The following is a 54,680-nucleotide window of genomic DNA, read 5'->3' as shown; positions in this document are numbered from 1 at the left end:
ACCCGGAAGAAAAAGGCAGTCTGGCCACGCGAGAATAGATGGCCAATGCTTAGCTACCCTAAAAGCCCGCGAATCATACCACGTCAACTACCGTGCGCGTATTAGTATGGCCGTAGTGCGAAGGCCATACAGACTACCTAATTCCATGGGCATGGCTATGATTCAAACATAGATAGTAGAGCCCCTCTACTATCTATGATTCAAAGTACAAAAATAAGCACAAGGCAGTTCAATTTTAAGCACAGGGCTAATTATGAAGCAGATCAGGCGTGAGAACTAAGCTGAAAGAGTGAGAAACAGAGGGTTAGGCGTGAGAGCGTGAGGTTACTAGTCAACTTAGAATGAGACTCACGCCTAATGCGTGAGAGTTGGCATGTCTGCACTCGTGTTCAATTCAACTTTGTGGGAGTAATGAGTTTGCGGTAAATTGTTTACATGCTTGAGGTGTACATGATATGTTTTGTCAAGTATATAGTCTGCTTTTTCGACGGAAAACGCGCGCCGGGGGAATTGGCCAAAGCAAGTGAGAGGCGTGCTATGTAAGGAAAGCGATATATTGTTGTTAGCATTTCGTTTGGATCATACTTCAATCCTTCAGTTGTCTTATCCCGGAGGGAAAGTGGTATACTAAGGGTCGTGACTTCTGTGGCTCGAGAGCCGAGTCAACTGCTTCGTTCGACTAATTACTACGATGTCGGCAGGTGAGCTTGTTTGTCATAGTATAAGTACATGTTTGAATACGTAGCTATGTAGCTATCGCGATACGTAAACTTTAATTGTTTGCCGTGATCGAAGGGTGTGACTGTCTATTTTGACGCGCATAGCCGAGGGGTGGCGAAGGCAGTGGCAAAGAAAACTTCAAGCTTTCCATTTTTTTTCATATTAGGCAGGAATGTTACATTACCACATATAAACATTACACCGACTCCTCGTTCTTCTTACCCGGTTAATGATTTGTAGTGATACGCGCTTGCACTTTCCCATTGCGTTTCCAAGATTTTATAACAATTTCTTGATGCGTGACATATGTCAAGAAAGTATTTAACCAACACCCCATCGAAATGAAACTGATAAGTACCACCTGTACTAAGTTAGTTTTGCACCGCAGCCCCTGCAAGGGGGTGACACAAGGTAGATCTGCGACCGCGGTCTAAGTCAAAGGTCAAGGCCACCAAAATTGTGCCAATTCAATGGTCAAGGGTAAAAGCTTCCAACCCACAATCGAAAAGTGCTGAAATATCGTCGCTAAGTCACCGGTCAAAGGCGAAAAAGGCTCTTAGTCACAGGTCAAGTGAAATTTCGGCCGGTCAGGACTTTGACCGTGGTAACAGATCTACCTACAGCGCGTACCTACGTGACACCCCCTTGCCCTGCAATGGCTGTTAAATTTGTCTACACATTCTCTCGGTGGTTGAAGTTTTTAAAAGCCTTGATATCTTTGCGAGGGACTTGTCAATGGATGTAAATTGGAAGAAATTTAAATGGCAAGTTATAGTGCTGGTATTCACGTGCATTAAAATAAAAAAAACTTAGACAAAAAACCTAAGAAAGCAAAAACAAAAAGTGTCCTCAGCAGAGGCTTGAACCCAGGCATCCGTACTCATAATCAATGCTCATAACCACTGTACCACCGGTGCTGCAGCTACTCACCTACCTTAGTTTCTACCTTATAAACATCCGAATGAAGTGACTTCTATATATATCAAGAGTGAAGAAGAAACCAAAGCTGAATCCTACCCTACCCTACCCCTAATGTTAAGGAACTACTTTTTGCGTCCCCTAAAGTTGAATTCTCCGGGAAATCTACTAGATGCATCCCCTAAAGTTGAATGCTCGGGGAAACCTACTAGATGTGTACCCTAGAGTAGAATGCTCAGGGCATATTGGACACGTACCAACCCTAGCTCTCCTAGATACAACTGGTATGTTTGATAGTCCAATAAATGATGGACTTGTGCCGGTAAAATAGCCATTCACGTTCGTAACCGGTGCCAGTACTATATCCACTTTGAATTTAAATACTTATCTGATAGTGAGTTATTATGGGAGGTGGAAACTGGTGTTGCATGAAATTCACATTATCACAAAACGACCAGACAAAAATAACTCACCAGAATAATAAATGTGAAAACCAGCCTGTCTCTGCAACTCTCTTACCAGCAAACATGTTTACAAAACTACCACCAGAAGCGATGTAAAGACCTATAGTGAAGTTTTTTCCCTCACACAACAACAAACAAAAGACAGATTTTTCAGGCGCATGTATTTGATACATGTTCTTAACTCTGGACACTTGTTGTAATAGAGGGGTCTGTAAACATGCTGTACAAGATTTACGATATTCAAGATTTTTGGCAAGACTTCATGGTTTCATTGTATATGATTTTAAGATTTCATGTAGTATAGCTATCCAGTAGAATACTTGAATCAAGTGATGTGTTAGTATCTATGGAAATTCTGTTGCAAAGTAAAATTTCAAAAATCTCTACAAGCTATAAAAAAATTTCAGGAGTTTTGGTTGTAAATTCAAATGGGTACAAATGACCCAAATTTTTGGGTTGTTTTACCTGCAATTCAAATGACTGATTTTTTGGTAGCAATGATCCAAGGATGTTCCTAGTAAGTATGCAGGTGGAAGCACAAGTGGTGCTGCATGTACAAAAGTATACAGGAAATAATTATATAGAACTTTGTAACAATTTTAAAACAATTTGGATTGAAGCTGTCCAAGTAGTATAGCGGACACACCCATTTGCAATCAATCAATCAATCGCATCATTCAGTATTGCTGCTATATGCACTTTCCTAATGTTTGCAAGTTTACTAAATAGGATTGGATAGATAAAACTTAAAAAGAATATGCATAAATACAAGAAAACCTGTAACTCATATAGCTAACACTGAGCTTCGAATGTTTGAACATTTATTGGTAAATGTTCTTCAATATTCATCCCAGCCCTAACTTCAATATTCATCCCAGCCCTAACTTTGATTGTTACTGGTACACGTGGGTAAGTCACATGTGCATGGATTATCTTCAGATCAATGTCAACACTAACATTACTGATCTTCATGATTACCTAAATCATCTTCCTGCCAGCATGTTATTGGCCTGAAATTTTCACAGAATGCTTTCATAGCATTGCAACATAATAGGTCAATTTGAAGCTGATCACATATTCCTACAATGAGTTATGATCACTCAAAGTCATAAATCTGGATGTATATGGAAGCCTGGTTTTGTCAAATTTGGTCACATATGCATGGGCATTTTATAGTGTCACAGTAAGTTACATCTTTTGTCTACTTTATACTCGATTTTAAGATCCAGAATGCATTTGTTATCTTGCAGCAGAGTTATAACTATTTCAAATCTAAATGTATTTCTCATGCAGTTTTGATTCAATGAAATGACTCTTGCATAATTTTACTCGGCATGGGTTTTCTATTAGCAATTCTAGGTGTGGTGTTTAGCCATAGTTTTCTTCTACGCCATATGCAATCAGCTAGACAGTGCTTTTAAGTTTTAGAAATAACTCATTTGGCAAATCATACTGTAGTATTAGAATTTACCAAATTAATCACCTAAATTTTGAATGTGGATTCTCCAGTATAGCATTCCAAAACCAATATTAACAAATGTCTAGAAGTCTTTGAATACAATTACATGTATGAAGCATGCTTGAGCTTACTGTATCAAGCCTACGCTTAAAACTAGTCTTTAATTAGCCAATATATAGTAGACAGCCTTTTCCAGACAATGAACTACAACGTGGCATGACCTCCAAGAAAGGGATATATAGTCACTACCAATAATCCTGTAGAACCATCTGCAATCAGGATCAAAATCAAATCAAGTAATCAAGGGATAAATATGTACTGAGTCAAACAGTCAAAACATGTGTAGCTTCTCCGTGACAGCACAGACTGAGATGTGTGATGTATTAGCTGAGCGTTTTCCTTTACTTGTCCAGCAATGGTGAGTGGTACCATGTTTACAATATAATTTGTGAAGCATGCGTTGGGAAGAGTTGTGATGATTAAGCACAACAGATAGTGCACATGACCACTACTCAGTAGCCATTGTTAAGTCTACTACTGTAGTACTGTATGATATATTGCTGTTACCGTGTGTATAATTAGTTTGCTTAAATAAGTGTCAAATCAAAGAAACTGGACTAATCACCTTTTGCACTTTATTTTATTTACCTTAGAGAGTGATGATAATGTTCCACTGGCTCAAATTGTTGTTGGAGTTGTTTGTGGCTTGGTAGGGGTGGTTATAGTTTCAATTTGCTATTGTAGGAAAAAAGGTAAGGATATATTCATATTGTATTGCACAAAATTTAGATGTAGGAAAATTTGACAAGTTGGATGACAAGATAAGTACTTTGATTTCCAAAAAATGTCAATACTTATATTGTAATCTAATTTTTAGCTAATCTATTGCACTATACAGAACATTTATTGAAAGTGGGTATGTGTGTAATGCAGTATAGACGTATAAGTTATAGTTATATCCCGGTACGAGTGTAATAACAATGATATCATCCGAGTATACGGGATATAACTGTTTTATATCCCAGTGCGTGGGAGTGCGCAGAAGTTTACGGATAGTAAATTAAGTTCCGGTTTGAGTTCCGGTCACTGTGCTCAAGATTTCATCCGAATTGTGTGGAGATTCTACTTCGTAGCCACAAGAGAGACCTTACATACTGCCTACAAAACTGTAGCGAAGGGCGGTGTTATGAAGCAGCGGTTCCAGGTACGATTCGCCTTCGTCAGAAATTGGTGTAGTGGTGTCGCATGGTGTGCAAGAGAAAAATAAAGACCAACAAGTGGCTACCATAGTCCAAGATAGAACGATGAAGCTAGAGGAAATTAGTTCTTCACCATAGTGACCGTTGGGAGTGATTGCTGGAGCGAAAATCGTCATGTACTATTCTTGACATCTGTTAAACTATCGTATTGGTAACTTGTAGTGTTATTGTGTAAAGGATTAACAGTTTTCTTGTAAGATTTAGGTAGTTTTAAGTGCTGTATTGGTGTGTTTTGTATCAATATTTCCTTATTTGGCTCTTTGTTCCATCGGTAAACAATGCCATTCGCGGTTATTATGATGTCATGAAAGAGACCATATCAAAACTTGTGTAAGATATTCCGGATTTCCGAATGGGTTACGCCCGTTTCGTATAAAATAACACCGTCCTCTAAACAAGGCGCCATAACTTCTGCGTATTTTGGTTGACAGACACGAAGTTTGGTTTATCAGATTCCTTGATGAAAGGCGATTTGATTCATGTGTAAGGTCTTTGTGTAGTAACGAAGGGGAAGCTAGAAAGGAGCCTTGTACCGCAAAATTTACGTGTTCAGAATGCCCGTAAAAACACGTGTTTTTAAACATATTTCTATAAACTAACCTGTTTAACAATTTGTATGGTCGGAGTCTTATTAAGCATCCTTCGCTGCATAGAATGATACCAAATTTAGCGAATTTGGTTGAGGATAACAACTTGTAAATTGGGATTTTCCCAGCAAGATAATTGAATTTTCCAATAGGTTAATGTATGGAGCGCGTATTATGTCATCATCAGCAGTAAATAACTGTCGCTATGGCGACATTTTCCCATTTGTACGGTCGGAATTGGATAGAGAAATTGAAGGGCTTTCTTTTATTGTATGGTGTGCTGTAGAAATTTTGTGAGTTAAAAGTTGTAAATTAGTGTTTTAGCGTGTAGTGTAAAATACATGTATTTTGTATTGGACAAAAAATGACATGGAATGATGAGATTTTATTATCAGCATGTTTTACCAAGTTGAGGTTTCAAAAAGGATATTAAACAGATATTAGATTTATTTAATGCATAATTCTTAATTTTTAAAGGTTTAACCCAGTGTTTGAAAACTTTTAATGTTGACCACCTGAAAATGCTTGATTTGACAAATCCCATACATATGTTTTGATATGCTGAGTGGCTCCGCAACAGGGTGATAAGTTAGTTATCACTGGGTGATAACTAATATATCATACAGTAGCAGCGCCACTCTGTCTAGCTGTATGGTAGTTATAACCCAGCGCGGCGCTTTGATACTCCCACGCACTGGGGTTTAAGGCAAGTTATAACACACATGTATCATAACACACAATTGTGCGTCGTGCATTGTGGGTACACAACAGACAAGTATGTATTTTACCGGAGCCAAGAAAATACCATTTTCACACATCCGTAGCTCTATAGTGCCTGACCAGAAATGAACCATTTTACTGTGGAAACTTTCTTGGGATGGGGCACCTCCCATATCAAATTTGAGTCTACTTAGCCATCACTGAGGTATGTGCCTTCAAAGTTTCTTCGTATTTTTCTTCATCTCCTTTTCAATCCACTTAGAAAAAGACGCTATAACTTGTGCATGCTTTAGTCAATTTTCTGGGCTATAGGAATGTAATATAGCATGTTTATAGTCCAAAGTTCATGTACATTGGATAGAGAGCAAGGGAGGTATACGCAATTTTCAAAAATGCAATAGCAATTTTCAAAAATGCAATAGCAACTTTTTGTCACGGCCACAGGGTAAACCACTTGAAGGAATAACTTGAATATTGGTCTGTACATGGAGTAACCATTGTAGTGCAAAAGAAATCATATTATAAATCATGGAGCTATCACAACCATGTATAAAAGCATACAATTACAATTTGTTAATAAAATTGCCAAAAATGAAAGTGGATATTTAGCCGGTCAGTACAAATATTTATTTAACTGGTCATTTGTTGTATAAACATTAAGAATTTTCCCCTATAGTTAAGAAATACCGTTGTAGGGTTAGGAACACCCATAAGATTAGGAAAAGTGCTCCTAGGATTAGAAAAGTGCTCCCAGGACTAGGAACAGTACTACTAGGATTAGGAACAGCGTCCTTAGGATTAGGAAGACACGCAACTAGAATAAGGCATGATTTTAGGCTTTAGGTTAGGGTATGGGTTAGACTGTGTAACATTTATGAAGGCACACAGTAGTGTGTCGAGTGGCCAAGAAAGCCGACGCACCACACTTTGAGTATATTTACAGGAAAAAACTAAATGCGATTTTCACGCATATTTAACTCCATGCTCCCTTCTCAAATTGGAATAATTTTTATACTGCAAATACCCTCCACCTTCAGCACCCCACATACCAAGTTTGAGCAAGAATGTCTAATGCAATCATGAAATTTAAGCCTCAAAATTTTGCTTAATTTCTTCATTTCTTCTTAATTTATAATTAGGGGGCTCGGGTGGCTTAGATTTATTTTCGCACACTGTACTAAAGCCATTGTAAAATACAAATACGTAGCTCAAATTTCTTGAGTTTTGGCTCACTTTAAGAATATATGGAGGTACAATGATGTACCAAGTTTAGTGCCAATCTGATTAATAGTCATAGAGCTATGGATGATTATTTGTGTTAAAGGGGCGACTTGTTGTCATGCCTACAGGGTAAACTGCTTATGGGAATAACTTTTAAAATGGTATGCATATACATTAACTATCATAGTCAAACCTTTTGTGGTTTAAAGAAATTGCATTGACAGCTATAGTTACAAGTCAAAAACCAAACAACTGTAAATTACGGGTAGAAATACTCTAATAGAACATTCACTGCGTGATAAAAAAGATGCATGAAAATGTGAAGAAAAAACTTTGAACCAGGGACCTCCATGCTGAACATCCAAATCCTTAACCACTGCGCTGCTGCTATCATGGCTGATCACCTCACCTAATTTCTACTTTATAAATGAAAATTCTAGCTAAAATCTACAGTACTCAATAGTAAAGTCCATACCTTTGCAGATCTACCAATGGAAAATCTAAATTGTTCTAGAACATTCTACATGTGTTCTATTTATTTATTTATTTGTTTTACTGTGCAGAAATCACACAAGATTATAATGCACAGATATAATTACTTAAGTTATTACAAAACTGATCTAAGTAGGGAGAATTAACTACAGTATGTAGGGGGAGTGGGTTCCAAAGCTTAATTACAGAGGGGGAAAGGAAAATTTTAACGCATCAATGTTCATCATTAGTTGCTGAAAATATCCATTCCTTAATCGAGGGTCACGAAGGATAAAGAAATCTTTAGGGATATCAATGTGGTCATTAATAATCTTGTGAGTTTAGCTCTGACTCTTCTTTGTTGTAGTGTAAATAGATTGAGTATAGTCAGCACTGGAGTATCTAGAAAAAAACATTTAGACAGAATCTGGCAGCTCTGCTCTGGATGGCTTCAAATTTGTTAATATTAATTGTTGTGTGGGGATCCCAAACAGATGATGCATACTCCGTAATAGATACTTTTGTAACGATTGCACTTACCACGACTTGTAGGGGCAGTGACGTAGATTTCTGTATAGAAAGGCATTGATTTGGTTAGTTTTATTGACAATTCTTTAGGTATGGATTAGAAATCCTAAAAAAAAAGTGCGCTCTATTAGAACATTACAAAAGTAATCAAATAAACTCTGTAATACAATACTATTACAACTTCTCTAGTATTCCATCAAATCAATTATAGCCATTTTGGTACAGATTGGTGGGGTAGTACACTACTATTAAGCCCTACTCACGCCAATCGTCATCATCAAAATCATTATAATAAGTGCTTTGCTAATAAAACTTGTGACAACAGGCTGTAAATTGTATTCTAGCATAAAAGGTGCATGGTTTGCTGTGTAAAAATTGAGCAACTGCAACTTATCATGTATTGCATGAAAAATCAAAATACTCTAATAGAACAGTCACTAGACAAATAGTATACCTAACTTGGAAGGAATTTACTTTGTTATACAACACTACTGAACACACACAAACCAGTTTAACAAAGTAACTCACGCGTAGTTCACCATAGTTTGGCATGGTAGACATTCATTGCGTCTTTTGGCAGGTTTTGCTCGCAACCCAAAATCGATTCTATTGTGAGTCACATGGTGACGTATTTCCGTGATATCTCCAGGACTTGTCCGTTTACATTAACAAACATAACAGCAACGTTACCTTCTCCCACCCACCATCGAAGCATTTAGGTATGGCTATAAAAGCAATCCAGTGGTAGAAGTCGTATTGGCTGGGGTGATTGATCACTCAGCACGGCGAGGCTATCAGCCTTCACCGGCTTGAGTGATTAGTCGTACTGGCGCGAGTCCTGTAGGCTATTAGCCTACACTAAGGCACATGGGCAACTGTGCTTTATTGCCCACAAAGAGTGCTTTATTGCACCACAAAGAGTGCTTTATTGAACGAATAAAGCACTCTTTGCGGTGCAATAAAGCACTCGTTGTGGTCGATAAAGCAGTTGGCTGGCTGAGAGTGTACTTTATGAAATTTAAAGTACACCTTTTCCTTTGATCTCGCCCACATAAAGTTCTATAATTTGTCTTATATCATCTTCATTGCATCTGTAGATTAGAAGAACAATGATTTGTGGAAAAACAAACCTCAAAGCCAGTTTATGGTTGGTTGGCTTTGGGTATTTATTTAAAATACAAAAAGACGTGAAATCCATGCAAAAACAGCCAAGCTGTGTAAAAGGGTGCGGCCTCAAAAAGCCTGGGTGAAAAAGTTGTGAAATCAAAGGCCATCACTAGAGCTCTCACGAATAATTGATAATGTTGATTATTCGATGAAAAATATAATCGATTTTTTAAAATTTTGTAATAGATTGATCACGTAGTATACACGTCATCAGTAAAAATTCTAAGTGAAAAGCCTCTTTGCTCACTACAACAAATAGAAAGCCTCTTTTTTTACTATTATGAGAAGCCATACAACAGCGCATGTAAATACTTTATACTACTAGTGTTAAAATATATTCTTACCCAGATATTCTAGCTGTTATACTTAAAGAAAAAAAGAAATGCATTACAGGAAAAATAAACTGATATTCTCTGTATAGCAGCCATCTTGATAACAAATCAAAACACTGAGTAATCCAGACAAGGGAGAAGGTATTATATATTTGTGGTGCCTAACTATCTGGGTTGTGTAATAGAGGCCACACCACCATAGGTAACCAGGCATTGTTGTACTTTATAGCAAAAGTTACATCACTTCTCTTTTCTCAATTGTAGAGCATACCTCTAGTTGGTTCACCACATCCATGACAGATTCTGAGCTCATAAACATGTCATAATGTAGCCTCTGATTTTAACTGCTTCCATTCCTTCAATTCTCCTTTTACCACTATATAGGTTATTCTGGATGGTGATTAAGTGTGTATGGTGTTCACTACATAATAGATTAATCAATTTAGTAATCGATAATTAAAAACTGAGAGCCCTATCCATCACTTTTGATTTCACAACTTTTCACCCAAGGTTTTCTAATTTTTTTTTTGATTGCAATGACTGGTTAGCTCAACCTAATAAAAACTATTACTTGCCACGCCTACCAGGCAGACTAGTTAATGGAATCAGCTGAAAATAGGTAGAGAGATAGTTTTAAAATCACCTTTCAGTGGTTTACAAGGAATCAGATTAAAAACCACTGATTTACAGAACTAGGTGTAACAAGTTCACGATCAAGATACTTTAACAGTGCAGTCACCCTAATAGAACATTCATCTGTTTAATAAGGCACTCTATTAAAATGTTCACACAAGTCACCATGTAGAGAGTTCAGTTAACAACAAGTAACCCAATAGAGAGATCAACTATCACCTTGTAGAGAGCTCAGCTACAAACTAATCACCCTGTAGAGAGTTCACATGCAAACAAATCACCCTCAAGAGAGTTCATCTGCAAACAAATTACCCCTTGGAAAGTTCAGCTACAAACAAGTAACGTAGAGAGTTCAGCCACAAATAAGCCCTCAACTAAAAAAAAAGTCACCCAGTAGAGTGTTCAGCTACAAACAAATCACCCTGTGGAGAGTTCAGTAGTAAATAAGTCACACTGTGCTACAAACAAATCACCCTGTGGAACGTTCAGCCACAAGTAAATCACCCTGTAGAGAGTTCAGCTACAAACAAGTCAACAAGTAGAGTATTCAGGTCACCGGGTATATAGTTCAGCTACAAACAAACCACCCTGTAGAGAGCAAACATGTTCGCACTTGGAAGGTTCAACCACAAAAAGTCACCCCTACAACCTGTGGAGAGATCGGTGCAAAAAACCACTCAGTAGAGTGTTCAGCTACCAACAAGTAATCATGTATATAGTTCAGCTACAAACTAATTACCAATTCAGTATTAAACAAATCATCCTGTAGAGAATTCAGCTTACAAACAAATCACCCAGTAGAATGCTCTGCTACAAACAAACACTCTAACTTGTGAAGAGCTCAGTGCTTTTAGATAAGACACCCTGTATAATATAGGCAGTTCAGTTACCAACATATCACCCTGTAGAAGTTCAGTTACAAAGCTGTGGAGAATTCACTATTAAACGAGTCATCCTGAAGAGATTTCAGCTACAAAAAGTCACCCTTTAGAGAGTTCAGCTACAAACAAATTACCTGGTAGAGAGTTCAGTCACCTGGTAGAGAGTTTAGCTGCAAATAAATCACCCTGTGGAGAGTTTAGCTACAAACAAGTCACTCTGTAGAGAGTTCAGTCACCTGGTAGAGAGTTTAGCTGCAAATAAATCACCCTGTGGAGAGTTCAGTTATAAACAACCACCTTGTAGATAGTTCAGCTCATTCTGAAGAGAGTCCAGCTAAATTGGAAGTCACCCTGTAGAGAGTCTAGCTACAAACAGGTTACTTTGTACAGATTTCTGCTACAAGCTAGTCTACCAGTAGGAGAGAGGATATGTAATAATTTTCTTACAGTATTAATTTTTGTAAAAAAGGTTGCATCCTTATAAAAATATCCACAGAATTCAGCTCTTGATGTCTTCCTCTTTTCTGCAGTAAAGAAAAGGACAAGTAAAAGAAACTCCAAAGCTAGCCACAATCTTGCTTTGGAGTATACAAATACATAAAGAAGTGATATCTATACAAAAACAGTGAAGCTGTGAAAAAAGGATGTGGTCCCCTATAAGCCAGGATGAAAAAAGATGTGAAATCAAAGGTGGTGGCCAAGGAATGACTGTGATGGTAGGTTAATGGCAAATTTTTTACAATGGCTAAATCTTTAATAACGACAATTTAGGTGAATTTGGTGCTGAATTCTAGTGATACTTGGAGAAGTGCAACAACAATTCTCCTGGATTGGTGTTATTAAATTTTTGCCATTAACCTACATTAACCTATCATCACAGTCATTTCTTGGCTGCCACCTTTGATTTCACATCTTTTTCACTCTGGTTTTTTGGAGGCTGCACCTTTTTTCACAGCTTGGCTGTTTTAGTAAAGTTATACAAGTACACAATTACACATTCAGTGCAGGACATTGTAACTTCCACATTTACAATATTTTTTATTGAACATAATACACAAACCAGGTATGTAATATTTGTTACACAGACAATAGTATTATTTACCACAATGGTGGGCTCAAAAGGATTTCCCATGTTTTTCTTGCGAAAATCCTAATTCTCACCTAAAACCACCTTGAAAACATCCTTCAGCTTATTAAAATGACCCTCCGGTGGCTCTTGCCATTAGTATAACTATATTGTATGTCTACTAGTGAGTAAAAGCAGAACGGTAAGCATGTTATAGACAAAACTGAAATTCGCCATCTTGTTCATCTTCACTTTAATTTTACTATCATAGGCATAACTAATTTTAACAGAATCTTGGAATGAGAAGTAGCAAGAGTTGTCAAAAAAATTACTGTGCATGTTTATTATTTTCCACTTTGTGGTTGAATGGGAACAGCCAAGACTAGGTAATTTTGTCTTGCACAAATACCATGTCTTTGTAAGAAGCCATAAAAGTCCATGCTTTTCTTGCATATACCCTTTGTTGGTAATTGAATCTGTTATATTCAGCTTAAAATAAGCCATTGAGTATTAAAATGTAATACAACACAACAATTTAGGGTAACAAAAACTTGCAGGAAGGATTTACAGAGAGACATGAGCTTTTGAACTAGATACTCTAAATAGAGTACTCAGGTATATACTATTTATCTAATAGAGCGTTCCTATAAATGCTTACGTATTTACAAACGCATTGGTATGAGAAGGAATTTCAGGGTTATTGGAATCAGACACCACAACATTAAAAATGTACAGTAGGTGATGCAAACCTGAGTGTATGCTTACAGTATACTACAGTATTTGTCTGTTGTGTCTTAGTCAGATAGATGCATCCTTGATACATACACTTGATTCTGAAATTTGATTTTGTTATTCATAGCTAAGTTATTTTTTGTCAGCGGATTCATTTCTGTATGCATAGCCCCACTAGTTAGCTGTTTCCCTAATGGTTGTCAGGGTATGCAGTAGTAAGGAATTCTCAAGGGGTGCTACTGAGAGATGTTGAATATTTTAATGGTTCAAAACTCAACAGATTACTTTATGGATGAATTACAAATCGCATTATTTGAAAGGCCCACTGTAGCTAGTGGGCCTGCACATACAGACATGATTCACAGATGATTTGTAAGCTGGTTTCTAAATATGCTAACAGTGAAGTGCATTGTTAGTTGTGTCAAGTGCATGATACAGGTCTATCTTTTTCCATGCATAAACAATAACGTTTTCTTCTAACATTAAAAGGAAATTTACCTATTACAGTATCCATGACTACTCTATTATAGTATCACTATCTTTTTAAAAATTCAGGATGACTTGAGTCCCATCTGTGGATCCTTTCATGAGGGATGATTGAAGTTTTATGTTTCTATAAATTGCTGTGCTGTACTGCATGCTGTTTTTTGTGCTGCCAAACTTAGTGTGTTAGGCTCCTGATATACCCTTGGAAGCCCTTGGATATCACTCAATATCTATGCTGCTAGGTCTGGGGGCTGCCCCTAGCTGCTGAGAGACCTTGAATATTTTAATTGCTCTAAGCTTATAGTGCATTGTATTGCACTTCATCATTCTGTATTTGTAACCATGACTACTACATACGTACATATATGTAAATGCTGAAACAGTCTTATAAGCAATTTGTATTTTAGAATTAGGAAACATATATGTACATACTACATTAAATTTGTATTCATTTATAGCTGACAAAGGAAATCCTGATGATGATGATGATTTTGTTATTGAGGATTTAGAAATTTATGGAATGCCGGTGCCTGTAGCAATAATTTTCGGTATAATGAACTTGCTTGGATATCTTAAAATAAAGAGTATGTCACAATGCATGTATAATTTTCTTCATAGGTAGATCTGAGGAGGTCCAAGGGGACTTTTCCCCCTGGCCCCTTCTCTTGCCCCTCTTGGACTTACAGGACTATATTGACACCAAAAACAAGCTGGGAATCATCCACACTGTATTGAAGTACAAAAAGCCAATGGGCAAATAGGAGACAACAGTTAATGCAGTTTATAATTATATAAACTGTAATACTGTGAAGAAATTGAGGCAAATTTTTTTTCAAAGATCGAGATACTCTAATAGAGCAGTCACTACTTTAATAGAACAGTCACAATTCTAATATCATCAATTGATAATTGTGACCCAGTCTGGGAAACCAGTTTTATCGCCTATTTTATTTAAAGTATCAAGAAATGTCAGTATTAGTGTGATGTAGCTCACCAATGTTTGAAGCTATGTGTACCAAATTTCATACGTTTTACACCAATTCCTTACCTTCCAGAGCATCCACTGTGCAAGTAGCCAACAGCTAAGTTTCCCACCATTTTAGATAATTTTTAAATGATGGTTGACTGTAGCAGGTGAGCTCCAAAAGGGGAGGGAGGCAGGGGCCCTAAAAGAGGGCAAGAGGCTGTTTAAAAAATTGAAAAGTAAGGCGTAGAAATGAATTAGGCCAAGTTATGGGCCATTCACATCTGAAAACTGGCTAAAATTCACAGCAGAGGTCTTTATTCAACACCACGGAGCTGTACAGCCACATACAGCCATCCCCAGGCTCATCAGAGCTCCATTAAGGCCCCACACTGCATGTACGGATTGCCACTGAGATTGGGAAAAGCAACCAGCAAAAGCAGACCACTCAAATCTAGCTGATTTTGATTGTAAATTAGATAGTTTATTCATGTAGCTTTGTGTTATTGGTAAAAAATCTAATCTACTGACATTGGTGATAGAGGTGTACTGATATATCACAGGAAAAAAATTTACGTTTCCTGTCATGGGAATTACAATTTCAGTATGGGAAAGTGAAACAATTTCCATTTTGGGAAAGCCATAAATTCCCATTGTTTATGTGTGATTCCCATGATGGGATCCCAGCTTTGAGACTTGTATTTAAGTTTTTCTTCAGGCATAATTTTTTATATAAATAAATACAAATAAATAAAGGTACTGTAAATGCAAGTAAATACAGACCTAAAAGCTGGAATCCCATGATGGGAATCACACATACACAATGGAAATTCATGATGATGTTCCCACAATGGAAAATACTTTACTTTCCCATATTGAAATTGTAATTCCCATGATGGAATTACAGGGTAGTAAATTTTTTCCTGTGCTTATCAGATCGGCTAAAGTATCGGCCACCAATATGGTAATTTTTACCAATATTGGTATCAGTAAAGAACAGTAAGAGGACCAATATTGCTACCGATATTAAACCATTATGATAGCAATAGTTTGTACATAAACAGATTATGTATTGGTTTTCTACATTATCCATGTGGCTGTTTAGTGCCAGTGGCTTATTGTTCACTCTAAAACAAGTGCTACACTATGAGAATCCATATAAATACATGCAATTCTAGTGTTTGTTGCTAAAAAGCTTATTGCAGTCTTTACAAAAGAAACAGTTATATAGTACCTTTACAATAAAAAGAAGGATCACAGGATAACCAATTCAAGGAAGCTTCCTGTACCAGGCCATTAAAATGCAGAGTAATGCAGAAATATCCATTTAAGGCTTCATGAGAGTATACATAAAAATTTTTGTGGGTAGGCTTGCGTCAAATATATGCCAGCATAATAAAAGGCATAATAGGCTGGAGTGCTATGCCAGCGTAATGCTAGCATATTGGGTGGATATTTCAAGCTATGGAGCTTAACTCTATAAAATCGATTGATACTCCCTAATAGAGCAGTCAGTAGAAACTGAAAACTGCAATAGAGCACTCAAATGCATTGTACATAGCTCCTTAGATAGATACTCTCTAATAGAACAGTCACTTTGTAGTGAAATACACTAATAGAGCATTGACTGATTAAAATGTTCCAAGATAATTGTAAGAAATGTTACTATCCTAATAGCATAATGTACGTACAGTGGGAACACCTGAAGGGCATGATAGGTGAAAATTTTGGGAAATTTTTGAAAGCATTTTTTGACAAAATTTTTAACCATATTTGAGCTTTTCAACTATCAACTATTGGTTATCATCGGCTTCTTCTGGTGGCATCAATATTGGATATCAGTACAAGCCACAAACCCATATCGGTACAGCGATAAGACAGGTTTTCCCAGATCCAGTCACAATTTTACAGCAATATTGTTACCTTTAAGCAAGTTTTATCTTATAGGCTAAGTAGTTAATACATGTTTTGCAAAGCATACACTTTGTTAAACAAGGCTTTGAAATTATTCAGAACTAGCATAGGAGGTCTAATTTAAAAAAAAAAAATTGAAAGATGCTGTAGACTCATAGCATGTATGTATAATGTCCTTTATTCATTCAGCTACTAACTTGTGTACTAGGAATAAACAGCCTTATCCTAAAATCCTCCCCCCTCCTCCTCCCCCAACAGTGCCCCCTAGATCCACCTACTGTACGATTTCCTTCATTTTTGCATACCATTTATGTATGTAAAGATATGCAGATACAGTATACTCTAAAGGCCATGAATAGTGCCACAGTATGTACAGAGTAATATTGTTTTACGAATAAATTCAGGAAATTGGTAAATTTCTGCCATATTCGACTCCTATGCTATGTGACTAATGCCAGTAATGATCAGCAAATATCTTGTAGAGCACAAAACTTCAAACATAATTTAAATTACTACACCCCCCTTTTCAGCCTCTTAACAAGACAATTCATCATTATGGTCAGACTACTACCTGTACTTTACCTTTGCACACACAAATTTTCAAATTATTCCCATAGGTAGTTTTATCTTGTTCCATGGCAGAAAATAAGTATTTTATGTAAATAATCATCCATAATTCTACTAATGTTTATTGGATTCATGTCACTCTGTACGTCATTCACCTTTTTACACTGCCTGTGTGTGCCAAATTGAATGCAATTGAATGAAGGGTTTTACATTTTATAGTGAGTTTTTTGCAAGGTGTGTGAAAAGAAGAACTGAATGCTAAGCTCATGTGAACTTAACAAGTTAGAAACTTTAGTTACACAAAGGCTTTAGTATCGGTATCATGGATACCAAAAAGCCTCCAAAACCTCATGGATACCAAAGACTCCAAAGCCATAGTTGCCCTTTGCAATATGTAACCTAGCCATATAGATACAAGGAAAACTGCCTTTCATCATACAAATTTTTCTTAGTATTTCCTCTCAATGTTAGCCTGTGTAGTCCAGTGGTAACTAGTTGAAGATTATAATTTAATTATTGTATGGGGCAGCGAGGTCAGCTGAAAGGTCCCAGGTGGCACATAGACACAAACACAGATTCATGCATTATACACAGCTAAATCAAATGGTAAAAAGAGCCTATCACTAACAGTTTCCACTGACTGTCCATTTATTATTAAATAAACACTTCAAGAATACTTAACACACAGTGTGGTGTGCTGGATTTTTCTTGATAACATAACACTATCATGATATATTATCTTGATAGATAATGAAATAGGAAACCATTCCACATCCAGGGCTGCCAATGGGTAACTGGGGCATTTTGCCCTGGGCCCCACTTTGCAAGGGGCTCCAAGAGGGTGCCCTGTAGCTACATTATCTCCACATACATACAAACAACGAATGTATAACAGTATAAATATTTCCTGTAGACTCAGAAGACACTGGAAGCCTCAGTAATAAGAGATCCCATATATTACCCAGCAAGATCAATTTGTAATTTCCAGGTGCAGCAAACCATCACAACATATTATACCGTATAAGGCGCTCGTATAGGGTGTGACTTTTACATCAACGTTGAAATACTCTAATAAAACAGTCACCCTATTATAGTGGTCAGGAAAATAGTAGCTACCTTAATGACCTGTTCACTCTAACAAACTATCAAAAGGAATCAAGCATATGGTATGGTGTTCAAATTTCCTAAGTGATATGCATTTGACAGAAAGCTTACAATAACACATGCAAGCTGGAGATACCCTAATAGAGCAGTCACCTTAATAGAACAATCATTAACATTATACTACACTGTGATAAACTATTGAAATCACTCTCATGCAATTTTGGAGGGTCTGATTGTCAAGGGGGGCATGGCCCCAGACCCTCTAGATACAAATTAGCTACCCCCTAGATTGGGTATAAGTCAGTTATAGGCCCCAAAATGTGCCCTGCAGTATGTGATTAGTAGACAATCGCACACATTTGAGTGCAATTATGGAGTAATTGTACTCATAACAGCCAAAATTGCACTCAGCTTTGCCTTGTGCAATTTTGACTTACTCGTACAATTATTTCCTAATTGCACTCAAATGTGTGTGATTACCTATACAAATCACAAGGAATTTCTTACCAGCACTAGTAATGGTATACAAACATTAAAAATTGCTGTTACTGCTTTCAGATGAGAGACGATATGTTGTATTAGTATATTATACTACAGCTATAAATGTGTGGGTGGTACAAGTAAAATCCAAATAATTATTATTTCCTTTAAACAAATTAATTTTGAAAAAATTGCAACTTAACTATGACATCATATCATTATGACTTCACAATGTACAAAATTTATCAAAATAATTGATTTTGTTGATAGTACATCCATCATGGACTTAACTGCATTTTAAAAAGATTTAAAATACAGCAATGATACTTGAATTTTACTTGAACCACTCATGCATGTACATATATGTGACCCAGTCTGGGAAAACCGGTCTTATCGTCCATCTGAAAGTATCAAGAAATGCCGTTTTAAATATTCAGAGTGTTGTAGCTTGCCAATGGTGGTAGCTACGCGTACCAAATTTCACACGTTTTACAACAATTTATTACCGTCCAAATCATCCACTGAAAAAGTAGTCAACAGCTAAGTTTCCCACCAGTTTAGATAGTTTTTTAAACCCAGGTTGGCTGTATCAAGCAAGCTCCAAAAGAGGTGGGAAGGGGGGCCTGGAAGGCAGGAAAGATGCTGTTTAAAAATTGAAGAGGAATGTTTTGGGATGATCATGAATTAAGCCAAGTTATGGGCCATTCAGGTATCAAAACTGGCTAAAATAATAGGAAATTTACAGCAGATGTATTTATTCAACACCACAGAGCTGTACAGCCACATACAGTCATCCCCAGGCTGATCAGAGCTCCATTAATGCCCCACACTGTACGTACGGATTGCCACTGGGCTTGGGAAAAGCAGCCAGCTAAACCAGACCACTCAAGTCCAGCTGATTTTGAGTGTGAAATTGAATAGTTTATTCATGTAGCTTTGTGTTCTGGGTGAAAAATCAAATCTGCTAACATGGGTGATGACCAGTTTTCCCAGACTGGGTCACATATACATACATGTATATAATCTATCTTTAATAAAGGTCGTGATGACCCTTGATATTGATCGTCTTTCAAAAGACAGATCTACATCAACAATATCATCAACTTGATGAAAATATTACTGATTAACATCATAAAAGTTGCCATACATGTAGCTATTATAATATATTGAATTACAGTATTTTGGATATGTATATACTCAGTTTAATTATTGTAAACTGTTTCTATGTAATCAATATATCGTTATGGCCATGAGGGATTTGCCTTGCCTGATACATATATATATATATGTGCCCAAGCAAGCCTAAGGGTGTGGGAATATAATACATAAGGCAAGTACCAAGTAGCCATTTTATTAGTACATGTAATGTACAGTATATATACCACTTGGGTGTGCTAGATGAAAAGACAAATACTACATATATGCTATCACCCCATTAATTTTATATGAAGGTATCTAAAGACTCATTCTGAGTTAAAGCATGTGTATAAAGTTATTAATTGTGCTATATAGTCCATCATACCCAAAACTTCCCTACAGAAGTGATTGTGGGTTTCACCGCTTTCAGTGGTACTACTTCTTTAAGCTATTATAACTAACATAAGCTAGGTAAGTACTTAAGAGACCTTGAGCCATCTTGTCACATAGTTGAAATGAGCTGTATCGAAAAATAAGCTCTATATAAGGAAAACTAAACCAATTCGCTTTATTTTTGTGCAAAAAAAATTTGTGTAAAAATACTTTTGTATGATTTATGACAAAATTACATTCTATTAGTGTAGTTTGATCTTATTTAAAAATTTTCGTGTAAGAAGTTTTTGTGCAAGCTTCGCATAAAAAAATTATTTTACAACAAAAAAGCAAATTATACGGTATATTGTTTAGTGATGTCAAGTTGTGCAATTGCTGAACACACAATACTGAGTCATACTGCACTTTTTTTCCTTCTACCATCACAGCCATTTCTTGGTCGCCACCTTTGATTTCACATATTTTTCCACTTTGGAAGCTGCACCCTTTTTTACAGCTTAGCTAATTAGATATTGTACCTAAAGCCAGCCTATGGCCAGCTTTGGGTGTTTCTTTTAACTTGTCTTTTTCTTTACTCCAGGAATAAGGTTTATGAGGGATATTTAACTACAGTACAAGTACATTTAAAATTAGTTACGATCATGTTGATTAATCAAAATATCACCATAGCTTTACAGGCTGAATTTAAAATACAGTAAAACATAAACATGCTACATACAGCTTATATTGCATTTCATATCAAGAAAGTATGTAATGTTACTATTTTCATTGTTTCTTGGCTGATGATTTACACTTCACAGAAATCACAAGATTGAGATACTCTAATAGAGCGACCACTTACTCTAATACAACATTCAGGAAAGACTGATATACTACTCCAATAAAACAGCCAACTCTAAAGTATAATCAATGATATTGAAAGCATAATTTTGAGCATAATAGGCTGGATTTTTGAGTACTGCTCAGAAGCATAATAGACTATTTTCAAAGCATATTTGGCTCAAGTCTAAATATGTGCCATGTGGGTTAATTAACTAACTACCTACACATGTAGGGAATTGCTGGCATGCTTCACAAATGTATTTATATTAATTTTGGTCATGTAAATTTCAACACTAGATACTGGAAACAAAATAAGAATAATAACAAGATGTTGCTGTGCTAAGAGTACAAAATGACATGAGCATACAAAAATGCTCAACTGTGTAATGACCAAAAAGACACAAGACAGCGAAACACAACTTGATAATGATGGTTTAATGCTGTTACAAGTACTGCCAGGTATTCACCATAAATAAAGCATAGCCATGAATAAAATTACAGTTGTGCATGAATACTGCTAATGGTTCAATCTATTTATTGCGCATTTTGTAACATCGAGATAAGGTGTCTAGAACTATAACTCTATCCCACAATCGAGAAACTTAATCTCATAATTGATCTCAAGATGTGTGACTATATTTTGCATAAAAAGATGGCAAATGACATCAAAGAAATCTGAGGAATGAGTTAATGTGACAAACGGACACCTAACTGTTCAATAACGTGAATTAACAAGATTATATTTACTGCCTTGATGAGATATGTGTTTACACTGTTTACAGTGCATAAATCTTGTATAACATTCGTGAACCAGTGCAATATGTGATATAACGTAACATGCACTGGCTTTCCTTTGATCTGAAGTATGAAAGTGGTACATAATACATACAGTATAATGGTACTGTATTTTATGGATCACCAAAAGTATCACCCTAAAACCAGCTTCACGATACTTTCATGGTATTGGTTAGGTATAAAAAAATACCTTCACTACTACCCAAAATGCTTCCAATAGGTTGAAACAAAATTTTGAAATTTTCTACTGACTGACTCACTGATGTCTTCAGACAAGCATAACTCAATAATGGCTAAGGCTACAGGCTTTATTTTTCACTGTTCGACATTGCTTCAACCAGCACCTCCTCTGTAGCTATAATTTTGTAAGTATGTTTAGTTTTTAGTTTTGTAAGTAGTTAGCTATGTTAGTTTTTTGTGCATTAAAAATATTTTTGTTTTTTGTAGCTGCATATTTATCTTTTGTTTTGTAATGTTTGCTCAGTTATGGAACAGATTTTGCTGAATATATAGCTTAAGGAAATCAAATACACATAAACAATGCCAAACTGAAATGCAACTGTGGTTTATTTTGTACTACATGCAGTAAGCCTACTAATAGGCCTGCATCAAATATGCCAGCACAATAAAAAGCATAATAGGCTGGAGTGCTATGCCAACGTAATGCTAGCATGATATTTCAAACTATGGAGCTTAATTCCATGAAAACAGATTGATACTCTCTAACAGAGCAGTTAGTGGAAACTGCTAACTACAAGAGACCACTCAAATGCACTGTACATGACTCCTAGATCGATACTCTCTAATAGAACAGTCACTTTTACTGAAAAACTCTAATAGAGATTCACTGATTAAAATGTTCCAAGATAATTGCAAGAAATGTTGTTAACCAAGTAGCATAATGCAAAGCATAATGGAAACACTGAATGAGCATAATATGTAGGTAAAAATTTTGGGAGTTTCCTGAAAGCATTTTGGGTAAAATTTTGAGTATATTTGACTCAGGCCTACCTACTAAAACTTTGCTCTATTGGACAGTAAGTAAGTCAAGTGTTTAGAACTAGTTACAAGTTACTCAGTCACAAAGATGGGTTTTAAATGACTTTAGTAGTAGATACAGTTCAGTCACAAATATGTTACAACAGCTTTCTTGGCCAAGTCTCTAAGTATGTCGTAAGATATGTAGGTTACAAACACTATTTAAAATCATCCAAAATGAGTACCCTCTATCTATCCCATCCTACTATCTAGAAATGAAAAGAGCCACTAGACAATATCATCCTATAGATGTTACATTCTTCCTACGTCATCCACCATTGCATAGGCATTTCAGCCCGGTTTTTAAATTTGGAAAATAGACTTTTTAAATGCTCAATAGATAGAGTATTGATTGCCAATCTCAGAAATAAATAGTTTGTTGGATTGGAATTAGCTACTTTGGCATGCACAGTGCTTAAAAACTGAAAAGGTACATTTTTTTCTCCAGGGCTCTCCATACATTTTACAGGAAAAAATGGTGCAATTGAATTAGGAAGCCATCTAGCAACCTGGACTGTCTTGAAACTGCAGTTGCAAGTTTGTAGATGTAATAAGAGTAACTTCAGGTCTTATCAGATCTCAGTGATCTTTGTATACTTTGTGGTGAGCAAATATGTTTCACCTATTGCACATTTCTCAATTCAATGGTGTATACCCATAGGCATGAGGCTATGTCAAGTAAAAACATCAAGTTAACAACTTATAAAAGGTAAACACTAAAGTGGAGGTGTCACAATGATGTAAGGTGGAGTTGTGGTTTCAATTATGGCATTGTTATGCCGACTTTGAAGTGGTTTATACTTTAGGCTGATGACACAGCCATTGGGAAATTGCTGTAGAGCTGAAATTGTTAACCTGAGTGAAGTAACTATGCCCTTTACTCTTTAAAGTAAGCACCAGTGACTACCTTCCACCCGACAGTATGTTTTAAAAGTTTTAAAGTATTCTTCATGCATTACAAGGCTTGAAAAGATTACAAATCAACTCTAAATGTAATAATAATTAAGCAAGATATAGTGCCGGCAGTCACGTGCATTAAAATAATACTTAGACAAAAAAACCTAAGAAAGCGAAAAAAAGTTGCCTCAGCAGGTGCTCGAACTCGAGCATCCGTACTCATGATCAGTGCTCGTAACCACTGTACCACCGGTGCCACAGCTACGCACCTTCCTTAGTTTGTACCTTATAAGCATCTGACTGAAGTGATTTCTATATAATTATAACAATAGTGAAGAAGAAACCAAAGCTGAACCCTACCCTATCCCCAGTGTTGGGAAAGTTACTTTTTAAAAGTAACTAGTTACATATTACATATTACTTGCAACTGAACTACTAAGTTACAGTTACATATTACCCATAAAATAAAGTAACTATAATAATATTACATTACTTTGTGTCCACAGCCTTAAGCTGTCACGTGTAAAACTACCACCTTATCACGTGACATGATTGCGTTGTTGGACAATGTGCAAATCTTGGTTATAAGTAAGAAGCTGCATGGTGAATAAACTTCATTCAGTAGGCTTCGTTACTTTGTTGTGGCTAGGCATTACACAGAGGATAACTAACGAGATTAGTAACTTCGTTACTTTTAGTGTTCTGCGATACAGTGAATTTTGTGTATCGCGTATCACCATCAATAAACTTTTCGATACGATACTGTATCACGATACTATAATGAAGTGGTCATAGCTAGTTATGACTGGCGTATTAGCTAATAATTGTAATAATATCCTGTACCTTAAAGAGCCGACACTGATTTTACATTCACTGTGTATACAAATTTCTTTATTCAGTGAAACTACAGTATTATGCCACTCCAAATAAATTCTCTGTTTCTCGTCCACCGCCCTCATCTAGTTACTGTCAGCTCTAAATATTCCATTATTCCGTATTCTTCCATTATTTTCCGGTTATTGTTGCATACTGACAGGCTCACTTGAACCATGTCAGCTCACGTGTCAGCAGTGCTATCACGTCGGCACAAACTTCACGTTTGTGTTATTTTTGCAACTTAAAAAGGAAGGAACAGGCTTAAGGTGAAGTTATAAGCATGCAGTTATGCAGCTTTTTATGGTTGTGCCAGGTAAATAATGGTTTGAAAAGCCGCCAATCTTATATAGGGTTTCCAACTCAAACTGAGAAGGTGCTTTCTTTTGTTGTTTCTGGAGATTTTTACACAGACTGACCTTTAAGATAAAGCAAACAAGTGCTAGTTTATTATTGGATTGCTTGCAGCATTTGGTATCAGCACATTTTTAATGCACAAAATATCCTAAAAGTGGCCACGTGACCAAAATACCGTATTAATAGCTACATTGGACAGCTTATTTGAAAACTCTTTGTATTTTAAGGTGATCTAGGTTACAATTAGCACATTTTGTACCTCAACGAAAACTTCTACATTTTTTAGTGCTATAGCACATCCTGTATAGCTGTGTAATTGGATTGTTTGCCACGTGACCAGTTTTTGGATATTTACAGTTAAAACTGCATTGATATTGAAAGCAACAGACAGTTTAACAATAAACTGGTGATTGTTTGTTATCTTAAAGGTCAGTCTGTGTGAAACAAACTAGAAACAATGAAAAGAGCTAATGAATCATGCCATTTTGCAGTGGAAATCCTACATCATAAGATTTTTGGTCACGTGACCACTTTTTGGATATTTGCATGTGGTAAAATTATGTTGATATTGAATGCTACAAACTATTCAATAACAAATTAGCACTTTGTTTCATTTATCTTAAAGGTCAGTCTGTGTGAAAATATCCAGAAACAACAAAAAGAAGCACCTTCTTATCTTGAGTGGAAACCCTATCTTATAATGAATAATGGAATTGAACCGCCTGCCCGCATGCAAATATGCTTGAGCCCAGGACGGGAAACAGAGAATTTATTTGGAGTGGCCTTATACTGAATTACTGATGTGACATATAGCTACTGTGTTTTGATATTTGAAAAACAGAGTTGCTGTTAAAAAGTACATCTCTACCTAGATATCTGCCTCTACCAGACAATTAGCTACCACAAACATTTTAATACATGCTCCCACAAAGGTTTGTCCGGATTACTCCGCATTTTGATGAGTTGTCAAGATGGCTACAGCAGGTTGTTTACTGCTTGGTGGTTCAGTTCTTTATACTTATACTTAAGGCCAATGAAACTTGATTGCCAGTTTCTCGCTTAGAATTTTGAAAATTTGATGCGGGCGGGCGGTTATTAATCATTATTCATTATTTTCCAAAAGCACAACACACATCCCAAACATGAAGATTTCTGCAAAAAACAGTGAGATCTACATTGATTATTCTTGCATAAATAGCTAAAGTACGTTACTAATCCATATAACAAGTGATTTTTCCATTAGAGTATAGCTGATTGCTCTATTAGAGTAAAAGTGACTGCTTTATTAGAGTATTTCGATCTGAAATACCAATAATGAAATTCCATGCGGGTGTATCAAAAGCATGTGGGCGATGACGCGAAACTGCTAATCAAGTTTCATTGGCCTAAAACTGTTTTTAGAAGACCTGGGTAAGAATATTTTAGCCATAACAGCAGCACTTACACACACGTATTTGTATGGCTTCTCGTAGCGTTACATTTATAGCACAGGTAAATAGAGAGGCTTTTTATTTGAGTATCTTACAGTAATAGAGCACACTGACTTTTCTACTAGAAAACTCCGATATATAGATATTTTCTAAGTACAGTATCGTATCGTGATACTTATTTGCAGTATCGATATATTTCCGTATCGATATGTGCTGCAAATCCCTAGTTACTTGTAGTAATAATATCTAATCAAAAACCGCCAAGCTGTAAAAAAAGGTGCGGCCCCCAAAAAGGCCATGGAGAAAAAAGATGTGAAATCCAAGGTGGCGGCCAAGAAATGGCTGTGATGGTAGGTTAATGGTTACATTTTAATAACAACAATTCAGGTGAATTTGGTGCCAAGACCAAGCGGCACAAAATTCACCTGAAATGTCGTTATTAAAATGTAACCATTAACCTACCATCACAGCCATTTCTTGGCCGCCACCTTGGATTTCACATCTTTTATCACCATGGCCTTTTTGGGGGCAACACCTTTTTTTACAGCTTGGCTGTTTTTGATTAGATATCACTTCTTTTTGTATTTGTATACTGCAAAGCCGGCCTATGGCTGGCTTTGGGGCTTTTTTAACCCATGTGTTTTTTTTTCTTTACTACAGGAAGAAGAAAAGAACTTAAAGAAGTACTTCAATTATTTTTGATTTTATTAGTAATTATACAAATTATATACATATCAAGACTAGGGTTCCACCGATACAGAAAAATAACTACCGATCCGATACCGATACCTAGAAGCAAATTTTCACCGATACAGATACCGATACCGATAATTGCTATACAATTTACAATCATCTCAAGCTGGCTATGTGTGACTGTTCTAGTAGAATATATTATTGTGCGGTGACTGTTCTATTAGAGTATTTCGATCTTTTTCATGCAAACATAGTAAGTAGCAGTTGCTTGATGTTTAGCAAAGCAATTCCTGCACTTTTTATGCTAGAATAATACTCAACACTATTTCCAACTTGTTATACCTCACGTTTTGCTAGCATAGGATTTATGATGATAGTTATGGTTATGACGATTGGCGCGAGTGGCTATTAATCGGTATCGGAATACCTGAATAACCGATACCGATCGATACGAAAAGCCCAATATCGGCTCCGATACGATACCGATCCGATTATCGGTGGAACACTAATCAAGACACACGGTAGTGTGTCGTGCGGCCCAAGAAGCCGGCGCGCCACACCGTGAGTATATTGACAGGAAGAACAAAAACGTCATTTTCACACCTTTGTATCTCGGTGATCGCTTATCTGATTGAAACCAAATTTGCTACACAGTTGTCCGCCAGCCAAAGGAGTCTACATTCCAAATTTGAAGGAAATCGCTCCAGCCATTTCCGAGATACGAGCTGCCAAAGTTTCGTTTTTTTTTCTTCGTTTTTTTTCTTCTTCGTCTTTTCACACACTTGCAAAAATTGCTGTAACACGCAAACGCGTACTCCGATCGCCTTGAAATTTGGCGCACAGAAAGGGAGTCCAAAGGCGAATCCTAGCATCAAATTTGGTACAAATCCGATGAATGGTTCAGGAGTTATGACCGATTATTCGCGTAAAACAAGATCGATTTGTTGTCACGCCTACAGGGTAAACCGCTTCATGGAATGAGTTGAAAATTGCTATGTAGATGGAGTAACCATCGTAGGAGTGCCTTTTGGTGGTTTGAAAGGAATCGAGATAAAGACCACGGAGATATGACACAAAACCCAACCTGTGTCACAATTACGCGATCGATTTTTTATAAATATAAAAGTATTAGTTTTCACGCCTACTAGGCAAACCGCTTAAAGCAATGAGCTGAAAATCGGTGTATAGCTGGAATAATCTTCATAGAAAGTCCTAGCAGTAGTACAGAAGAATCGGATTACAAACCACTGAGTTATGATTCGAAAGCCAACTCCGTGTAGCAAATGCGAGATCGAGATACTCTAATAGAACAGTCACCCTAATAGAGCATTCGGCTAATTTATTTACTCCATTATAGAATTTTATTACATCACAAGTTATTCTGTAGGGAGTTCAGCTGCAAACAGTTAATCTTATAGACAGTTCAGCAAGAAGACAGTCACCATGTGGAGAGTTAAGCAAATATATCACTATAGAGATTCAGAACATTACAAGTCACACTGAAGAAAGTTCAGCTATAAACAAGTCATGCACTGTGTAGAGAATTCAGCTACAATTAAGTCACTCTCTAGAGAATTCAGTTACACAGAATTCAGCTACACACAAGTCACTGTGGAGAGAGTTCAGCTACAAACAAATTACCCTTTAGAGTGATCAGCTACAAACAAAACACTTTGCAGGGTGTTCAGCTGCAACAAATCAACCTTTAGAGCGATCAGCAATGAACAAATCAACACAAATCTACCTGTAGAGAGATAAGCTAGAAACAAATCACCCTGTAGAGAGTTCAGCTACAAAAAATCACCCTGTAGAGACATCAGCTAGAAACTAGACACAATGTAAGGAGTTCAGCTACAAGCAATCACCCTGTAGAGAGTTCAGCTAAAACAAATCAACCTGCAGAGAGATCAGCTACAGACAAATCACCTTATAGAGAGTTCAGCTACAAACAGATTACATGTAGAGAGATCGGCTACAAACAAATCAACCTGCAGAGAGATCAGCTACAGACAAATCACCTTATAGAGAGTTTAGCTACAAACAGATTACATGTAGAGAGATCAGCTACAAACAAATCAACCTGCAGAGAGATCAGCTACACACAAATCAACTTGTAGAGAGATCAGCTAAAACAAATCAACCTGCAGAGAGATCAGCTACAAACAAATCACCTTATAGATAGTTCAGCTACAAACAAATTACCTTGTAGAGAGATCGGCTACAAACAAATCAACCTGCAGAGTGATCAGCTACACAGAATTCAACTTGTAGAGAGATCAGCTACAAACAAATCACCCTGTAGAGAGATCAGCTAGAAACTACACACAATGTAAGGAGTTCAGCTACAAGCAAATCACCCTGTAGAGAGTTCAGCTACAAACAAACACCCTTTAGTGAGTTCAGCTACAAACAAATCAACCTGCAGTGAGATCACCTACAAAAAAGGAGTTCAGCTACAAGCAAAACAGACACAATGTACAGTTCAGACACAATGGAGTTCAGCTACAAGCAAAACAGACACAATGTACAGTTCAGACACAATGTAAGGAGTTCAGCTACAAGCAAAACACCCTTTAGTGAGTTCAGCTACAAACAAATCAACCTGCAGTGAGATCACCTACAAAAAAGCACCTTGTACAGAGTTCAGCTACAAACAAATTACCCTGTAGAGAGATCGGCTACAAACAAATCAACCTGTAGAAAGATGAGCTACACACAAATCAACTTGTAGAGAGATCAGCTACAAACAAATCACCGTGTAGAGAGATCAGCTAGAAACTAGACACAATGTAAGGAGTTCAGCTACAAGCAAATCACCGTGTAGAGAGTTCAGCTACAAACAAACCAACCTGTAGAGCGATCAGCTAGAAACAAATCACCCTGAAGAGAGGTCAGCTACAAAAAATCACCTTGTAGAGAGATCAACTACAAACAAAACATTTTGCAGAGAGTTCAGCTACAAACAAATCAACTTTTAGAGCGATCAGCAACAAACAAATCAACCTGTAGAGAGATCATCTAGAAACAAATCAACCTGCAGAGTTATCAGCTACAAACAAATCAGCTTGTAGAGAGATCAGTTACACACAAATCAACCTGTACAGTGATAAGCTAAAAAACAAATCAGAGTTCAGCTAAAACAAATCAATCTGCAGAGAGATTAGCTACATACAAATCACCTTATAGATAGTTCAGCTACAAACAAATTACCTTGTAGAGAGATCGGCTACAAACAAATCACCCTGCAGAGAGATCAGCTACACACAAATCAACTTGTATAGAGATTAGCTACAAACAAATCACCTTGTAGAGAGATCAGCTAGAAACTACACACAATGTAAGGAGTTCAGCTACAAACAAATCACCCTGTAGAGAGATCAGCTACAAACTAGACACAAAGTAAGGAGTTCAGCTACAAGCAAGTTACCCTGTAGAGAGTTCATCTACAAGCAAATCAACCTACAGAGCAATCAGCTAGAAACAAATCACCCTGAAGAGAGGTCAGCTACAAAAAATCACCTTGTAGAGAGATCAACTACAAACAAAACATTTTGCAGAGAGTTCAGCTACAAACAAATCAACTTTTAGAGCGATCAGCAACAAACAAATCAACCTGTAGAGAGATCATCTAGAAACAAATCAACCTGCAGAGTTATCAGCTACAAACAAATCAGCTTGTAGAGAGATCAGTTACACACAAATCAACCTGTACAGTGATAAGCTAAAAAACAAATCAGAGTTCAGCTAAAACAAATCAATCTGCAGAGAGATTAGCTACATACAAATCACCTTATAGATAGTTCAGCTACAAACAAATTACCTTGTAGAGAGATCGGCTACAAACAAATCACCCTGCAGAGAGATCAGCTACACACAAATCAACTTGTATAGAGATTAGCTACAAACAAATCACCTTGTAGAGAAATCAGCTAGAAACTACACACAATGTAAGGAGTTCAGCTACAAACAAATCACCCTGTAGAGAGATCAGCTACAAACTAGACACAAAGTAAGGAGTTCAGCTACAAGCAAGTTACCCTGTAGAGAGTTCATCTACAAGCAAATCAACCTACAGAGCAATCAGCTAGAAACAAATCACCCTGAAGAGAGGTCAGCTACAAAAAATCACCCTGTAGAGAGATCAGCTAGAAACAAATCACCCTGAAGAGAGGTCAGCTACAAAAAAATCACCCTGTAGAGAGATCAGCTAGAAACAAATCACCCTGAAGAGAGGTCAGCTACAAACAAAACACTTTGCAGAGAATTCAGCTACATACAAATCAGCTTGTAGAGAGATCAGTTACACACAAATCAACCTGTCGAGAGATAAGCTAGAAACAAATCACCCTGTGGAGAGTTCAGCTACAAGCAAAACACCCTGTAGAGAGTTCAGCAACAAAGAAACCACCATGTAGAGAGTTCAACTGCAAACAAATCACCTTATAGAGAATTCAGCTACAAACAAAATCACCCTGTAGAGAGATCAGCTAGAAACTAGACACAATGTAAGGAGTTCAGCTACAAGCAAAACACCCTTTAGTGAGTTCAGCTACAAACAAATCAACCTGCAGTGAGATCACCTACAAAAAAGCACCTTGTACAGAGTTCAGCTACAAACAAATTACCCTGTAGAGAGATCGGCTACAAACAAATCAACCTGTAGAAAGATGAGCTACACACAAATCAACTTGTAGAGAGATCAGCTACAAACAAATCACCGTGTAGAGAGATCAGCTAGAAACTAGACACAATGTAAGGAGTTCAGCTACAAGCAAATCACCGTGTAGAGAGTTCAGCTACAAACAAACCAACCTGTAGAGCGATCAGCTAGAAACAAATCACCCTGAAGAGAGGTCAGCTACAAAAAATCACCTTGTAGAGAGATCAACTACAAACAAAACATTTTGCAGAGAGTTCAGCTACAAACAAATCAACTTTTAGAGCGATCAGCAACAAACAAATCAACCTGTAGAGAGATCATCTAGAAACAAATCAACCTGCAGAGTTATCAGCTACAAACAAATCAGCTTGTAGAGAGATCAGTTACACACAAATCAACCTGTACAGTGATAAGCTAAAAACAAATCAGAGTTCAGCTAAAACAAATCAATCTGCAGAGAGATTAGCTACATACAAATCACCTTATAGATAGTTCAGCTACAAACAAATTACCTTGTAGAGAGATCGGCTACAAACAAATCACCCTGCAGAGAGATCAGCTACACACAAATCAACTTGTATAGAGATTAGCTACAAACAAATCACCTTGTAGAGAGATCAGCTAGAAACTACACACAATGTAAGGAGTTCAGCTACAAACAAATCACCCTGTAGAGAGATCAGCTACAAACTAGACACAAAGTAAGGAGTTCAGCTACAAGCAAGTTACCCTGTAGAGAGTTCATCTACAAGCAAATCAACCTACAGAGCAATCAGCTAGAAACAAATCACCCTGAAGAGAGGTCAGCTACAAAAAATCACCCTGTAGAGAGATCAGCTAGAAACAAATCACCCTGAAGAGAGGTCAGCTACAAAAAAATCACCCTGTAGAGAGATCAGCTAGAAACAAATCACCCTGAAGAGAGGTCAGCTACAAACAAAACACTTTGCAGAGAATTCAGCTACATACAAATCAGCTTGTAGAGAGATCAGTTACACACAAATCAACCTGTCGAGAGATAAGCTAGAAACAAATCACCCTGTGGAGAGTTCAGCTACAAGCAAAACACCCTGTAGAGAGTTCAGCAACAAAGAAACCACCATGTAGAGAGTTCAACTGCAAACAAATCACCTTATAGAGAATTCAGCTACAAACAAAATCACCCTGTAGAGAGATCAGCTAGAAACTAGACACAATGTAAGGAGTTCAGCTACAAGCAAAACACCCTTTAGTGAGTTCAGCTACAAACAAATCAACCTGCAGTGAGATCACCTACAAAAAAGCACCTTGTACAGAGTTCAGCTACAAACAAATTACCCTGTAGAGAGATCGGCTACAAACAAATCAACCTGTAGAAAGATGAGCTACACACAAATCAACTTGTAGAGAGATCAGCTACAAACAAATCACCGTGTAGAGAGATCAGCTAGAAACTAGACACAATGTAAGGAGTTCAGCTACAAGTAAATCACCCTGTAGAGAGTTCAGCTAAAACAAATCAACCTGCAGAGAGATCAGCTACAAATAAATCACTTTATAGACAGTTCAGCTACAAACAAATCACCTTGTAGAGAGATCGGCTGCAAATTAATCAACCTGCAAAGAGATCAGCTACACACAAATCAACTTGTAGAGAGATCAGCTACAAACAAATCACCCTGTAGAGAGATCAGCTAGAAACTAGATACAATGCAAGGAGTTCAGCTACAAGCAAAATCACCCTTTAGTGAGTTCAGCTACAAACAAATCAACCTGCAGTGAGATCACCCACAAAAACGCACTTGTACAGAGTTCGGTTACAAACAAATTACCCTGTAGAGAGATCAGGTAGAAGAATTCACCTTGTAGAGAGTTCAGCAACTAGGGACCCGCCGATTATGCTCATAATTTTACCTATTATGCTATGCTGCACTGCTCAAAAATTTACCTATTATGCTTAAATTATGCCCAATTATTTATGCCTCAGTTCTCATGCTCTGCTAATAATCTCCAATCTATGGATAAATAATAAGTGGCTGAAGCACAAACTTACTTGTCAAAATTCATATCACAGAAAAGATCGATATACTCTAATAGAACAGTCAGCTATGTGATTGTTCTATTAGAGTTACTGACTGTTCTATTAGAGTATATCGATCTTTCTGTGATAGCTATTTTGATAAGCAAGAATTCATACTATTACACAAATATTCTACCTATTATGCTCAATGCTTTCAGACACCTATTATGCTCATAATTATGCCAGCATAATCGGCGGGTCCCTATCAGCAACAAAGAAACCACCATGTAGAGAGTTCAGCTGCAAACAAATCACCCAGTAGAAAGATCAGCTAGAAGAAGTTACCTTGTAGAGAGATCAGTTACAAAGAAACCATCATATAGAGAGTTCAACTACAAAGAAATTACCCCGTAGAGAGTTCAGCTAGAAGAAGTCACCTTGTAAAGAGTTCAGCTACAAAGAAACCATCATGTACAGAGTTCAGCTACAAAGAAACCACCTGTACAGAATTCAACTACAAACAAATCACCCTGTATAGAGATCAGCTAGAAGAAGTTACCTTGTAGATAGTTCAGCTACAACAATTCACCCTGTAGAAAGATCAGCTAGAAGAAGTCACCTTGTAGAGTGTTCAGTTACAAAGAAACCATCATGTAGAGAGTTCAGCTGCAAACAAATCACTCTGTAGAGAATTCAGCTACAATGAAACCGCCATGTAGAGAGTTCAGCCTCATACAAACCACCTTGTAGAGAATTCAACTACAACAAATCACCCTGTAGAGAAGAAGTTACCTTGTAGAGAGTTCAGCTACAAAGAAACCATCATGTAGGGAGTTCAACTACAAAGAAACCACCATGTAGAGAGTTTAGCTGCAAACAAATCACCTGTAGAGAGTTGGACGAAGTCACCTTGTAGAGAGTTCAGCTACAAAGAACCATCATGTAGACAGTTCAGCTGCAAACAAATCACCCTGCAGAGAGTTCAGCTACAAAAAAATCACCCTGTAGAGAGTTCAGCTAGACGAAGTCACCTTATAGAGAGTTCAGCTACAAAGAAACCATCATGTAGAGAGTTCAGCTACAAAGACACCACCATGTAGAGAGTTTAGCTGCAAACAAATCACCTGTAGAGAGTTCAGCTAGAAACAAAATACCCTGTAGAGAGACCAGCTAGAAGAGGTTACCTTGTAGAGAGTTCAGCTACAAAGAAACCATCCTGTATATAGTTCAGCTACATTTCAAGTCACCCAGTAGAGAGATCAGCTGCAAAAAAATATCCTGTGGGGCATAATGGGCATGTAATAAATATATGTATATAATTTGTATAATTACTAATAAAATCAAAATAATTGAAGTACTTCTTTAAGTTCTTTTCTTCTTCCTGTAGTAAAGAAAAAAACACATGGGTTAAAAAAGCCCCAAAGCCAGCCATAGGCCGGCTTTGCAGTATACAAATACAAAAAGAAGTGATATCTAATCAAAAAACAGCCAAGCTGTAAAAAAAGGTGCGGCCCCCCAAAAGGCCATGGTGAAAAAAGATGTGAAATCCAAGGTGGCGGCCAAGAAATGGCTGTGATGTAGGTTAATGGTTACATTTTAATAACGACAATTCAGGTGAGTTTTGTGCCGCTTGGTCTTGGCACCAAATTCACCTGAATTGTTGTTATTAAAATGTAACCATTAACCTACCATCACAGCCATTTCTTGGCCGCCACCTTGGATTTCACATCTTTTTTCACCATGGCCTTTTGGGGGGTCGCACCTTTTTTTACAGCTTGGCTGTTTTTTGATTAGATATTTATTACATGCCCATTATGCCCCACAGGATATTTTTTTGCAGCTGATCTCTCTACTGGGTGACTTGAAATGTAGCTGAACTATATACAGGATGGTTTCTTTGTAGCTGAACTCTCTACAAGGTAACCTCTTCTAGCTGGTCTCTCTACAGGGTATTTTGTTTCTAGCTGAACTCTCTACAGGTGATTTGTTTGCAGCTAAACTCTCTACATGGTGGTGTCATTGTAGCCGAACTCTCTACATGATGGTTGCTTTGTAGCTGAACTCTCTATAAGGTGACTTCGTCTAGCTGAACTCTCTACAGGGTGATTTTTTTGTAGCTGAACTCTCTGTAGGGTGATTTGTTTGCAGCTGAACTCTCTACATGATGGTTTCTTTGTAGCTGAACTCTCTACAAGGTGACTTCGTCCAGCTGATCTCTCTACGGGGTGATTTGTTTCTAGCTGAACTCTCTACAGGTGATTTGTTTGCAGCTAAACTCTCTACATGGTGGTTTCTTTGTAGCTGAACTCCCGACATGATGGTTTCTTTGTAGCTGAACTCTCTACAAGGTAACTTCTTCTCTACAGGGTGATTTGTTGTAGTTGAATTCTCTACAAGGTGGTTTGTATGAGGCTGAACTCTCTACATGGCGGTTTCTTTGTAGCTGAACTCTCTACAAAGTGATTTGTTTGCAGCTGAACTCTCTACATGATGGTTTCTTTGTAACTGAACACTATACAAGGTGACTTCTTCTAGCTGATCTTTCTACAGGGTGAATTGTTGTAGCTGAACTATCTACAAGGTAACTTCTTCTAGCTGATCTCTATACAGGGTGATTTGTTTGTAGTTGAATTCTGTACAGGTGGTTTCTTTGTAGCTGAACTCTGTACATGATGGTTTCTTTGTAGCTGAACTCTTTACAAGGTGACTTCTTCTAGCTGAACTCTCTACGGGGTAATTACTTTGTAGCTGAACTCTCTATATGATGGTTTCTTTGTAACTGAACTCTCTACAAGGTAACTTCTTCTAGCTGATCTTTCTACTGGGTGATTTGTTTGCAGCTGAACTCTCTACATGGTGGTTTCTTTGTTGCTGAACTCTCTACAAGGTGAATTCTTCTACCTGATCTCTCTACAGGGTGATTTGTTTGTAACTGAACTCTGTACAAGTGCGTTTTTGTGGGTGATCTCACTGCAGGTTGATTTGTTTGTAGCTGAACTCACTAAAGGGTGATTTTGCTTGTAGCTGAACTCCTTGCATTGTATCTAGTTTCTAGCTGATCTCTCTACAGGGTGATTTGTTTGTAGCTAATCTCTCTACAAGTTGATTTGTATGTAGCTGATCTCTCTGCAGGTTGATTAATTTGCAGCCGATCTCTCTACAAGGTAATTTGTTTGTAGCTGAACTGTCTGTAAAGTGATTTATTTGTAGCTGATCTCTCTGCAGGTTGATTTGTTTTAGCTGAACTCTCTACAGGGTGATTTACTTGTAGCTGAACTCCTTACATTGTGTCTAGTTTCTAGCTGATCTTTCTACAGGGTGATTTGTTTGTAGCTGATCTCTCTACAAGTTGATTTGTTTGTAGCTGATCTCTCTACAAGTTGATTTGTGTGTAGCTGATCTTTCTACTGGTTGATTTGTTTGTAGCCGATCTCTCTACAGGGTAATTTGTTTGTAGCTCAACTCCTTACATTGTGTCTAGTTTCTAGTTGATGTCTCTACAGGGTGATTTGTTTGTAGCTGAACTCTCTATAAGGTGATTTCTTTGCAGCTGAACTCTCTACATGGTGGTTTCTTTGTTGCGGAACTCTCTACAGGGTGTTTTGCTTGTAGCTACTCTCTACAGGGTGACTTGTTTCTAGCTTATCTCTCTACAGGTTGATTTGTGTGTAACTGATCTCTCTACAAGCTGATTTGTTTGTAGCTGAATTCTCTGCAAAGTGTTTTGTTTGTAGCTGACCTCTCTTCAGGGTGATTTGTTTCTAGCTGATCTCTCTACAGGGTGATTTTTTTGTAGCTGACCTCTCTTCAAGGTGATTTGTTTCTAGCTGATATCTCTACAGGGTGATTTTTTTGTAGCCGACCTCTCTTCAGGGTGATTTGTTTCTAGCTGATCGCTCTACAGGTTGGTTTGTTTGTAGCTGAGCTCTCTACACGGTGATTTGCTTGTAGCTGAACTCCTTACTTTGTGTCTAGTTTCTAGCTGATCTCTCTACAGGGTGATTTGTTTGTAGCTGATCTCTCTACAAGTTGAATTGTGTGTAGCTGATCTCTCTGCAGGTTAATTTGTTTGTAGCCGATCTCTCTACAAGGTAATTTATTTGTAGCTGAACTGTCTAAAAGGTGATTTGTTTGTAGCTGATCTCTCTGCAGGTTGATTTGTTTTAGCTGAACTCTCTACAGGGTGATTTATTTGTGGCTGAACTCCTTACATTGTGTGTAGTTTCTAGCTGATCTCTCTACAGGGTGATTTGTTTGTAGTTGATCTCTTTACAAGTTGATTTGTGTGTAGCTGATCTCTCTGCAGGTTGACTTGTTTGTAGCTGAACTCTCTATAAGGTGATTTGTTAGTAGTTGATCTCTCTGCAGGTTGATTTGTTTTAGCTGAACTCTCTACAGGCTGATTTGTTTGTAGCCGATCTCTCTACAGGGTAATTTGTTTGTAGCTGAACTCTCTACATGGTGGTTTCTTTGTTGCTGAATTCTCTACAGGGTGTTTTGCTTGTAGCTGATCTCTCTACAGGGCAATTTGTTTGTAGCTGATCTCTCTACATGGTGATTTTTTTGTAGCTGACCTCTCTTCAGGGTGATTTGTTTCTAGCTGATTGCTCTACAGGTTGATTTGTTTGTAGATGAACTCTCTACAGGGTAATTTACTTGTAGCTGAACTCCTTACTTTGTGTCTAGTTTGTAGCTGATCTCTCTACAGGGTGATTTGTTTGTAGCTGAACTCCTTACATTGTGTGTAGTTTCTAGCTGATGTCTCTACAGGGTGATTTGTTTGTAGCTGATCTCTCTACAAGTTGATTTGTGTGTAGCTGATCTCTCTGCAGGTTGATTTGTTTGTAGCCGATCTCTCTACAGGTAATCTGTTTGTAGCTGAACTCTCTATAAGGTGATCTGATTGTAGCTGATCTCTCTGCAGGTTGATTTGTTTTAGCTGAACTCTCTACAGGGTGATTGCTTGTAGCTGAACTCCCTACATTGTGTCTAGTTTCTAGCTGATGTCTCTACAGGGTGATTTTTTGTAGCTGAACTCTCTTCAGGGTGATTTGTTTCTAGCTGATCTCTCTACAGGTAGATTTGTGTTCATTGCTGATCGCTCTAAAGGTTGATTTGCTGCAGCTGAACACCCTGCAAAGTGTTTTGTTTGTAGCTGATCACTCTAAAGGGTAATTTGTTTGTAGCTGAACTCTTTCCACAGTGACTTATGTGTAGCTGAATGTTGTGTAACTGAATTCTCTAGAGAGTGACTTAATTGTAGCTGAATTCTCTACACAGTGCATGACTTGTTTATAGCTGAACTTTCTTCAGTGTGACTTGTAATGTTCTGAATCTCTATAGTGATATATTTGCTTAACTCTCCACATGGTGACTGTATTCTTGCTGAACTGTCTATAAGATTAACTGTTTGCAGCTGAACTCCCTACAGAATAACTTGTGATGTAATAAAATTCTATAATGGAGTAAATAAATTAGCCGAATGTTCTATTAGGGTGACTGTTCTATTAGAGTATCTCGATCTCGCATTTGCTACACGGAGTTGGCTTTCGAATCATAACTCAGTGGTTTGTAATCCGATTCTTCTGTACTACTGCAAGGACTTTCTATGAAGATTATTCCAGCTATACACCGATTTTCAGCTCATTGCTCTAAGCGGTTTGCCTAGTAGGCGTGAAAACTAATACTTTTTTATTCATAAAAATCGATCGCGTAATTGTGACACAGGTTGGGTTTTGTGTCATATCTCCGTGGTCTTTATCTCGATTGCTTTCAAACAACCAAAAGGCACTCCTACGATGGTTACTCCATCTACATAGCAATTTTCAACTCATTCCATGAAGCGGTTTACCCTGTAGGCGTGACAACAAATCGATCTTGTTTTACGCGAATAATCGGTCATAACTCCTGAACCATTCATCGGATTTGTACCAAATTTGATGCTAGGATTCGCCTTTGGACTCCCTTTCTGTGTGCCAAATTTCAAGGCGATCGGAGTACGCGTTTGCTTGTTATAGCAATTTTTGCAAGTGTGCGAAAAGACGAAGAAGAAGAAGAAAAAAAAAACGAAGAAAAAAAACGAAACTTTGGCAGCTCGTATCTCGGAAATGGCTGGAGCAATTTCCTTCAAATTTGGAATGTAGACTCCCTTGGCTGGCGGGCAACTGTGTAGCAAATTTGGTTCCAATCAGATAAGTGATCACCAAGATACAAAGGTGTGAAAATGACGTTTTCGTTCTTCCTGTCAATATACTCACGGTGTGGCGCGCCGGCTTCTTGGGCCGCACGACACACTATCGTGTGTCTTGATTACGTAATATTGACCCATTCAGTGGCGTAGCTACCATTGAGGCAACCGAGGCAGCTGCCTCCGTAAAAAAGCTAAACAATTCAGGCTGAGCACTGAGCAGGCCTGAGTTTTGGAACCTTGAATATTCTACTCAAATGTTACTATACAGCATTACTGTACCACACACAATAGAATCTATGGCTGTAGTACTAAGTAGGCCGGAGCCCATGGTGACATATTCCTGGACCACTTTTCAGCTACTTCAATTTGTATGCGGAAAAAGATCGAGATACTCTAATAGAGCAGTCATCGTAATATACTCTAATAGAGCATTCAGTGTAAATTATAGCAAGTGCTCTTACACTGCTTGGTCTAAATGATTTACATTGTTAATTGTCTTTTCAAAAGTGTTCCAGCGAATCAACTGCATGGCATTGCATTGAGCCCATTGATCATGTGTATTATGAAAATAGCCTCCACATGCCATTTCAAAGCATATATTTTCAAAAGTTTCCTTGAGGGAGCATGCCCTCAGACTCCCTAGCTTGACATACTTAGCACATGTAGTTGATTATTTCATGAAAGAGATATCTCTGACTTAAATATCATATCGGATCAATAAAAAGTATAGTGTGCATGACTGTTGCAGTCCATGGATGGCCTGACCACTCAAAACATCTCCAGAGTAAGTCAGTTTTTTTTGTGTTGAGTACAATTGAAGCATGGTATACTTTTGCATTAACTAAGCTGGAGCATAACATTTAGAAAAATACTCAGAGTCTTCTGAAACAGTTTCTTCCATCCAACCAGAGAATCAACCTGCAAATGCTGTACCACCCATGCTTGAAACTGTTTGTGAATCAGTTGAGTCACAAGCACACCCTCTCAATTACGTCAATGTATAACTTACTTTGCCTCGGTAATTTTTTTTTCTGGCTACGCCACTGCCATTACAGTAACTACATTACTTAGGTAACGCGTTACATTTATATGTAAAGTAACTTGAGTTATATTAACTGTTTTTATAGCGTATTTCAATGTTACTTGGTTACCACAAAAGTAATAGTATTACGCAACGCGGTACTCCCAATTAGTCTCGCGTGGCCAGACCGCTTTTTTCCGTGTATTGGGTGGGGAAAAAAGGGTCTGGTGCAACTCCACTAGCTGTTTACTTCTGAGCCGTCCCCAGACACTGGGGACGCTAATTGAATAACTTTGACCGCAAAAGGAGGTGTCAATGACGTTAGTGTAAACTCGAGATGGCTTCGATCTGTTTATCCTTTAAATGAATCTTCATTTGGTCCGATGTCTCTTTAAAAAAAAAAGTCTCTTTTAAAGCATCTTGAAAGTTCATCCTCATCGTGTAACAAGACTCACAACCGGAGCAGGAGTGTTACGAATATTTCATTGTTTTACTGACGTCATGGCGCCTCCTTTGTGGCCAATGTTATTTAATTAGCGTCCCCAGTGTCTGCATGGGGACGGCTTAGAAGTAAACAGCTATTGGAGTTGTACCAGACCCTTTCCCCCCCACCCAATACACGGGAAAAAAGCGGTCTGGCCACGCGAGACTAACTCCCAACCCCTAACGCTAAGGAACTACCTTTCGCTTGCCCTAAAGTTGAATTCTCTGGAAACCTACTAAACGCATCCCCTAAAGTTGAATGCTCGGGGAAACCTACTAGACGCGTGCCCTAAAGTCGAATACTCGGTAGGGGCGTACCGAGGGGGTTTCCTGAAACCCCTTTGGATTTTACACACTACTTCAACATTAAGAAATTGAAACTTCAGGTTTCCAGAATCTGGAATCTATCATGGAACAGGACACATTGCAAACTTTCTTAGTTAAATAATAGTTTCTCACACGATAGCAACACTTATAGCTTATGATTTTGGTGTAAAGATCGAGATACTCTAATTAAAGCTGTCAGGCAACATAAACTACTCTAATATAACAGTCACTTGGCTGTAGTGGAAACCCCAATGGCGGATCCAGGATGGGGAATTTGGGGCAAATGCTCCCCCCCCCCTTCCAAGAAATTGCATACAAGATCGAGATACTCTAATAGAGCAGTCAATTACTCTAATAAAGCAGTCACAATGTTCATGAGGCAGTGCAGCTTACTTATGAAGCTATAAATAGGATTTTATTTTACATAACATACGTGATATCAAGACACACGATAGTGTGTCGTGCGGCCCAAGAAGCCGGCGCGCCACACCGTGAGTATATTAACAGGAAGAAAGAAAACGCAATTTTCACACCTATGTAGCTCTGTGATTCCTTATCCGATTGGAACCAAATTTGCTAGAGACGTGCCGCCCAGTTAGGGGAATCTACATACCAAATTTGAAGAAAATCGCTCCGGCCATTTCCGAGATACGAGCGAACAAAATTTCGTTTTAATTTCTTCGTTTTTTTCTTCATCTTCTTCATTTCGCACACTTCGCAAAATTCGCCATAAAACACGAATGCGTGCTCGGATTGGGCTGAAATTTGGTACACTTAAAGGGCTCATTAAGGCGGATCTCCGTACCAACTTTGGTAGGAATCCGATGAACATTCACGGAGTTATTACCGATTATTTGCGTAATATAAGGTCGAAGGTCTGTCACGCCTACAGGGTAAACCCCTAGGAGGAATCAGTTGAAAATTGATATGTAGATGGAGCAACCATCGTAGGAGTGCCTTTTTGTGGTTTGAAAGAAATCGGGATAAAGACCATGGAGATATGACACAAAACCCAACCTGTGTCAAAATTACGCGATCGATTTTTATGAATAAAAAACTATTAGTTTTCGTATCTACCAGGCAAACCGCTTAGAGCAACGAGCTGAAAATCAGTATGTAGCTGGAATAATCATCATAGAAAGTTCTTGCAGTAGTACAGAAGAATCGCATTACAAATCACTGAGTTATGATTCGAAAGGCAACTAGGTGCAGCAAATGCGAGATCGAGATACTCTAATAGAACAGTCACCCTAATAAAGCATTCAGCTGCATGTATAATTTACTCAGTTATATTACATTGCAAGTTATTCTGTAGGGAATTCAGCTACAAACAAGTCACCCTGTAGTCAGATCAGCTAGAAGAAGGTACCTAATAGAGAGTTCAGCTACAAAGAAGCCATCATGTAGAGAGTTCAGCTCAAATAAATCACCCTGTAGAGAATTCAGCTACAAACAAATTGCCCTGTAAAGAGATCAGCTACAAGAAGTTACCTTGTAGAGAGTTCAATTACAAAGAAACAATCATGCAAAGAGTTTATTAGCTGCAAACAAATCACCCAGTAGAAAGTTCCGCTATGAACAGATCACACTGTAGAGAGTTCAGTTAGAAACAAGTCATCCTGTAGATAGATCAGCTAGAAGAAGTCACTTTGTAGAGAGTTCAGCTACAAAGAAACCACCATGTAAGAGAGTTCAGCTGCAAACAAATCACCTGTAGAGAGTTCAGCTAGGAACAAGTCACCCTGTACAGAGATCAGCTAGAAACAAGTCATCCTGTAGAGAGTTCAGCTAGAAGAAGTTACATTGTAGAGAGTTCAGTTACAAAGAAACTACCATGTAGAGAATTCAGCTGCAAACAAATCGCCCTGTAGAGAATTCAGCTACAAACAAATCACCCTGTAGAAAGATCAGCTAGAAACAAGTCACCCTGTAGAGAGATCAGCTAGAAACAAGTCACCCGTAGAGAGTTCAGCTAGAAGAAGTTACATTGTAGAGAGTTCAGCTACAAAGAAATTACCATGTACAGAGTTCAACTGCAAACAAATTGCCCTGTAGAGAATTCAGCTACAGACAAATTACCTTGTAGAAAGATCAGCTAGAAGAAGTTACCTTGTAGAGAGTGCAGCTACAAACAAATCACCCTGTAGAGGGTTCAGCTACAAACAAGTCACCCTGCAGAGAGTTCAGCTAGAAGAAGTTACATTGTAGAGAGATCAGCTAGAAGAAGTTACATTGTAGAGAGTTCAGCTACAAAGAAACTACCATGTAGAGAGTTCAGCAGCAAACAAATTGCCCTGTAGAGAATTCAGCTACAGACAAATTACCTTGTAGAAAGATCAGCTAGAAGAAGTTACCTTGTAGAGAGTGCAGCTACAAACAAATCACCCTGTAGAGGGTTCAGCTACAAACAAGTCACCCTGCAGAGAGTTCAGCTAGAAGAAGTTACATTGTAGAGAGATCAGCTAGAAGAAGTTACATTGTAGAGAGTTCAGCTACAAAGAAACTACCATGTAGAGAGTTCAGCAGCAAACAAATTGCCCTGTAGAGAATTCAGCTACAGACAAATTACCTTGTAGAAAGATCAGCTAGAAGAAGTTACCTTGTAGAGAGTGCAGCTACAAACAAATCACCCTGTAGAGGGTTCAGCTACAAACAAGTCACCCTGTAGAGAGTTCAGCTAGAAGAAGTTACATTGTAGAGAGATCAGCTAGAAACAAGTCACCCTGTAGAGAGTTCAGCTAGAAGAAGTTACATTGTAGAGAGTTCAGCTACAAACAAATCACCCTGTAGAGAGTTCAGCTAGAAGAAGTTACCTTGTAGAGAGTTCAGCTACAAACAAATTACCCTGTAGAGAGTTCAGCTAGCAACAAGTCACCCTGTAGAGAGTTCAGCTAGAAACAGGTCACCCTGTAGAGAGATCAGCTAGAAACAAGTCACCCGTAGAGAGTTCAGCTAGAAGAAGTTACATTGTAGAGAGATCAGCTAGAAACAAGTCACCCTGTAGAGAGTTCAGCTAGAAGAAGTTACATTGTAGAGAGTTCAGCTACAAAGAAATACCATGTACAGAGTTCAACTGCAAACAAATTTCCCTGTAGAGAATTCAGCTACAAACAAATCACCCTGTAGAAAGATCAGATAGAAGAAGTTACCTTGTAGAGAGTTCAGCTACAAACAAATCACCCTGTAGAGAGTTCAGCTAGAAACAAGTCACCCTGTAGAGAGTTCAGCTAGAAGAAGTTACATTGTAGAGAGTTCAGCTACAAAGAAACTACCATGTAGAGAGTTCAGCTGCAAACAAACAAATTGCCCTGTAGAGGCAAACAAATCACCCTGTAGAGGGTTCAACTACAAACAAGTCACCCTGTAGAGAGTTCAGCTAGAAACAAGTTACACTGTAGAGAGATCAGCTAGAAACAAGTCACCCTGTAGAGAGTTCAGCTAGAAGAAGTTACATTGTAGAGAGTTCAGCTACAAAGAAATACCATGTACAGAGTTCAACTGCAAACAAATTGCCCTGTAGAGAATTCAGCTACAAACAAATCACCCTGTAGAAAGATCAGATAGAAGAAGTTACCTTGTAGAGAGTTCAGCTACAAACAAATCACCCTGTAGAGAGTTCAGCTAGAAACAAGTCACCCTGTAGAGAGTTCAGCTAGAAGAAGTTACATTGTAGAGAGTTCAGCTACAAAGAAACTACCATGTAGAGAGTTCAGCTGCAAACAAACAAATTGCCCTGTAGAGGCAAACAAATCACCCTGTAGAGGGTTCAACTACAAACAAGTCACCCTGTAGAGAGTTCAGCTAGAAACAAGTTACACTGTAGAGAGATCAGCTAGAAACAAGTCACCCTGTAGAGAGTTCAGCTAGAAGAAGTCACATTGTAGAGAGTTCAGCTACAAAGAAACTACCATGTAGAGAGTTCAGCTGCAAACAAATTTCCCTGTAGAAAATTCAGCTACAAACAAATCACCCTGTAGAAAGATCAGCTAGAAGAAGCACCTTGTAGAGAGTTCAGCTACAAACAAATCACCCTGTAGAGAGTTCAGCTACAAACAAGTCATCCGGTAGAGAGATCAGCCAGAAGGACCATTTTGCAGAGAGGTTAGCTACAAAGAAATCACCCTGCTTCATATTTTCTTCTTCCTGTAGTAAAGAAAAAATGACAGGTTAAAAAGCCCTAAAGCCGGCCATAGGCCGGCTTTGGGGTATACAAATACAAAAAGAAGTGAAATCTAATCCAAAACAGCCAAGCTGTAAAAAAAGAGTGCGGCCCTGAGAAAGGCTATGGTGAAAAAAGATGTGAAATCCAAGGTGGCGGCCAAGAAATGGCTGTGATGGTAGGTTAATGGTAAAAATTTTAATAACAACAATTCAGGTGAATTTGGTGCCGCTCGGTCTTGGCACAAAATTCACCTGACTTGTCGTTATTAAAATTTTTACCATTAACCTACTATCACAGCCATTTCTTGGCCGCCACCTTGGATTTCACATCTTTTTTCACCATAGCCTTTCTCAGGGCCGCACTCTTTTTTTACAGCTTGGCTGTTTTGGATTAGATAATATATTTGGTAAAGGATAACTAGCTATTATTGTTGTGACCTTTTTTTTTTTTTTGGTCTTCAATTTTTTTCAGCAAGGTGCCCCACCTCTTTCCAGACTCTGGATCCGCCCCTGAACCCCTTTTCAAAATTCCTGCGTGCGCCCCTGCTCGGGCGGCATGTTGGACGCGTACCAACCCTAGCTCACCTAGATACAACTGGTGTGCTTGATAGTACAGTAAATGATGGACTTGTGCCAGTAAAATGGCCGTTCATACTCACGTTCACGTTCATAACCGGTTCCGGTGTCACAGTGATATATGTTTCCCCGGGTAACGTGTTTCCCGCACATACATCCCTAGGGATCCGTGTTTCCCCGCACACATATCACTAGGGATCCGTGTTTCCCACCAAAAGCTGTCAGTGATATGTGTTTCCCGTAGCGATTTTTTAAATATTTCACCGCACACACATATCCCTAGGGATTCGTGTTTTCCCGCACATATATCACCAGGGATCCGTGTTTCCCACTAAGATATAGCCATCGTGCAGTAACTCCAAGGTCCTATGGCTAGTTGAAAACAATACACTATCCAACCATTCAGTAGATATATTGCTATCTAGCTAATAGACACCCATGCATATTGCATGTATATAGCTATAGTTAGCTAACTAGCTATATAGCTACTATATAAGCTAATACAATAATTATACTAGCTAGCTATACTAATAATCAGAACTATAGTCATTTAAAATAAACTTTGTTGCTCTTCTCTGGACCTGCTCAATATTTGTGATGTCCTTGATATGGTTAGGTTTCCAAATCACTGAACAGTATACAACTTGCGATCTCACTAAGGAAATATACAAAGTTCTCTTGGCTGTCACTGTTTGATACTTGCTAAAGCTGCTAGGTCTGATGATATTATAATACCGAGATTTTTATGTGAATTATTTTGTTAAAACCTGTGTGTCAGCTATTTGGTAATTAGTGATGATTTTTGCATTAATATAGGTGGACACCCTTTTTGGATTAAAGAACATAGTATATCTCGTACTCCACAAAGTTGCTGAGTCTAAATCATTTTGAAACAGTTAAATATCTCCAGGACTACAAACAGCATTATAAATCTTGGTGTCGTCAATGAATAGTTAAGTTTTACTGATGGTAACACAAGATGGTAAATCATTCATGTAAATAATGAAGAGTAGGGGTCCCAAAATACTCCCTAGGGGAACCCCAGATAGAACCGGCAAGGAGGTAGATAATGACTGACTGCATGTCAAAGCTGTAGCTACATTGATTAGTTATACATAGCTGCAATCACATGATTTAATCTATATAGCTAGAGATAGTATTTTATTGTATACAAGTACTTGTAGCTACTGTTTTATTAAACTGATGCTATAGCTACATAGCCAAATCACAGCACAGTTTAGCAGTCATAGTTGAATGCCAGTGAATGGCTTGATTTCCTCCATCAACATGTATAATTATAGTACTACTTGTATAGGTATGGCTAGCTATGATTATTAAAAGTGCATGCGCGCCTATATGCTAACACTACGTACGTTGCACATGACTTTATAAAGGGGAAACATCACTGTGACTTGTAGGTCGCTAGCGAGTTAGTGATATGTGTGCGGGGAAACACGGATCCCTAGGGATATGTGTGCGGGAAACACGTTACCCGGGGAAACATTATATCACTGTGACACTCCTCTTCGAATTTCTCGTTCCTGACCGTCACATATCTACAAGCTGTGGTACCGTGGTGATTCTCGTAACGGTACCCGAGAAGGTTTGACTGACTGTTTAGTTGTTGTCCCGTTCTTGTGTGTTTCGTTTATGACAGCCCGGATAGTACGCGTCAATTGGAGCTAACATCTTTAAACGGTGGCTGATGGTGGAAAAAGAAAACTTGTATCACGTGATCGTAGCGGCGCTACTTTTCTCCTCTTCGAATTTCTCGTTCCTGACCGTCACAAATCTACAAGCTGTGGTACCGTGGTGATTCTCGTAACGGTACCCGAGAACGTTTGACTGTTTAGTTGTTGTCCCGTTCTTGTGTGTTTCGTTTATTATTATTTTTTATTATTTAAAACTTTACAGTGTAAACAACAATGATGTACAGGGGAATTGACATGTTGACATAGATAACTTAAGAGTTGCTACACTGATGGAATACTGGCATCCTGTGCCAGTACCCAAACTACATTACTTATAATTACACTTTAAATAAACTTATAATTATTTAACTTACAAATTACACCTAACATAAATTACATAATTTGCAGTTACAGGTTGAAAATTACTTGACTGTATAGGACTAGAGATGTTCAAAGTTCATGAAGGAGTTGTTTATACAGGAGCCACAGGGGCATAGATAATGCAGTTTGTGAGAATCAGTGGGTTTGAAGTTGTCAATGAAATGTTTCCAAAGGAACGATTTTATTTGATTTTTGATGGTAAAAGTTGATAAATTCATGTTAATGATTGGTAAAGAGTTCATGACAGCCCGGATAGTACGCGTCAATTGGAGCTAACATCTTTAAACAATGGCTGATGGTGAAAAAAGAAAACTAAGCTCAGAGTCAATGTCTCCTGAGACTAATCAGGCAAAGAAGTACCTATGAGATTCGTCCCTAGTCAGTAGAAATGATGCTTTGGCATCCCTTCCTGGAGCGCGATGTCCACACTGTAGTGAAGCTTGTCTCTCAGAAAGTAATGCTGTCCACTGTGACCTGTGCAGAATATGGGCTCACGCAGAATGTGAGGGTATTTCTAATGAATTATATGGTAAGTTCAGTGATGTGTGTGCAAATATCAATAATCTGTTGTATTTCTGTGAGGCTAACCATTGTAATAGTCGCATGAAGCAACTTGTATATGCCCACTATGCCAACCTTGAGCAGCAGGTCGACATTCCTTCTTTGAGAACGCTACAAGCTGAACAAACAAACCTACACCGGTTGATTTCTGAGGTGTCCATGAAAGTTGATGATTTAAAGTCTCGAAACAATGTTCTACGTAGTGAAGTTGAGACGACCTCAGAATTAATCAGTGTGGAGAACCAACCTATTGTACGACCTGAGTCACCAGCATCTACATTTCTTACTGTTGCTGAAGAGTTGGATGACAGAGAACGTAGAAAAAACAATTTGATAATTTACAATTTACTTGAAACAAGCCCATTACAAGATGAGAAATGGTTTACAGACCTCTGTAAAACTGTCTTTGACACTGGCGTAAAAGTCACCAAAATCCTACGACTGGGCAAACCTACTGAAGACAAAACTAGGCCATTACTTATTGTATTAGATGATTTGTCTCATAAAGAATTCATAGTTTCTCATTCTTATTATCTGACGTCATTCACAGTATAAGAATATCTATGTTTCTAATGACATGACCAAATTTCAGCGTGACAAGCACAGGAAATTAGTACAAGAACTAAAGCAAAGGAGAGAAAGGGGTGAGAAGAATTTAATAATACTCAACGGTGAAATTGTACTTAGAAGATATCGTAACTTAACTAGTGCAAGTAATGCTCCCCCTGTTGGAGAAGTGAATAGTTCCTGATACTAATTATCTTAATGTTAATCATTTGAGTGATAATTCTGACGTTTTATCCATTAATAATATCCAATTAACTACTCATCAACTAAAAATTTTAAATCTGAATTGCTGCAGCTTGCGAAGTGATGCAAAAAGGCCAGTTTCTTAGCTCTTGTGAACGAACACAATCCTGATATAAGATGTGGTAGCGAATCTCATCTCGACCAATCGTTTTACACATCTGAGATATTCCCTGATACATACAATGCGTTTAGGAAAGACTGAACATTGGGTGGTGGAGGAGTTTTTTTTGTGCATAAAGAAGCAGCTGCAAGTTCTAGAAGAACCATCATTAGACACAGAAGCCGAACTGATCTGGATTAAACTAACACCTCCCAACCAATGTCCTATCCACATTATGTGCTTTCTATCGCCCTCCAACATCTGACTTGTATCCAATAGAGCAACTCCATCTATTATTATCTAACCTGTTGAACTAATCTAAGACTGTACCTAATGGGAGATTTCAATTTTCCAGGCATTACCTGGAATAGTGGTTATGGCCAAATTAGTACACCAACTTATGGCAGTAGGCTGAATAGCTTATTTTTAGAAATAATCAATGATGTTGGTCTTGAGCAGTTTGTACATCAAGCAACACGCCAGAATAATATATTGGATTTAGTACTTTCTACACATCCAAATATTTCTAATCTTAATACTGTACCTGGCATCTCTGATCATGATGCAATCATATTTGACCTTAAAGCCAACAACAGGTAAAAATCAACATAGTGTTGCACTATATCATAAAGGAGACCTCCAGTCAATAAAAAATGATCTTGTAACCTTTAGTAATAATTTTCTGAACAGTGATCCTCAATCTAGAACTGTCAATCAACTATGGCAGGAATTCAAGGAGGCAGTTGACAAAGCAGTTATTGATCATGTTCCACACAAAGTGAACAACTCGCGTAATAGACTACCATGGATAAATAGGCAAATTAAAGCAGACATGAAAGTATGAAGACGATTATACGACAAAGCTAAAAGAAGTAAGTTGCAACATGATTGGGATGCTTACTGTAAAATGAAGAACTCCATAAACACTAAATTGAAAGAAGCACATAACAACTACTATAAACGACTGTTTGATAACTCCTTTAGTGGCAACCGACGACAATTTTGGAAATACATCAGAGCTAAGTGTCAAGACAAACCCAATATACCTGCACTATTTGTAGACGATCAACCAATTCATAGTGCAAAGGATAAAGCTAATGCTTTGAATAGTCACTTTAAATCAGTTTTTACAGAAGAAAACTTGTCAACAATACCAACTATGGATAATCATACTGATGTTCCCAACATGCCTGATATATCTATTTCTCAAGCTGGAATATACCAATTACTTGCATCACTTGATGAACACAAGGCCAGTGGACCAGACCATATATCATCTTACATCTTAAAGCACTGTGCAGATGAATAACACCGATACTACATATAATTTTTACTCAATCTCTATCTACAAGTCTTTTACCAAATGACTGGCTAAAAGCTAATATATGTCCTGTACATAAAAAGGGTAGTCGTAGTAATGTTGCTAATTATCGTCCTATTTCATTAACCTCCATTTGTGCTAAAGTCATGGAGCATATCATATATCACTCTATCATGAGCCACCTAAATCAGAACAACATATTAATTGAATATCAGCATGGATTCAGAGCAAACCATTCATGTGTAACTCAACTCATCACACTAACTGAAGATATATCCTTTGCTTTAGATCACCAAAAACAAATAGACATCATCCTATTAGACTTTTCCAAAGCATTTGACACAGTGCCACACCAGCGACTACTGACTAAATTAAGATTCTATGGAATTAATGGCAATAGTTATAATTGCATCCAAACTTGGTTTACTCACCGCTCCCAGTGTGTTGTGTTAGATAGTGAATCCTCGAGTCCAGTACCAGTGCTTTCTGGAGTACCACAAGGCACAGTGCTCGGACCATTAATGTTTCTGTTGTACATTAATGACATTACTAAAGATATCAACTCACCACTCCGCTTGTTTGCTGATGATTGTCTACTTTACAGAGTTATTAACAGTGCAGAAGGCGCCAACATGCTTCAAGAAGACCTGAATAGGTTATCAGAATGGGCAAACACCTGGCAACTTAGATTCAATGTTAGTAAATGTACTGTCATACGTTGTACAAGATCTTTGACACCATTCAATCACGTCTAAACCCTCAATAATCACATCTTAAATCTATCTGATCAACATACTTACTTGGGAGTAATCCTTAATACATCACTATCTTTCTTTATTCTTTATTCTTTATTATTAATTACTAGGCAGGCAGCACAGCTGGTTTGCCTAGGATGTAAATCACAGAACACGTTACAATCAATAAGTTATTGCGATCCTATTGTAATATTTATTAAGATCCTGGTAAAGATAAGTTGTATTAGGGCTTTTTTTGGAAATGCTTTAACACCACCAGCCGCTCCATAGGCCTTTCGCTGGAATCATCCTTGGCTCAGTTACCGTAGCACAAATTTGGGGGGGGGGGGGGTTGGAAAGCTCTGGGCATAGTGGTCCTTTCATCAAAGTGTGGATTGGTTGCTATGAAACCTTTTGTGCCCCATGTAAGTATTTTAGCTTGTGTTCATTGTTAACATTTCTCTGATGTGAACGCCATTGAATTATGTTCCAATGGAGTTCCATTGGTCATCATATTTCCAAGTATTTGAGGATATGTCCCAAATTATTTTGGACATATACCGGTGTTTAGAAGTTCACTATTAGTTATGAATTTAGCAAATAATTTTGCGGACATTTGGTATTACATTACAGTGAAACTTAATTGTGCAAATACATTATAATAGTGCAAAATGTTGATGGCCTTCCTCAACCGGCCTGTGCTTTTTGGGGGGTGGGGTGCCACCTGTTGTTCTTTTCGACTGTAGATTCCTCTTTTTTATGTCTCTGTTTTACTTTAGTCTTTCCTCATTGGCCATAGTCAGTGTCTCCCTGAAGTGGGTGATTGCATTGGCTGGATCAAGTCTCTTCATTGTGGCCAGGGATTCACTGGTGAGCTTCCTGATGTGACTATCACATTTTTTTGATTAGTTTGGTTAGATGCTCCACGATAGTTGCAGCTAGTTCTTGTTCAGCCGCAGTCAGTTTTTGTATCCACTTGGGGGTGAATTCCCTGTCGTCTTTGTACATGATATTTGGCTCAATTTTTCCAGGTGGTACACTGCCACGGGCCAGTGCCATCCTGATTGTCTCACTACTGTATGTCTCTTTGCCTTGTTGACCTGGCTAGTTGAAATCTAATTTTCACTAGTTCTTTCTCCAGCTGGAGCTGGTTCACCTGTTCAATAGATGTTGAGTTGGTTGTTGGCTGCTCATCAGCGATGAGTTGTGTTAATAATAGATCATGATCATTATCATTATCTTTGCCATTCCCACTTTTCATCTGGCTACTGCTGCCATTTGAGTAGGAGTGGCTGTATCCAATGTGGGGCTGGTGACAGCAGTAGCAATGGCTGCTGGTGATGAAGAGGCTCAACCATTATGTATCAGTGACCTTCTCCCTTCAAGGAATGATGACATCAGATCGTTAGTGGCAGCTGGCGTGCCAGTTGTAACAGGCTGGACCTCTATGTCGTTGTCAGAGACATCCTCATCCTGGCTGTTGGTCTTGATCTGACTCCGTCCATTACACTCAGTTAAAACAAGTTCATTTTTTTGTACATACACATTAGTGAATTCGTAAGTTTTCTATTAATTTTTCTTATGCATTATTTCAATTGTGGCTTAAAAAAAATTATGTTCTGAACCTATGGTGTCTATACACTGTAGCTACTTGAATGGAATGTACGTACATGTGTGTGTGTGTGTGTCAGTGTCACATGTTGTAATTTGTATGCCTCCAATGGTTGTTATTCTTGTGCTTAAGGTTGAATGGTTCGCTAGTTGGTTGGATAACTAGCTCAATGTTATTGTTCCTCTTTTTCTTTAGCTATGTGTGTCAATGCTGGCGTCAACCACTGGGGTGGGATTACTACAGCTCACTTGTCATCCGTGAAGTGGTTGTCATCCGTGAAGTGGTGTTGGATTTTCATGGAATATTTGAGGATTAAGTGAGCTCATGTGTAATTACAGATTTTTTATTTTTGTTATTATCATTCCGTGGTGATGAGGGGTTACTGTTATCAGTGCTGTTGGTAGAGTAGGTGTCTGGTCTCCTTGTCCCTTTCTATCCAGTTGAGACCTTGTGAATAGACACATTTTAGTCTGTTTATACATAAATTCTAATGTTAGATCTATTCGTTGCTGGGATCTATCTCACGTATTATCTGTACTTTCATGTTGTGTTTGCATTCTCCTTTTCTGGTATTTGAGTTGTCAGTACAAAGTGGGTCAGATTGTTCAGTGATTTGTTGTCCCAATTTTGTTAGTTGTGTGTTTGTATTGAGGATGTATATGCATATCAATTTGATGTGTGTTTATATTTAAATTCTTGTAGTGCTCATTGATGAGCCAGTGGAGTGGTGTTTACACACATGTTGGAGGTCGTCAGAGTGACTTGTCCATACTGTGGATAATTTTCATACAGTTGTTTTTGTATCCGTGCATTAGTTTTGTAATGCATGGAAAGACACTTGAAATTTATCAAATGTATATCTTCTATAGTTTCTATTATTTTGGTAGTCTATATTTCAATATTTATTGGAGCTGAATTGTGTTGTAGTGTAATATGGGTGGCATT

The 54,680-nt window shown here is 37.9% G+C and overlaps 1 protein-coding gene and 1 long non-coding RNA gene across 3 annotated transcripts; one reads left to right on the top strand and one right to left on the bottom strand.

Moving 5' to 3' along the window:
* The first annotated feature begins 20,039 nt into the window (after positions 1 to 20,039).
* On the top strand, positions 20,040 to 49,909 carry LOC136255095 (uncharacterized). Its single transcript, XM_066047815.1, has 4 exons — positions 20,040 to 21,484; positions 48,625 to 49,126; positions 49,180 to 49,707; positions 49,751 to 49,909. Exons 2-4 carry the CDS (start codon positions 48,986 to 48,988, stop codon positions 49,907 to 49,909), a joined length of 828 nt encoding a protein of 275 aa, XP_065903887.1. The 5' UTR covers positions 20,040 to 21,484; positions 48,625 to 48,985.
* Positions 49,910 to 51,374: 1,465 nt separating this feature from the next.
* Positions 51,375 to 52,220, bottom strand: LOC136256326 (uncharacterized). Of its 2 annotated transcripts, XR_010701438.1 has the most exons (5): positions 52,190 to 52,220; positions 51,957 to 52,140; positions 51,821 to 51,898; positions 51,623 to 51,768; positions 51,375 to 51,571 (listed from the first exon to the last, which is right to left on the bottom strand). It is a non-coding gene; the product is annotated as an uncharacterized lncRNA (long non-coding RNA). The 2 variants fall into 2 exon arrangements; XR_010701437.1 differs by having other exon boundaries at positions 51,821 to 52,140.
* Positions 52,221 to 54,680: the final 2,460 nt, after the last annotated feature.

This window comes from Dysidea avara, chromosome 5, assembly GCF_963678975.1.
Source record: "Dysidea avara chromosome 5, odDysAvar1.4, whole genome shotgun sequence".
Lineage (NCBI taxonomy): Eukaryota > Metazoa > Porifera > Demospongiae > Dictyoceratida > Dysideidae > Dysidea > Dysidea avara.
This window is presented reverse-complemented; position numbering and strand designations above follow the sequence as displayed.

Bases quoted from the DNA above. Each gene is read 5' to 3' on its own strand.
- LOC136255095 (XM_066047815.1), top strand. From the start codon at position 48,986: ATGATGCTTTGGCATCCCTTCCTGGAGCGCGATGTCCACACTGTAGTG. The intron at 49,127-49,179 runs GTAAGTTCAGTG...TATTTCTGTGAG, and splicing joins TATTTCTAATGAATTATATG to GCTAACCATTGTAATAGTCG. The intron at 49,708-49,750 runs GTATAAGAATAT...ACCAAATTTCAG, and splicing joins ATTATCTGACGTCATTCACA to CGTGACAAGCACAGGAAATT.